Source organism: Helianthus annuus, chromosome 7 (assembly GCF_002127325.2).
Source record: "Helianthus annuus cultivar XRQ/B chromosome 7, HanXRQr2.0-SUNRISE, whole genome shotgun sequence".
Taxonomy (NCBI): Eukaryota; Viridiplantae; Streptophyta; class Magnoliopsida; order Asterales; family Asteraceae; genus Helianthus; species Helianthus annuus.
In genome coordinates this window covers 100,676,505-100,748,593 of record NC_035439.2, presented here as the reverse complement: position 1 = coordinate 100,748,593, position 72,089 = coordinate 100,676,505, and positions in this window count along the sequence as shown.

Sequence of the window (72,089 nt, the reverse complement as noted above, 5' to 3'; positions counted from 1 at the left end):
GGGTCGAAAGCAGGGATTGGTAATTGATTTTCTTGGTTTTATTCTGGGTGCATAGGCACGGGTGCTATTGGTTGCTCAAGGTATAAAGGTAATAGTTGTGGTTTAGGTGCTGCTACAAGGTTAAGATCTAGGCTATTTTCTACAGTTTGGAACATCAAGGTTTGCTAGTCTCCTATCCAGTTCTTCCCATAGAGGTAAAGTCACTGGAATTTGAGTAGTTCCCTCAGCTATTCTTATTGTTGCTTGTTTTTGGATATTCCTCATTCTCTTTCTGCTCTCCCTTTTCTGTTTACTAAACCATACTCTTTTCTTAGGAGGAAATACCTCTTCGGATTTGGCTCTAAAAACAAAAGTATCCCCAAAATCTGCTACGTATCCCGATGCTGGATTGGATGGTCCTTCATCCATTGGAGAGTGGGATAGGAGACGATAAGCGTAGGATGTATTCTGGTCACTCATACTGTGAACTAAAAATCATCAAAATAACATAAAATCATAATATACATATTTACACAGAATAACACATAAGTTACGAATATTTCCTAACACAATTGGTTAAATTTAGGTATTTAAAAGAACACCTAAATGGATTAAACCAGTGGCTCTGATACCACCTTCTGTCGCAACCTCCAATCCCACCCCGGGAGCGGGAGCCGCGAGCATGAGCCGGTGGTACCGGTGTTTATTAAATTTGCAACGGAATTAAAACATCAGGATCGTAGTTAGGAAATAAATTCTGAGTTTGCAAAACACCAAACATTTTATATCAAAACAAATGGGATAAAACCCATATTTCACTTATAATATTTTTATAGGGATAACCCCTAGTTTACAGAAAATATAACTTTTTCTTTTATTCAAGTAATTTATTGCTGCTTTATTTAAGCCTTCAGTGCTCCATAGCTGGCTTCTAGTAGCTTCACATCAAGTTACCTGAAATGCTGGCAAGTACATTCCATTTTATAAAAAGACACAATGTTATACATTACAGCATCAAGAGTTTTTACATTTGTTTATACCTACCAATTTCTCAAACAATATTGCTATTGGGGCACCATTTCCCTCGTGCTTGTAGTCATGCTAATATTGGCTAACTCTTTGTCCAATATTAACAAGTGTCAAGTAATGTATACAAAACCCCACATACCGATAGTAATTGTAGAATACAAAAACCTAATCACTGTAATTATAACTGATAAACATTTAGGGTTTTGTAAATCATTTTAAATATAAATGTATCACAAAATGTGATAAAAGGAGAATGACTCACATTGTAAACTTAGGTATTTCTATTAGCTTCCTTAAAATATTTTCTGCTAATATTCTTGAGTTCCTATTAAAAATATACAATGCATGCGTGTTAGTATAATAACCCAATTCAACTTTATCAATACATCACAAGACAGAACCCCAACTTAGTTTACAAAGCATAGCCCTTAACAGGTAGCGCTTTAGCATCAGTTGCTGGGTTCCAGATGAATCGGACTGGGTATCGAATTAGTGACCAGGGGTTAAAACACTTACAACATGGCAAAGCTTCGTGATTTAGGGGGTATTTAGCTATTATTTTCGTTCTATATATGTTGTGAGAAGAAAAGAAATGAACGACTTTGAACTGTCAAATGTCTGCTCAATTTAAAGGATTTTAGGGAGCCTGTCGCGCCCCATGACCGCCCCCCTCTCTTCCTTTCGCGCCCCGCTCGGGCACCCTAGCTACAGCTAAGGTTTCCTGGTTGGCACCTAGGTGTGTGCCATGCGGTTGACACGTAGCGTCAAAACATTTCCGGCAAGTAAAGGGGTGTCCGCCCCGCGACCGACCCACCTTAAGCCTGTCGCGGCCCGCGACAGGTATAAAAAATTTGATTTTTCATTTTTTAATTAAAATAAATGTTACGTGGTTTCAGTTTTGTTATTACGGAGCATTATAGGGTCTGTTTAAGGGTTGTTATAAATTTCCTAATTTTCCTTGTCGGAGTAGCTGGGTTAATTCTTTTCCTTAGAATCGAACTTGAGAAACACACACGCGGACTAGGACCACGTCATTTGCGAACACATAGATCTGCCACTTGGCCTTCACCACATCTGTATCGGACACGTCATCCATGGACACATAGACCCGCTACTTGGTCCGCGCATGCGGTCAAAAGTAATAAGGTGGCTCTCAAGGACAAATTGCGCCCATCACCCTTGCCATCAAAGTGCAAAGTGCAATGCCACATTGCGCCCATCGCCCACGCCAAGTGCACACGCAAGATCGAGTGCGGGTTAGGTGCTCCGCACCCTTCACGAATCCACTAGTGTAAGGTGGTGCTTAGGGAACCATGAAGAAAAAAAGGCTTCCATATGTAAGCCACTCCATTTTCTTTGCCTCCTCCTATGTGGGACAAGTTCCACTTTTCCCACTTCTATCCTTCAGCTTTTTATAAGCTTTCCTTAGTTTAGGTCCCAAATTTGAGCATCGATATCTCATTCATCCTAGCTCCAATTTGGACGTGATTTGGCTCATAGTAAAGCCCTTACAACATAGATAACAAACCCACAAATAGTACTTATATTAACCAAAGTATAATATAAATATATTTGTCAAAAGTTTGGGAAAAATGCACCCTTATAGACGATGAAAATTAACAATTTTTCATCCATTTTTCCAACAATCCCCACATGAATGCAGATCGATTCTTAGTTTCAACTATCAAGATACAAATTCAGCAGTTGAGTATTGTAAGATAGGTTGGTGTATCCTTTGAACCGTACTTGTGATGAATACTTAGCGTACCAGGGATTTGTAGTCACGATGTCCTTGAACAACTCTCCATTTGTGTAAACCACAATATATATTCACATAATACTCTCCTTGGTTTACTCAACCCCTCATGGTCATGTCTGTTTATGTTCATGGAAGACTGTCCTAGTTCTGTGAGAGCTCTAGGATTTGTGCATCCCCATAAATCCATTCAAAGTGACCCAACTTCTCTCTAACGTAGGTGGTTCCCCTAAATTATTTCAAGCATCGTGGTTAATTTGATTTCACCAAATCCTCAACCTCAACGTGCTTAACTTCTCCTGAATGTCAATGATTGGAATGGTATACAACTGCCTTTTCATTAATTTTTGGTGTAACCAGTTACTCCCTTTGGGGTTATGATTTAGTTGTCCTATTGAACCTAGATCTAGGGATCTCCAATCAACTAGGATTGGTTTCCCTCATATTCCTTTCTTCCACAGGCTTTAGTCCCATTCCTCTTGACGACTTATAAACTAAATCTTTGCTTAAGCCTTTCATTAACGGGCCTGCAATGATATCTTTTGACTTAACATAGTCAATTCTGATAACACCCGTTGAGATTAATTGTCGTAGCATGTTGTGTCGACATTGAATGTGCCGTGATTTTCCATTATACGTTAAGGTTTGAATGCGAATAATCGTTGATTTATCGTCCCAATGTATGCAAATTGCTGACAAAGGCGTTGGCCGTCATGGAATATCTTCCACAAATTAATATAGCCACTTCGCCTCTTCCCTTGTTTTATCTGAGTGTACGAACTCAAATTCCATCGTGGATCTAGCTATAACAGTTTGCTTAGGTGACCTCCAAGCTATAGCTGCTCTCGAAACTGTAAACACACATCCACTTGTTGATTTGTAATCCTTTATATCCAATATCTAGTTAGCATCAGTGTATCCTTTGATCACTGTTGGATGACGGGTATAGTGCAATCCATAATCTCTTGTGTATCTTATGTATCTAAGCAACCTTATTATACTTTTCCAATGTTTAGAACTTGGGTTGCTAGTATATCTACTTAGCTTACTCATCGTGTATGCTAAGTCGGGTCTAGTGCATGGCGTTAGATACATTAGACTGCCGATGATCCTTGAGTACTCTAACCAAGCCACACCCTCCATACCCGCTAGCGTTACTATTACTGCCACCATCTCCTCCATAACAGTCCCTTACGTCGCCCTCTCGATTTTCTTTTCCTCTATCTAGATCCATGTTCGTTAGAGTGTCGAAACTCTAATCTACATCGGACTACTCCCGGCGTTGTTGTATGCCACCGGCCAAGTTTTACATCACGTTTAATTGCCGGAAACGACAGTCATTGGAGACCCCAAAATGCCGTTCAAAGTTGGTCTAGATCGAGACATGCAAACATGTCATCTACCTCATATTTGTTGCAAGCCCAGCCGCACCATCCCACAGGGTCCACTCTGAGTCGGCGTTTTAAAGTCTTGGTTACCCTAGTGAAGCTACGGGTAACTCGACTGGTGAGAATAATATATTCTACCCTTTTCATCTACTATTCTAGAAGAAACCCTAAAACATTGATCGGTGATAGCCTCCATCGCTTTGGGGTTATGTATATATGTATATATATATATATACATATATGTGTGTGTCAGGGATCATGCATGTTTCAAGAGATACAGAGGTTGCATCAAGATTTTTGTGACGACGTGTTTGTTCAAAGGGGATACAACGGATTATATTTGACACACATTTCCGAAGAAAGTTTACGTCGAATCGTAAACCAACTTGAATTTATACCGACGCATGCATAAAAAAACACGTAAGAAAATAGTTATGGCGTGTTGCGGCGGTGTCGAAACGTAAAGTGACTCGAATTTATAACGTTTAATGAAAACGTATTATATTTGACTTTGTTTCCGAACAAAATTTACGTCAAAACGTAGATCATTTGAAAACGTACATAAAAATAAGCCCGAAAACGTATTATATTTTAGCCGACTCAATTATAGAAAAATAAAATAAAATTTACATCAAATCGTTGACCAACTGAAAACGTACATAATAATAAGCATAAGGAATATATTATATTTGAGCTAACTTGTTACCGTGAAAAATTTACGTCTAAATGTAAATCAGTTTGAATTTATACAAACACGTACATAAAAATAAAAGCGATAAATTTGATTACAAAAATATTTAGAAAGTTAAGAGTTTATAATTGTTAACACTAAGGCTGATCCACCATAGAAACATGAATGGAAGGTTACACTACCTTCTTGCTTGATCCACCATGGTTCTCATGAATTAAACCATGGCAACCATGGTCCTCCTTTAATTTTCCCAGACTTTCTTTCCTGTTTCTTTAGCCAATAATAAATTAAAATAAATAAAGGGATAGTGGTTTAGGTAATTACCACACCCTTAGGGTAGTGATTATGAATGGTGGACATAAAGGGTCCTGAGAATAATGACCACACCTTATAGCCTAAAAGTTAAAGGGTAAAAATATAAAGGAAAATAATAAAGACAAAAGAAAAAAAGTCAAAATAAGAAAAAGAAAAAGAAAAAAAATGACAAAACACAAAAAAAAGGAAGTTACTGTTAATATAACAACCAATTATTATAATATATAATATATAATATAATATATAATGTATAATCTGTTATATATAATAAATGAAAGTTATTTGGGCCACGTGTCACTTAATTAGGGCATCCTCAGTTTTCTTTTCCCGCCCAATAGTACCACTGCCCTTTTCCTTATATAATCTCTCTTCTCACTTCTCCTCTTTCTTTACAAATCCGTAGGGTTCCTTCTCTCTCTCTATTCCGGCGATTCAAATTCAAATTTCACAAACCCTGCAAACCTTAATCTTCTTGCAGACGCCACCATAAAATCTTCTTTTGTTCATCGATTACTTCATCAAAAGGTTTGTTCTTCTTTTTTTTAGTTGAAATAGTTTCATAATTTCCTCTTATTTATACTAATCCTTTCTGTTTTGTGTCTTTTCATGTAATCATTGCTAGGGTTATGATATAGAGTACAACATCTGTTGATTATTGATCTGTGAATATGTTCACCGCTTATTCTTTTTGAAATTAGGGTTTTGTTTGCTTGAGATTTGAATCTTCCGATTGTTTGGCTAATTTTTGTTGATATGTGGTTTTCCATAATCATTGTATGTGTTTTTGTTTTTGATTTTTACTAATGTTTTGTTATCTGAGTTGTGAGTAAATGATGATTGTCAATGATCTGTTGCAGATGATAATGATGATGATTGTTCTACTGTTGTTTCCAGTATCATTGTTCCAACATCGTTTAAAGTAAGTGTTTTTTGCTACTCCGATTTTCAAATTTTGAGTTTTTAATTATGAACTGATATACTCTAATTCTCGCTTTATATTTCAGTCTAATGACAGTTGTTTGAAGTTCTTACAATATGTTGTGGGTTATTATAGGTTTGTATTCAAAGAAGTATAAAGTTTAATTAAACACAAAGAAAGATTATTAAATTTACAGTTAAAATAGTTTTTTCTTATGAGTAAATGATGATTATAATTGACTTGTGCAGAAGATGATGATGACTTGTCCAAGAAAGGATCTGCTACTGTTGTAAGATAAGATTTTATCTTACTAGAGTAATGGTCTTTCCTGCCTTTTTTGTATTAAAAGAAGCATAAAGTTTGGTTTAAAGCAGCTCTTTATAAACAAAGTTAAGGACTAAGTATATGAGGACAGGGCTACTCTTCAGCAGCTGAAAAAGTGTTTTCATGTTCTGCATCTTCGTCTGTTCACTAGAGATCAGCTTTCTATAAATCCTGATGTTTATGCATTGAGTCCTTCCATGGAGTTCATGGCGATTGTTGGAGATATAAATTGATTGACTTTATGTAACTAGAGTTTGATTAACCAAAGGAAAACGACTGTTTAGTATCAGCAGTGGTTCGGCATCTACAACGGATTCAAATTTAGTATTTAATTATCAGTGGTTCTTATGTAACTTTAGTATTTGATGTAGTACAACAGTTGTTTGATCTGTATTATAAATACAACAGTTGTTTGATCTTTATACTACTAAATAAAAATGTAGTACACTTGGATGTTAAATAAGTTCCTCATTATGATTATTTGGATATAATGTTTTTGAAATTCGTTTTTTTTTTTTTTTTTTTTTTTGCAAATAGATGTTTATGGGCAAACTTCTCTTTAAGGTCAAACATTTGTTTAACCTCAAATATGTTTTTATGTTAAAACATCTATTTAAGGTGAAATATCTGTTTAACTCCAAACAACTGATATTGAAGGTCAAATATCTGTTTAAGGTCAAAGATATTTTTCATTAATCCTTAAAAGTCTGTTGGAACCACTGTTTTGGTTCAAACATTTGATTGTCAAATGTTATCCACTGCTGAGAGACAACCTCTTCTTCATTCTTTATATTGACCACTGACTGTCCAAACGTCAGTGTTTCAATCACTGTTAGCTATCTACTGATATTTAAAAATTAAAGTTAACATAAAAAATCCAAATAACTGTTGATGAGATTATGTTCCATATAAAATTAGTAATTAATGGTAATTTTTTGAGCTTTGGACATCTTAAATATGGAAAATGGGAATTCCAAATTGACAGATATTTTTTCTTAATTAAAGTTAAAATAAAAATTAGAAATGTCATGATGACAATGGATTTCAAATTAAATCAGTAATTATTGACAATATCGTTAACTTTTCAAATTCAAAATATACAAAATGATAATTTAAATCACTGTTGGTTATCCACTGATAGTTAAAATATTGTCACTGGTCACATTTTTATTCTTCATATCCACTGATATTGACCTTCATTGCTTTTACTAAAAAAATATCCACTGCTCACATTTTTATAATTGATCCGGTTAATTAATTATAGAATGAAATTATCAAATTAAAACTAAAATTGCAATAAAATTACCGTTTAACCTAATCGTTACATTCCAATAAGATAAGAGTTCCTCCAATATTGTTCTGGTGATAAAAACTAAAGTTAACATAAAATATCAAAATAACTGTTTTTGAAATTCGTTTTTTTTTTTTTTTTTTTTTTTTTGGCAAATAGATGTTTATGGGTAAACTTCTCTTTAAGGTCAAACATTTGTTTAACCTCAAATATGTTTTTATGTTCAAACATCTGTTTAAGGTCAAATATCTGTTTGATTCCAAACAACTGATATTGAAGGTCAAATATCTGTTTAAGGTCAAAGATATTTAAAATAGTAAAAAATGATAGTTTTCATTAATCCTTAAAAGTCTGTTGGAACCACTGTTTTAGTTGAACATCTGATTGTTAAATGTTATCCACTGCTGAGAGATAACCTCTTCTTCATTCTTTATGTTGACCACTGACTGTCCAAACATCAGTGTTTCAATCACTGTTAGCTATCTACTGATATTTAAAAATTAAAGTTAACATAAAAAATCCAAATAACTGTTGATGAAATTATGTTCCATATAAAATTAAAAGTTAGTTGTAATTTTTTGAGCTTTGGACATCTTAAATATGGAAATTTGGAATTTCAAATTGACCTTAAACAGATATTTTTTCTTAATTAAAGTTAAAATAAAAATTAGAAATGTCATGATGACAGTGGCTTTCAAATCAAATCAGTAATTATTGACAATATCGTTATCTTTTCAAATTCAAAATATGTAAAATGGTAACTTAAATCACTACTGGCAATACACTAATAGTTAAAAAATTGTCACTGTTCACATTTTTATTGTCAATCCACTGATATTGACCATCATTGGTTTTCCTAAAAAACATCCACTGCTCACATTTTTATAATTGATGCGGTTAATTAATTAAAGAATGAAATTATCTAATGAAGAATTACAATAAAATTACCGTTTAACCTAATCGTTACATTCCAATGAGATAAGAGTTCCTCTAGTATTGTTTTCTTGATAAAAGTTAAAGTTAACATAAAAAATAAAAATAAATGTCAATTACATTTTGTTGCATATCAAATCAGTAATTAATGTTAATTTCTTGAGCTTTGGACATTGAAAATATGCAAACTGGGAATTTGAAATTGACGGTATTTTTCTTTTAATAAAAGTTAAAATAAAAATTAGAAATGTCATCATGACAATTGCTTTCAAATCAAATCAGTAATTACTGACAATATCCATAACTTTTAAAATTCAAAATGGTAATTTAAAATTCAGGGGTATTCTCAAATAATACTTTCTAGCATATTTTTGATGCAAAATATGCAAAATGGTAATTTAAAATTGACATTCTCTCTCTCTCTTTTTTTTTCCTACAAGTGCAACATAGATTCATAGGATTAAAATTTATTCATTTATTTATGACCTTGAAAGTCCAATTATTACATAAATAACATACTGAACCAATAAACTTTTAAATCTAACAATAACCGTGAGAATTAAGAAATGACAGCTTCAACTCTATCGATTTCTGAACTTCTTGATGAATGTCCTTCAGCATCGCCATGAACTCAACGTCTCTATTACCGCACTCTATATTGCTGACAACACAAAGGTCACGAACTGCAGTTGAAGGCATTCGCATAAGATTTCTAGAAACCTGCTCTCTCGTGAACAGGCCAACTTGCATTCCATCAAAACATCTCTTTAGCTCTTGAAGAGTAGTCCTATCTTCATACACCTGTTCCTCTATATGCTTGACAAAACGCTGCTTTAAATCATCTGATTTTACAGTAGTGAATGACGCCATATCAACAATAAACTATATTAGTTCACTTTTTTGAAAGTATGAATCTTGTTAGGAAATTGTGATGAAAAACAGGTGAAGTGGTCATGAGTTTATATACTTAATCAATCTAAACGTGTAGATTTAATATAAACCGATTAATGTATATTTCAAAACAGCAGTCTTTTAATGCAAAATCCTTTCCAAACCCCAATTTTTATGGGAAAATTTTAAAATTAAATATCAAGAAACCCAAGGGACAAATTTTTGAAGTTCAAAGAACAAAAGAATATTATCATAATTACCATTAACCTATTCATTTACCATGTACACGCGTTTTTAAACTCTATAAAAGATCGATAATTACTTTTCATTCAAAATATCAACAAACTGTGTTACTAATCATTGTCTGTGAAAGATTTTCCACATCAGAAAATTCAACAAAAATCTACATGGCAAACTTCAGCTTCTACCACTGGTCAGACACCAGGGATGTTAAAACCCAATTCTCGATGTGGTCACTTAAAGAAAAAAGAACAGACGAAGAACTAAACATGAAAGTCGACATAATCAATGACACAAATTACAAGAAAACCTGGAACAGCATAGCATTGCTTGATGAACTCCTCCACTCTCTTCCATCAGATTTCCAGAAAAATGCAGAAGAGTTTGTTACCCAACTTCTAAAACAGGATCAGATAACTGCAACATGTTAACTGATCTGAAAAACAAAATAGAGCATGAAATGACATGGAGAAAGGCCAGAGTTTACGAAATCCTAACAAGTGTTAACTCTAGCGTGTAATAGTTTAATAATCTCAATGTGAATAAAAATTCTCAACATGATTCAAACGTCTCCTCTCAACTGTTGTATCATGTTGAGAGTTTCACGATTTTCATTCAAAGTTTTATGATACTTCAGTGTTTATTCGTTCATAGTGTTTAATCTATCATGGGTTTCCAAACATCTGTTGACCAAACGTCAAACATCTGTTCATTAAAAGTTAAATTGAGGTTCACCAATAGTCAAATACATCTTGACCTTAAACAGATGTTTGGTTTAAGACCATTTGTTTAAGGCTAAACATCTATTTATGGCCAAATATCTGTTTATTGCAAATATCTGTTTAAGGTTAAACATTTATTTAACTCCAAATATCAGTGTTTCAATTACCATTGGCTATCCACTGTTAGATAAAAAACAACTACTGCTCACATTTTGTTAGTTGACATCCACTGAATAAAAATGAACTACACTTGGATTATTATTATTAAGCTCCTCATTTTGATTGTTTGGGTATAGTATTCTTGAAATTGGTCTTTTCTTGCAAACAGTTGTTTATGGGCCAACTTCTTTTTAATGTCAAACATTTGTTTAAGCGCAAACATGTGATTGTTAAATGTTATCCACTGCTGAAGGCCAGCCTCTGTTTCTTCGTTCTTCATGTTGACCACTGACTGACCAAACATCTGTGTTACATTTTGTTGGGTATCCACTGATAGTTAAAAAATAGTCACTGCTCCCCTTTTTATTGTTGACATGCACTGAAATTTACAATCATTGGTTTTTTCATCAGCGGTTGACACGTGGTCAGTTTTTAGCCTTCAGATCTTTGTAACCGCTGCCACATCAACACTTACTTTTTCCCTAAATAAAAGCCTGGTTAAAACCCTCAAACAGTGTTTTACACTGTCAAATTGAATTCTAAAAATTCTCTTCTCAAAGCAGTTTCCAGCCTTCCATTTCGAACTATTCTTCGTCTTCTTCATCAAAATGACTCATCTACTGATGACAAAGCACTGCCCACTCAAGGACTCGTCAACTTTGAGGAAAGCACTGATGGAAGAGGATAGCAGTACTTTAGTATATTACTTGTTTAATAGCAGTATTTATATAAGAACAGTTGTTACAGGTTGTTAGGCTGTTAGACGTCGCTTTCATGGTGTCGTCAGCTGAGATGCCTTAGTTGTTTGGATTGTCTATAAATGCAGCAGTACTCTCAGTTGTGCAACCAACCATGGAGTAACAGGCTGAGGGGGAGTTTAGTTTGTAAGCATGCTTGTAAAGTTTTGCTTTGATTTGTAATCTTTCAACTTAAATGAAAAGCAAATGTTTATCAAAACTATCTTCCTCTTTGATTGTGTTTACAAAGTTTGTTGTTCATTTCCACTGCACTTAAACTCTGTTCATTTCTATTTGATTTGTTCAAATTATACAAACAAACACAATCACGAAACCCTCCGATCCTAACAAGGTTAGCTAACGGACTAACTACCGGTGTTTCTGTTAGTGTGTTACGTGTTCCACAGCATCGCGCGGGTTCCTTTACTATAATAATATGGTAACTATCCATTAATAAGGATCACATGTGGAGTTACATTTTTGAATTTATTGTTTGTTGAACGTTTTTTTCCTGTAAGGTACTGATCGTTCATTAGTTTAAAAGTATATTAATAACTTTCTGCATCGTGGGAAGCAATCCCGGTGATGTGAAAACATTGATGTTGAATCCAATGAGATGCTTGATGTAATGAGGTCGTATTAATAAGAAATAATAATCGATATAACTAAGTTTCCCGAGCCCGGGAAGCAATCCCGGGTAAAAACCTAGTATATAATATATAGGGTTAAGTTTTTCTACAAAAACTCCTAAAAATAAAAACTTTTAGAAGACGTTATAGAGTGACAAGTGTCTAAGAGCATTTACATCCATTCCACCAAATTGTGTGAGTGGAGTTTTTATAATATAAAAGGTATAAAAAGTAGTTTTGAGTGGAGGAGAGAGAAGATGTTATTATTCATCTGTATATTTGAGGAGACACTGTTCACCATCTATAATTTTTAATATATTTTGAAAGTGGCTGTGAATGGAGCAGAGAGAAAATTTAGTGATAAGATATAAAAAATATTATTTAATAGAAAATTAGAGATAAAATATAGTGTATTTTAGTGTAATTTAAGGTGGAAAATGGTGAAATGGATGTAAATGTTCTAAGAACCTAAAACCAAAACCCACTACACCACCACCCAAGGCCAAAACCTAAACATCCACCCTCACCCCACCACCACCCAAAAAACATAAACCCCCACCCCCCTGCAAAAAAAAAAAAAAAAAAAAAAAAAAAAAAAAAAAAAAAAAACCACTATACCTCACTGAACCCCCCCCCCCCAAAAAAAAAAAAAAAACCTACCCCCCCCCCCCAACCCAACACGCAACCCTCAAAAACCTACCCCTCTTCAAAAAATAAAAAATCTAAACACTCACCACCACTCAAAAACCTAACCCCCCTCGGTTTTTTTTTTATGGGTTATGGTGTGAGGAGGGATGTTTAGGTTTTTGAGTGATGGTGGGTGTTTAGGATTTTTTTTTCGTAGTGGGTTTATTTTTCAAAGAATTTATATACTTTTTATTTTTAGGATTATTTGTATTTGATCGTAAACCATAATATAATATATAATATAATATATAATATAATAAAGTGTAGGTAATATAAAGGTGAGGAAAAGAAAACCATCCCCTCAACCATACAAAATTACTGATCATGTCTGCTGTAATCAAGTATAATTGATAATTATTCTTTTATTGTGAACCTTCGGTATCCAGAAGTAATTTAAATTATAAAATTATATTTTTTGTCTTCTATTGTTGAATGCTCTACAACCACATTCCATATTGATATCGACAATTAAATATATTTTGTGCGTGCTACAAAAGTTCGCAATTTCATAATTCAATCATAAGTTTGACTATAGGTGAGAATGAGGCCCGATGGTGTCATAATATACGAACCCCACCAATATCTCGTTAGAAAAGGTACACAACTAACAAATTATTTAAAAATCAGCACACACTTTTATTTTATTATGTCACAACAAATAATGTGTGTGATTTATCGATTTATACTGGAAAAATATTACAATATTATCTAAGCGGTTTCTAGAAGGGCGGAGGGAGACATTAAAAATTCTAATAATAGGTTAATATTATAACGTTTTAAATATTTTTTGTTGCTGGAGAACTAGGTTTTACAAAAAGCTCAAATAAAATAAAGTAAGATATTAAAAGAAATGATGAATAACTATTTTAAGAAATCAAAATTGTTTGTGACTTCCTTTCGTGACAATTTACATTGGTGACAAATTAATAATTTTTATAATAACTTCTGTTGAACCCCACGTTGTGGGAGCGTAGGCCGTAAAACCGTGCTAAAGTAGTAAGCAATCATCAAGCAAAACCCGGAAAATCGTAAAACAAAAAAATAAATCTATACCGCTACGTGGCGTCAAATATAGGCAAACAAAAACACCAACTTATGTCGTGAGCTAGTGTAAAACGTAGATGAACTCGAATTTATAGCGATAAAGCTTTAACTTAAAGACAAAAAGAAAAACAAAACTTAAAGAGCTAAAAATAAATTTAGAAATCTAAGAGACTGAAAATATAAACCAAAATAAAAGACAATAAAATAACATTAAAAATAACTACAACACAAAATCAAACTCAGGATTTTCTGTCTGTTGCATCTATCGAAATATTGGGGCAACACATGCTGGTTGTGGAATACCGTGCTATCCTTAGATACCGACTGATGATTCCTTTGTTCCCAGTTGATGAGCCATGTCCGGTATGCCGCAAAGCTTGTTTCGATCCTTTCGGCGAGCACGCGATTCACTGTAAAGAGCTACCAGGGTTTAAATATCGGCATGATTGGGTGAGAGATGTGTTATGTGATGTTCTTAAGCGGGCCGGGATCTCTGCCAAAAAGGAGGCTACAGTAAATTTCCTGACTAACCCCTTAGAGGGGAGGTCCACTTTATGCCCGTTGGACATCCTTGTGTTTGGATGGGAAGGGGGGAAACACGCTTGTGTAGATCTAACTGGAGTCTCCCCCTTGTCGGGCTCAAGGACAAGGGCTTTGTCGTAGGGCAAGCGGTGCTCAAGGCAGAGGCGAGAAAAGTGACAAAACATGAGAAAGCCTGCCGGGAGAATCAACATGTGTTTGTCCCGTTTGCGTTTGATACCTTTGGTGGTCTCGCTCTTGACGCTGTGCGACTCTTGAATCGGGTTCAAAAAGTCGTTAACAGTAATTCTTCGTCGCTAAAGGTTTCAAACTTTGTATTTAGTAGAATTGGTTTTTCTATTCAAAAGGGGGTGGCGGCGCAACTTGTTGCCCGACTACCTGCCATTGCTTTGTAATTGCTCTTTTTCGTTTGGAATGGTAGTAGACATATTGCTTCGTAAAAAAATGAAAACAACTAAATAAATAAATAAAGAAGACTATCCTCACTACATACATCCACTATTCCTATTCATTATTTATAGTTGATAATATCGACAGTACATTCACCATTCCAATTCACTGTAGATGAAAAATATAAGAAAGGCATTTTCATAATTATTTCTTAAATGAGGGTCATTTTTGTGATAGAAATTCAGTCGGTAACAATTTAAGGTACTTGGTATAACGATTGTAAGAGGGAAAAAAACTAAAGTCATGGTATTTTCAAAATGATAGACACAAATTATATTAGTTGAAAATCATAGAAATGAATATCAATTACGCGGTTCTGATAATACAGATATTTATGGTTACAAAAGTCGCTAGGCGCTCCCTAGTCGGATTCGGGAGTACTTGGGAAGTACTCGGTCTAGGCGGAGATTACTCGGGGAGTAATGGGCCTAGGTGCACGGTACTCTGGCCTCGGCAGCCTACCTTGTAGCGAGTACTCGGAAGTACTCGGAGCCTAGGCGGGACTTTTACAACCATGCCGATATTAATACGAGTAGTGTTTGCTCAGAATTAATTGGGTTCATTATAGTTATCTAAGGGCTTGTTTGGCTAAGCTTATTTAACTTAAAAAAGACTTTTTTTTTTTTTTTGAAAAATACTTATTGACTTATGACTTTTTGAAAATGAGTTTTAAAAAAAAGTGTTTGGATTAGTTTATCTGGTGAGAAAAGCCAATAAGTTGTTTTTTAAAAAGTGTTTGGCTTAGCTTATTCATGTAAAAATGATTAAAAGGGACATTTTTTTGTGAAACGTCATAAGGAGCTTCAAAAAGTCATTAATTGCTAACTTTTCAAAACAAACTTTTCCTCCCTATATAATAAATCATTTTGTAAAGTGCTTATGAGTTTGCCAAATACCTTTTCTCTTTATTAGCGTTTTGTAAAAGTCAATAAGTCATAAAGAGGTATTGAAAAACTTAGCAAAACACCCCCTAAATATCAACTTAAAAATGTATATAAAAACTATAAAATAATAATCTAAACATGTATTAGAAGTTGATAGAATTTTAATTTTTAGTTAATTGCAAAACACACAAAATAAGAGGCATAGTTTATCTTTGTATAACATGTAATATACCGGTGATACTTTGACTTCATTAATTTCTTTGATCTCTATCTTTTAGAAGAGCAATATTATAGTTTTCTATCATAAGAAGGGTCAAATATGAGACAATTAAGAAGATTGAAGGACAAATGGATAAATAATTTGCTTGTTAGTCATCTCTAAGTCATTTTAGAATCTACTGTAGCTAACAACTTAACCTATTATATATATAATAATATCAGCGAGATTCTTAATTATAATATATCAGAATTTTTGTTCAGGATTGGAGAACAAATCAACCAGGGTGATAAAAAAACTCATTTCTGACTGGATATCTAAGATTATTCCTCTTTTTGGGCATCATCTTCTATGTATTTTTGGAGAGTTGGAGCAATGCCAATGGCTTGGAGAATATGGTCTTTTGAAGCCCTAATCTCTGTTTGGGTATCATTGTACCTATTGATGCAATAAATACTAGACCGATGGAAGTAGCTAGACTGGTTAGGCAAAAGGGTTGGAGGGTTCCGGTTTGCCTAACGCAGGTCGTGGGGTCCCCCCACGTTTGCAAGATGTGGAGAGAGGTTCACTAGTTAGATTTTGTTGTTCGCTCGAGATCCTCCACTGAAATATGTTCAGCTTCGGATGTGAGAGCAATGGAAATGTGTGTGTTGAATGTAAAGAAGAGAGACTTGCATGGAATAAGTACTCGAGAGGAAAGACCAGAGATCCCAATGGAATCAGAGCTGATCGGAATGTCCCTCAGCACTAAATGAAGTGTCATTATATAGGGAAGGACATTGCTCAAAGAGAAAACCATGGACTAGTGAAACATGCTTGCAGTGGGGGACTTACCCTTTTAGGGGTTGAAGCGTTTGGACCTGCGGGTAAGAGGCTACACCCTGTGCACTCGTTCTACTTTTGCGGCTGGGAGAGTTGTTGAAGTAATCAGAGACATGACTGATTACTGTACACCTTCTGCTTTCGCTGTTGGTGCATACATCTGTCGTCTTCGTCTTGTATCGAGTCTTGCATAGAATTGTTTAGATTAGGGCACGAAATGTTGATTTTCCACGAAATGGACATGACACTTTCCTGGGAAATCAGAAAATTGTCATTTCGTGGGGAATTAGAAAATTGTCATTTCATGGGGAATCAGAAAGTTGCACTTTCATGGGGAATCAGAAAGTTGCACTTTCGTGGGGAATCAGAAGCTTGCTATTCCGCTCCAACTGGTTTGTGTCTTTTCGAGCGGAATCAAGGATAGTATATATTGTCATTAGGAGCGAAATCATTGTAACGATTCTCAAATTCCGTACCGAAGTGCTGCCGGCATTTTCTTGTAACTATAATTTCTGCCAAATCAATATACAAGAAGGTTAAAGTGATATTCAAGCTGTTTTGAGTCTATACGTCTGTTTCCGCCTTTCGTATAGTCAAAGAACTCTTCTGAACGACTCTTTTGGGTCACAAAACGATCCTACAAGTGGTATCAGAGCTCAGGAGGAAGAGATCTTGCCAAAACAGTCTGTTTTCATCACAATTTCTGATTTCTACACCATTCTTTTTCAAAATTCAAAACTTTTCACGGTTAAAATCAGCTAAAATTCACATATGTTGTGCGTAAACATGTATTAACAAAGCCTTAAAAATTTCAGCTTTAAATTCAATCTAAAACATGCATTTTTCGTGATTCCGCTTGAAAGTGTTCGATTGAATGATGACGTCACAGTGATTCCGCTTGACATTTGATCTTGATTCCGCTCCAATTCGTGATTCCGCTTGAAATCTTGTGCTGTTTCCGCTCCAAATCTCTGATTTCGCTTGAGACTTTATCTTGATTCCGCTCCAATTCGTGATTTCGCTTGAGACTTTATCTTGATTCCGCTCCAATTCGTGATTTCGCTTGAAATCTTGTGCTGTTTCCACTCCAGAATCAGATTCCGCTTGAAATTAATCGAAATTGGTGATTCCGCTTGAACAGTATTGTGTGATTTTGCTTGAACAGTTCATCATATCGTTTGAAAATGAATGTCAACATGGTTCAGTAGTTCACGTGATACAATTGTTTTGATCAGATCTATATCATCAATTTGCATGTGAAGTTAATATTTGTGGCCCAATCTGATTGTTTTGTCAAATTGATATTGTCGATGTGAAGGTCCAATCAGACACGTTCAATTTGAAGGTCCAATAGATTGCTTGTGATAAAATCAATTGTCGGCCAGTACTTGAAACCCAAATAGTTAATTGTGTTGACAGTCATTAATTGTTGACGGCCCAATCAATATATTGTTGACGCCCAATCAATATTTGTGTTGACCCAATGAGATTTTAGTTTTCATTTGTGTTGACCCATTTATCAATATAAGAATCGGCCCAATCACATTCCATATCTAATCTGTTGTTGTCGGCCCATGTGCTGTTTAAGGTAATCAAATCATTTTTGTCGTAAAGTGATTACAATCAATTGCTCAGTTCACATCAAAAGTTCAATTGAAAGATCGTATTAAATCAGTTAACAAGAGAGGTGGTTCAGTCTGTTTGAATTCAAACTCGTTCAAGGTCGTGTGGTTTAGCCAGGTCATTGGAAAAGGTCGTTTGATTTTGATTCGGGTCATAGTAGTCCGCACAGTTTGTCAATCTTCAGTCCGCACAGAATATTCATCAGTTCAATTGACTCAGTTCACACAGAATTATCACCAGTTCGAGTATCAGTCTTATTCTGTTAATTGATAAGTCTTTAAACTGATTGTTGTTTGTTTGTTTGTCTGCCGGTGATACAGGTGTTTTACGAGGTGAACCAGTTAGTTTGAAAGCTTGTTTGAAAAATTCTTCGATACCGAAACATGGATTCTGAATTCTACAACGTGTTTGCATCATCTCCGACTACTCCGGCTTCCATTGCTCAGAATATGAATTTGGAAAACGAGACCGCAACGTTACAAAAGCCCCCGAAACTGATGAGCATAGAAGAGTACTACGGGTGGAAAGACAGATTCGAAAACTGGGTTCAAGCAAATCATCTGAGGTCATGGGAGTGTATTCTGAAGAAGTATGTTTTGCCACGAACATATTTGCAGGTTATCAAAGAACTATCAGAGTTCAGTGACAAAGAGCGAGATATGTACAAAGCTGAAAAAATGATGATCAGTCTGCTTCAGCAAGCCATCAAAGAAGACATCTTCATACTGCTTCAACATGACAAAACTTCAAAATCGATTTGGGATGCTCTTCGTGTGAAGTTTGAGGGTAGTGAGAATATGATCAAGAGTAAGAAAGCATTGCTAAAGAAAGAGTTTGATCTGTTCAGTAGTCTACCGGGTGAAGACACAAAGAAGCTCATTGAACGATACTGCCACTTGGTGCGATCCATGTCAATGCTAAGTATAACAAAAGATCGTGCAGAGTGGGTAGACAAGTTAGCCGACGCTTTACCACAAAAGGAATGGGGTACATACTTGATGATTCTAAAGAATATGGGTGTTTATGATGAGTTGACAATTTCTCAGTTTATTGAGAAGATTGAGAGTCAGGATCTGGAACAACAAAAGATCGCGAGGATGAACAGTCCGAGTGGTCAACAAGATGTAAAGATGTATTACAAAGGCAGTGTTCCAGAAGCTGAAAGAAGCCCGAAAATACAGACTGCGTTTAGTGCTGGAGATTCTACGGAAAAAGTCGACCAAAGTCCTAAAGGTAGCAGTGGTTTCTCTTCATACCCAAGTGTCAATCCTAAAGATACTGCATCAAGCTTAAGTTCTCAGAGTACTAAAAGTGGAAATGGTTATGTGATACAATGCAACATTGCTTTGAATCTTCCAGATAGTCAAAGTTTTTCTGAAGAGATTGCAAAAGATCACATGGCATTGCTTAGTTCTGTGTTATTATCCTATGAGGGTTTGGTCGCAGGGCGAATCGGGAATCCTATGCTCACAAAGGAGGATTACGATCAGATAAACACCAAAGAGATGGAACTAATGGATATCAAATGGTGTCTTGCTAGTGTCCTTAGAAGAGCTAAAAAATTCAAATTGATTACCGGGAGAAATGACTTTCTTGATGCACATGTTTCTACCTTAGGTTTCGATAAATCTAAAGTTACTTGTTTTAAATGCAGGGAGAAAGGCCATTTCAAACGGGAATGCAAGAATAGAGAGGCAAATGATCCAAAGAATCCATTCGGAAAAGATGACTACTACCGGAAAGCCATATATCAACAGGTTGGTCAGCAACAACAACAAGAACCACAGGTGGGTCATGGTAGAAAAGTGATCGAGGATTCAAAGAGTGCATGTCTGGTGGATTTTAGCTGGAACAAATACATATCACCCGAAAGCAAAGCATGTTTAATCAATCAAGATGACGAAAAGCTACCTGAAGGTTTTAGCTGGGATATGTTTGTTGATGAAAAAGGAGAATTTAAAGCGTTCATTGCTAAGATCGTTAAAGAACCATATATGTTTGCCACATGGATGAAGTCTATTGGCTGTGAAGAATGTGGAGGAAGAGTCTGTTGCATCTGGTGAAAGCTCACAGAGTGCAGATGAAAGTTTACAAAGTGATGACAGTTCTGAAAAAGAAATTGTTTTTGATAAAACTCCATCTGATACTGGTTCATCGGATGATAGTTCTGAAAAATCTGTAGAGTTTGATCAGTCACCAACTGATGACAGTAGTGATGATGAGGAAGAGAAACATATTAACATTGCAAAATCCCATCTTTCTCCTGAAAGTTTTCATTTTTATTTTGCAGATCGCCTGAAGAAATTGAAGGAGAAACAAGCTGCAAAAGAACAAAAAGAAATGAAGAATGAAAGTGCTGCTGAAAAAGATGAGACTGATCAACTTGAAGAAGTTAACATTGCTGCTGAAAAGACTGTGCAAGTGGGTGAAGAAGAAAAAGTGACTGAAGGTGAAAAATTTGTAGAAGTGGTGAAAACAGATGAAGTTGAAAAGATTATAGAGGTTGTCAAGCCATGTTCAAAGTGTCTTGAACCTTGCAAAGAATGTGCAGCCAAAGATGAGAAGTTGGCAGAGTATGAGAAGATGAAGGAGCAGTTACTGTTCAATCTCAATTATGTGAAAGAATCTTATGATGTCTTGAACAGAACGGTAACTGGTCTTCAAAAGACAAACTCTGAGAGAGAAGATGCTTTGACGATGATGAATGTTGTGATAATGTCAAAGCAAAAAGCTATCAACTTCTATATTGAAGAGAGTGCTAAGTGGAAGCAAGAGTTGGAAACAGAGAAAATTGAGAATGAGAGAATTAGACGTTTATTACAAAGCTATTCTAGTTCTGATTATCTCACTGATCGAATTTATCCAACTGTTGCAAGTTTCGAAGCTTTCCAAGATGACAAGCAAAAGAAGAAGGATACTGGTAAGAAACCGACTGTTAGCTATAAAAAGTGTCCGCCTCCAATCTGGGAAGGTTATTCTCCCAGGAAACCATACGAGGAGCAACTCGAAAAAGCATTCAATATAAAGTTAAAAACCGACACAACTGATGAATTACCAGAAAATATTGACGTCACTTTCACATCGTCTGACACTGATCATGAGTCTGAGTTAATCAAAACGGTGGTCGATCAGGTGTTGGATACTGATGAGGAGTCTGAGTCAAAGTCTGAATCTGGAGGTTCAAGCTCGTCAGTCAACAGTCAAAAGTCGTCAGTCAAACGGTCCTATAGTAAAGAATTTTTATTATAAAAATCGAATTTGGATGATGAAACATCTGAAGTTGTATACACTTTAAATGATTCTGACAAATTATACTCTGACAAAGAGTTTCCAATAAGAAGTGTTAGGTTTGACATGATCAAAAAGGTTTTCAAAATGACAGAAATTAATATTTCTAAAATAAAAGATTTAAATCTTACTAGAAAACCTAACAAATACACTTCAAGAGTTCAACAACGTTTAAACAAGAAAAAGGGTTACAATTCTGGTTTTCAAAAGAAACCAAACCATAATGGTAGCTACAAAAAGAAAGGTTTAGGTTTTATTCCACCAGAAAATTATAAAAATGAGAAAAATTCTAAAACGAAAACAGAATTTGTTTCAGGTGGAAGTGCTGAGGAAGAACAGAAGAAACCGTTCTGGAGACAATCAAATCAGGAGTTTCTTGCTGAGAAAAGGAATGGAACTGGAGTGTTTCATCCAAGAGAGACTCGAACCTATTTTAAATACAATGAAGCTGGTCACACTGCATGGAACTGTCCGAAAAATGCCAACACAAAACAGGGAGTTTCTGAGAAACTAAAAGAGAAAGTTGTTGATGTTGAACCACTAATCGAAAAATTCAAAATTTTTAAAAAGTCAACTTATGAGGTTGGTGAATGTTCGAAAAAGAATTTTTACAAAAGAAAAGCAAATAACAACCAAGTGTGGGTTGTCAAGAAGGTTGATGAGAAAGTCGGCGATGAAACTGGTTCCACAAATTCAGTGAATGATGATGAATTTCCATCACTGAAGTTTGAACAAGTTAAATAGAAAGTTGGTAAAGTTGAGATCTCAGATCAGTTTTATTCTGAGAAAACCGAGTTTGATGTAGAGAAAACATTCAATGGGAATGTTAAGAAAATTTTTGGGAAAATGCTTGATGGGAAAGTTAAAGGGGTTAAAGATTTTTACGCAACAAAGAAAGCAACTTTTAACCCAACTGAACAAGAGCTTAAAGAGCTAAAAACACCCAAGGTTGGTCAGACTTGGGTGAAAATTCTTTTCCCTTGAACATCTGACTACGCCGGAGATCCCAAGTTTGTAATCGTGGATGAGGAATCGGCATCATTCTCGTTTTTGAATAGATTGTTTGAAAGATTTTGAATGAGTTTAAATTTTACAGGTTGAAGGACTACGCCGGAGCTTCCAGGTTGGTAAGTGAGAAGCAGGAATCGGCATCTTTGATTGGTAAAATGACGTGTGTAGATGTTTGTTTCCTACACATGGTACAGGTGTTTGTGTTGTTACAAGTGGTACAAGTGATTCATCAAGGTCATTAATTTGAACTTGATATTAATCATACAAGTGGTTGAATGAACAATATGATGAACCATGCCTCTAAATTACAAGTGAACCTACAATTGGTTTAAACAAAATTATTTTCCGGAAAAATCATTTTGATTAATACAAACTTAAGTGTTTTGAAATCTAAATGAGAAAATAGTTTGTTGAAAGGGGGAGTTCTGATTGCTTGTGCCTAGTGGATGGAGAATTGATGCGATTCTATATTAGTTGTCTCTTTATTTGTATAGTTTGTTCTGTGTTTTTTTTTTAATTGGGTCAAGAGCTTAGATAGTTTTCAAATTTCTTTTAAATGTGTTTGCATTTTAGGGGGAGTAAAATTTCAGAAAATCCAAAAACATTAGAAAATTTGAAAAATACAAAAACATGATAAAATGTAAAATGAGTTTTGTTGTATAAAAGAGGAAATGATAGTACATCAGTGGACTGTCACAACATGCTAAAGAAATGGAAAGTTAAAATGTGATAAACAATCTCACTGCGGATATGCCAGTAGGTTTTGCACATTTAGTAGATTGTGACGAGATATAAACCTAAAAATTCAAACTTGTTTATTTTGTGGGTAACAACTTCTTGGATATATGGGTAACCCTCGAAATCTTGTTTGAAAGGTCCCTCTTTCTGAGATACTAGGTCTTTATGCTTAGTGATATCTGGGGTATTATCCTGGGACTTCTGCTGAATGGAAATTCTGACCTAGTCCCCGTATAATACTTTCGGCAAATGCTTGAAAAAGCGCAGCCCTCAGCAAATTGATGAAACAATAAAATTGATAGTCATTGCTGTTGAAACAAAAGATCCTCTAAAGGGGACACACCAAAAAGTCGAAGCCGTCATCTCTCTGCGTATACGGAAGTATCGACCTGAGATCTCACGGCCCTCGCACCTAACCCCTTACAGATATCATCTAGGTATACTCACCTGTAAGACTGAATATTGGGATCTGGATACGGGAGTATATTCAAGTAGTGGGACACGCGAATAAGTTTAAGTTCTTAAGACATTAATTGTCACACTCCAACCAATGGCGGAATCATCGGGGCATGGCACTGAGCGAAATAGATTGTCCAAAAGTTTCCATAACAACTATCATCACTATTCAGTTTAAATAACATGTCCCATACCGTGTCCCAAATAACAACCAAGTTATTACAGATAACAACCAGTCAAATATCCTGTTCCGATAACTCAGATTTAAATAAGACAAATAAATATTGTTCAAATGCTCCTAAAGACCCAGCCTGACAAGATCTACAGACAACTATGCTCTAGTTGTTCTCTCCTGACAGACAACTATTTATTGGGGGCCTCTAGAGCTTTATTCTAGCCTCGCTTTCCTAGCAAGCAAACATCTTAAACACCTGTCACATACGTTAAAATAAAGTCAATACATATAATGTAAAGGTGAGCATACAAGTTTGATAATAGCATATAGAGTTCGAATAGTTTACGCGTAACCAGCACGTACACAGAGGAAAACGAAGCATGTTAATTATCGACATGGACCTATCGATACCAATGACTATGGGTTGACCGTCCGAGACGGTTCGCAATACATGATTACCACCGTAATCCATGCAAGTAATTGTCCTTAACAACCCCCGTGTGAACGGGTGCTAAGTCCAAACTATAGTAATACGTCGTTAAGGCAGGTAGACAGCATTCCACGTGTAAGCACAATCAACAAGCATTCATTTAGTCACGTAATACATGCATATTGGTTAGCGTTCAAGTAATTGAGTAGTGTGTTCGATAGTGATTTTGATAAGTAACGTATGTAACACCCAAAAGTGCTAAAAACAAAAAGGGATCGAGTATACTCACAGCGATTGATTGATGGATTGAAGGGAGCGCTTGAGAGTAGGGTTAGCCTGAACAGTTCGATAGCATAACGATGAATAACACGCAGAATGGAAAGCAAGTGTAAGTGGGTCGAACAGCTTGGTCGATCGAACAGCAGGTTCGATCGAACGGGATGTTCGTTCGGTTAGACAATCCGTTCGGACAGTTTGTTCGATCGGCCGGTTGGCTCGATCGGCTGGACTGTTCGAGTGGATTGTTTCTTCCTTTGAGTAGGATGTGTTTGTGTATGATGGTTTGAACTTTTGATGTTTTCGTTGTATTATTTGAGAACACTGAAGTGTTATTACCTTTCAGGTCGATCGATCGAACGGTCTGTTCGATCGGCCGGCTTAACCGATCGGTTAGGTACTTCAGTAGTAGTCCTCAGCATAGAATGTCACTCGATCGAACAGCATACTCGATCGAACAGTATGCTCGATCGGGTGGCATTTCGATACGTCCAACGAATCGAAAATCGATTAAGGGTTGAAGCATAGTATCTCATGATCCGAGGAGTAATGTTAACGAACGACTGTTCGATCGAACATCATTTCGTTCAGTACTACACTTCATTAAATTGTCAAAGTTGTAGGGCCATATGCAAGTCGATCGGCTGGCCCGGTCGATCGGTTGGCATATCCGATCGGTTGGGCTGTTCGTTCGAACAGCCTAACCGTTCGGCCAGCATCCTGACCTGGTTGGCCTGTCCGTCTAACACTTGACTGTTCTGATTATTTGACGTAATATTGAGGTAGTTTGACAACGAGCTTAACCACGGAACCTTCGTTCTTACTTGTTTCTCCTGCTCGGACATGAATCACCCAAATCCGGTCAGTGAACGGTTCGGAATGGCGGTTTGACGTTTAACCCGAAGTTGGTGAACCTCGTGGATAGAATCCGAATCTTGAACCGCACAACCATTAGAGTGTTTGGTGAGTTGGCTTAAGCTCCGGTTCTACCGGTTTGAAGGCATTGAGTGTAAAAGAGTTGAAAGAAAGTTGGAAATCTTCCTTCCAATCCTTTTTATCATGTAAATGTTTAGATGTCACACCCCCAAAATCCACACGTGGAGTATTACCGCTTGGGAGCGTGACTCACCAAGATCAAGCCACCAATCATATAGAACAATGTAAATAGATAAAAGTAAATGTAATTAAACCAAACCAATCCATATGAAAGGTGTTCAAAACATAAGTATAAATTCAACGTTTAGCGGAAGCATATGAGTAAAAGCCCATTCATAAATAAAGAATGTAATGTCATAATGTTTAAATCAAACATTCACGATCCTTGTCCACAACGACCGCGCCTCCCAGTGCAAGCTCCATGTATACCTAACGACCTGCATGGCATGTAACAGAGAGTCAACAACTAGTTGAGCGAGTTCACAGTAAGTAAGTTTGTTATAGTAAGTTCCTTTCGTAACGTGTGGCTCTACTGGGCCGTTAGTATGTTCTATTGGTGGGGGCTTCCCATAATTGCATATACACTAGACTATTTGTAACCATTAGTGTTCTTCTTAACCCGAGAACAGTAGTACGTACAAGGTTTACGTAGGTTTTACGTAAGTGTCCTTCACAAACCGAGGAAAGTGGTACGCGGGGGTTTACATAGGTTTTACGTAAGTGCCTGACACAACCCGAGGCAGTAGTGAGTATAAGTTTACGTAGGTTTACGTAAGTGTCCTTCGCAACCTGAGGACAGTGATGTGTACAAGTATACGCAGGTTTTACGTATGTATCCTGCGCATCCGAGGACGATGGTAGATAGTCTAGTAACAATGTAAGTACAAATCTACACAGCGTGTTCGCCACCACACTGGCTGGCTGGTGCATTACCCTTTTGAGTGAAGAAGATCCTGTTAGGATCTAGGGCTGTCTGTGATTGTGTTTGTTTGCATAAAACGAATAAGTGCAGCGGAAATGAGTAGCAAACTTTGTAAACACAAACAAAGGAAAGTGTAGATTGATAAACAATTGCTTTTCATTGAGTTAAAAGATTTACATAAAAGCAAAAGATTACAGTGCAGGCTTACAATCTAAACTCCCCCTCAGCCTGATACACCAGAGTTGGTTGCACAAGATGAAAGGATGAATTGAGGAGAAAAACTCACTCAAAACGATCAAGTGTAACAGTACAGAGTACTGTCATACTTATAGGCAAACCAAACTACTGATATGCTTCAGCTGACGTCACCATGATAGTGACATCTAACGACCTAACAAACTATAAATACTGTTCTATACAAACTACTGTTATGTAACATCTGATAATCACTAAAGTACAAAACATAAGGAAACTACTGCTTCACGTTCCACTGTTGTAGCCTTAGCACAGATGTTGAGTCTTCAGTGTTTTCTTCAAAGGTGATCAGTCTTTGAGAGGGCAGTGCATGAGTCTTCAGTAGTACTTAGGACACAGCAGTAGATAGAGCAATAGAGTTTGTCTTCAGCAGTTGTTAGATAATCATCAGAGTTTGGTTTATCAGTTGTTGTAGTTGAGCAGCACTTAACATCCATCAGCTGTTAGATAACCACTGTCAAGGGGAGAGATTAGAGTAAACTGCTGCTTATTAAGTGTCCACTGATGAGATCCGGTTTTGGCTTTACATTATCTGTTCCTCTGTTAGGGTTTAATCCCAACAATCTCCCCCTGGAACAGATAATGCCAAAACCCTTCCTTATTCAGGACCTTTATTACTCATCAAGAGTGCCTTAACTTGTTCTTTGAATTCAGCTTCAAATTCTTTGGCACTCTGGTCATCTTCATCCCTGCACAGTGAAAGCTCAAGGAGATCCTGCAAATCTTGAACACTAAGGCCTAGTGCTTCTTTCCTTGATATATGCTTTACCTCACCATTGGATCTGAACAAAGTCAATACGTGGGTCTTTTGATCAGACATCCACTTTAGTATTTTTGAATCCAATGGGTTTCTTGGGAGAGATTTATTATCTGATGAGTTGAGGGATAATGGCCTTGAAAACACATGCAAACTCTCAGACATTCTTTTGAAAGCTTCTTCTATGACTTTGTTTGCTGCAGCTATGTCTTCTGCAGTTTCTTGTCCAGTAAGCTCTTGTTTTTCATTGTCTATCATGCCTGTTGCATTGTTTGAGGATGCAGGGCTGTTTAATAACTTCACAACAAGGCTTTGAAGCTTTGATGAGCTATCTTCTTTCAGACCCATTTTGATGATGGTGTCTTTGAAGAACTCTGCTTCCTTTTCCTTGACCTCTTCTTCAGTCAGCTGTTTGCCTTCATCTTGTTTTGACCCAAGTGTAGGACTGTCTGCTGATTTTAGCAATGTCTTGAGGTTTTCAATTTGTTGTTCCATTTCACCAGTTGTTCTTTCTTCTTCCTTTTCTTCAGCCTCTCATAGGCTTCATCAGTTTGCTGCCTAGACCATTTTGATATGGCTTCAGCAGTGTCTACTTTAGCATCCACTAACTCCTTCTTCTTTCCTTTATATTCAGCAGTGAGATCAGCAATGAGTCTTTTGTACTTACTCCAGTTTGGAGCAGTCTTCTTCTTTGAAGGATCATTCTTGATTTTTTGGATCCTTTCAGCCTCATGCTTCAAAGCTACTAAAGGCCATTCTTTAAACTGGGATTCTTCAGCAGGATAGAACTTTTCTTTCATGATGAAGGCTAGAAGCTGTTCTCTTAGTTTCTTCTTTTGATCTGCCTTTTCTTTGTCTAGCACTTGAGCAAATTCTTCCATCTGCTTAACCTTTGCAAGGTAGAACTCCAGTCTATTAGCAATGCCTACTTCGCTTAGCCTTTCTTTTTCACTGTCAACCTTAGCTTTAACTTTAGCTTGCCTAGCCTTTAACTTGAGATAATCAGTTATATCTTCTGGAGCTATGTAGCCAATGAGTGAGGAGAATTTTCTTTTTGAAGGATCTGTTTCTGTATAAAACTGCCTCATCTCATTTTTCATGGCATCAAGCTCTAGTGGATATTTTTCAGCATTTGGATCATGTATCCCTTCATCGGCAGTAATAGGCTTTCTTTTTCTGCTAAAGAGCCTTGGTTGAGATATAGGAAAAGATAGAGCAGTGGTGGATGGTTGACTAACAACTGTTGAAACAACTGGTGCCTCAACTGCTGCTGTCATTACAACTGCTGATGTATCAGCAGATGTCTTCTGCTTTTGAGCAGGAAATGAAGGATGTGATGGTGGTGGTGACTCATCATCAGGAATGAAAACCCTTCTCCTTTTTAATGGAGGGGAGGCTGATGATGTTTTGGGTGGATCAGTGGTTTGTGACTGTGACTGACTGACAGTAGTTGAAACAACTGGTGTTTCAACCACTGTTGTCATTACAACAGATGTTATAACATCTGCTGTCTTCTGCTTTATGGCAAGAGGCAGTGGTGGTGATGTGATTGTAGATGATGATATTGGTGGTTTTTGTGTTATAGACACAGATGATGATGGAGGTGGAACAGTAGTTGTGGTGGTGTGTGTTGAAACAGTAGTTGTGTGTGTTGGAGGTGTGTGTGTTGATGAGATGGCAGCTGTTTGGCTACTGACAACAATTTTTGTAACTACTGTTGTATCAGCTGTTGAAGTTTTTGTGGTTTTGGGTTTTTCTGGTTCAAAGTATATTCCATCTTCTATACCTTTCTTTTTCAGCTTGGTTTTCTCCCCCTTTTTGGCATTATCTGCCAGGGGTGTATCCATGAAGAAAATGGTAGATGGAGCTTTTTCACTCTGAGCAGTCTTTTGGATACTAGCTTTTATAGCTCTGATGTCTGCTTGAGTGTCTTTGAACCTTGATTCCACCATGTTGGTCAGCATTTGTACTTGATTTGCGTGCTGTTTAGCAGCCATTTGTTGCTGATGTTCAAGCAATGGTTGGAGAATATTCCATAGTTCATTTGCAGCAAATGCTTGTGGAGCAGGTGCTTGAGCAGGAGGAGCAGAAGATTGGGCTATTTGAGCTTCTAACAGCTGCTGCACCATATCTTTTATTTCTGCAACTGTAGATTCCAGATTTTCAACTCTGGCCGTCAATTCATTGTATTTTGAATCATCATCTGAATTAACAGGATCATCTGAATCCCCACCAGCAGTGGTTGTATCAATGTGTGACTTAGGAGCTGTAGCCCAAAAGTCATCCATTGATGCCCCTTTTTCTTGGTACTGGGGACTTCTTTCTTCAGCAATCGATGAACCTTTGATGTTACCAACAGCTAAAGATAACTTGCTGGTGGTTACCGATGTTGCCATGGAAGAAATTGCCTTCAAGGGAGTCTTAGTAATGTAACAACTGTCCAACCGAAGATCTGTTGATCCATCAGTTGTAGTTGCTGCTCCACTTGAACTACTACCGAGAGTTACTTGTAACTCTGGGGGTGTAACCTCCTCAGCTGTTGCTGGGATAGCAGAGGTATGAGCATCAGTCACTTGTGGAGGTATACTCTCAGTAATATGTGATAGAGAGGAACTGGTTTGTGTCTGTGCCATATCAACTGCATGCAACAGGGGTATTATTGATTGTGGTAATGTGATTGGGGAGGGTATGGGTGTTGAAAGAGACATGTCCTTGGGATCAGGACTGTGGAAGATGGATCCGAGTGGATACAGAACTTCATAATTTGGTGTCCCTGTGCTTACAACCTGATCCTTTTATGAGGATGCAGGAGGAGTTTTAGGCTGGGGTTGAGATCTTTCTACCATCTGCTGTGAGGAAGTAGCAGTAGTGGTTTCTGTTGACTTTTGTGTTGTCACTGGCAGTTGCTCTAGGATCTCATCTTCTAGAGTTCCCTTTGTTTTGGGTTTGGTGGGTTTTCTGGATGGTTTTCTTTTGGTCTTTTTGGTGGTGGCAGGTGTGGGTTTCAGAGCAGTGGGTGTGCTACTCTGATCACCTGGAGCAGTGGGCTCAGCAGTGGTTTCTTGAGGGTCAGTGGCAGTTTCTAAGACCTGCTCACCCTCTTTTGTTTTTAATTTTATTGGTGCCATCATTCTTGAAAAAGTTTCTATTGTTAAACTGTTTATTTTGAATGAGACACCTTGTTTGGGCAATTCTGCATCTTCCTCAACAAATTTTTGTTCAAAATAGTAGCTTAGAAATCTTGGAAAGAACAGAAATGCTTTAATATCAACGTTCTTTACCAAATCATCAAATATTGCCTGGGAGTAGTTATAGTTTTCATTGTTCAAAATTGCATACCCCAGGCATTGGATTTTTGTTGGTATCTCATTGAAGGACGTTGTTTTATTTGAAACACACATGAGCTGTGACAACTCGAGTTTCCAAGATTTCCTATTTCGCATTTATTGCACGTCCATTGTTTGCTTAGTGGTTTACTTGCATATTTAATGTGTTGTGGAACTGTAACATTTTGATACAATGAAGTGTATGGTGTGATTGTGCATGGTTATGTATTAATTATGAAAGACTTGTCAAATACTTAAATGTGGTGGTGAAACTGTAAATTGTATATCTTGTGCATGAAATATGTGATAGATAATTCTTTAGGGTGCTTTGTGCGAATAGTGAAACTTAAATCATACTTAACCCTAATTCCTTTCACTAATCACCACCCAAGAAACTAAGCACGTACTTCACATTCTCTGGCAATCATCATTTCCATCACAAGCACAAGTCTCCTGCATCAATCTTAATCTTGCAATCTAGTTAGACTCAATCCAAGGTAAATTGTTAATGATTGATTGTTGTTTTTATTCTTGATTGTGTGTTTCATGAAAACCCTAGTTTTTCATATGCTATTCTTTGTTTAATTGATTCTGATTTATTGTGAAAGAATGTTGATGAGTGCGTAATCATTGCTAGATGATTAAGCTCCTTGATTTGTAGATGATTGATTTGTCAAAACTATTGATTTACTGATTCGTTACTGCTATGCAAAAAGTGATGAGTTTAGGGTTTCTGGTCGTATGAACATAAAACGTAACTGTTCTGATTCTTTTGATTCTGTGCAATGATTGGAATACACGCATAATTGTTAGTCAGAGTTTTGGATTTATATATGTCTGAGTTTTAATCCTTGATGCTTGTCCGACTTTTGAAAGACATGGTATAGTGTCCGAATTTTATAAACAAAGCATGATGTCCGACCTTTAACAACCCTTACCCTAGTCCGACTTTTGTGAGAGCTTTGGGGGTCCGAATTTTTGAAGGTAACAGGTTATGGTCCGAGTTTCTTTAATGGATGCCCCTTGGTCCGATGTTTAACCCTAGTAGGGGGGGGGGGGTCCGAGTTTTGTAATGTTGTTTAGTGTCCGAGTTTTGTAAGGGGCATTCTTGTCCGACTTTGTGACCAAGGACAAGCATGTCCGACTTTTAAACCCCCACCCCCCCATGTTCTGTCCGACTTTTAACCCCCCAAGAATCCTGTCCGAGTTTCATGACCCCTATGGTCCGAGTTCTTGGCCCACTACCCCTTGTCCGAGCTTTAACCCCCACCCCCTCATGGTCCGACTTTTAAACAGGGGAAGCCCTCTCACTTCTTGTCCGAGCTTTTAAGAAGGGCAAGGCCCTGTCTGACTTTGTATATGATTAATATGAGGCCATGAGTTGTACGTTAATTGATGATTGAATCTGTTAAGGTTTGAATGATGTATATGTGTCCAAATTTCATATGTATGATGTGTTGTCCGAGCTGTAAATATATGCACACATGATTCACTGTTGTTAATGTTTGAAAAGACTGAGTTTATGTTGATGCCAAGTTCAGAACTCCGTGTGAAGAACAACATACTACTGCATGCTACTGTTTACTACTGTATACGATTATGTGATACTGTCTGATATGATGCTACGTGTTACTGAATGATACTGCATGTTATTGTGCGATACGTTACCGTATGTTACTGTTTGAACACCAAAGAGTTGTAAACATAATTGAAAGTAAAATACTCACATCGGATTTATGTGCAATGTACCTTAGATCGTGTGCAACGGACTTAAACACAAATTAACCCTAGAAGCAATAACATACCGAGCAAACCAAGGTGAGTTCACACAGCCAAGGCATGGGATTCCCGGGTTGGGAATTGGGTTGGAAAGATTTGAATTGGATAATTACTCGTACTTACACTATTGCTAGACTATATACCATCGTCCTCAGGTTAGTCAGGACACCTACGTAAAACCTACGTAAACTAGTATCTACCACTGTCTCCCGGGTCGGGAGGACACTTACGTAAAACCTACGTAAACTCATGCCTACTTCTGTCTTCCGGGTCGGAAGGACACTTACGTAAAAGCTACGTAAACCCCACGCGTACCACTTTCCTCGGGGAAGGGCACTCACGTAAAACTACGTGACCTTGTACGTATTCCTGTTCTCAGATTAAGAAGAACACATGGTTACAATAGTCTAGTAAGGATAAACATGGGAAGCCCCCATTAGTAATAAATATATAATTACGGGAAACCCCCACTATTAGTACATGCATACGTGGGAAGCCCCCACCAAATGAACATACGTATTACTGCTACGAACTTACTTTCTGTGAACTCGCTCAACTAGTTGTTGATCCTCTGTTACATGCCTTGCAGGTCGTTAGATACATGGAGCTTGCACAGGGAGTAGCAGGTCGTTGTGGAGCATGGATCGTGGATGCCATGTTAAAAAATTTAAACATTTGAACTATGATATATATTGGGTTTTCATACTTATGCTTCCGCTACACTTGATACTATAATTATGTTTTGAACACCTATCGTATTGAATGATTGGTTTGCATTTATTTTACTTGATATTAATTACATGTTCAATATGATTGGTGGCTTGATCCTGGTCAGTCACGCTCCCAAGCGGTGGTATTCCGCAGGTGGATTTTGGGGGTGTGACATGAGCAGTGTGTGGAATAAAAATCTGGGTGCAGAAGGGAAGTAACCCTTTTGTAGGGTGTCCCTGTTTGGTTGTTCTGCATAGCCCCTTTTCATGAAATCCTTTACCAACTCGTCTTTTGTAAAAGAGGTTTTTCCATTTAAATCATCGAGTTTAAAGGTTTCAGAGATGGATTTTGGTGAGATATTTACCTTCTTACCCTGTATCGAGGAGTTGATTGCGGCGATTATATCTCCTTGTTTTTCAAGGGCGGCATTTTTCCAGAACTCTCTCTGGGTGTCAAGGTAAATAGGAGCGTCTGCTGTTATTAATGTTTTGTACTTTGATGCAGAAAGGATGTCAAGGATGGAATCGAAGGTGTGGTTATCGGTAGGTTTTGTGAGTATACCTACATAGTTGTGTGGAGATTTGTAGCGAATCTCCGGTGTTTCAGCAGCCATTTGAGTGGCATCTGCTGTTGTGGAAGAAGATGCTGGTTTTGATTTTGACTTCGATTTTGGTTTCATCATTTTGGATGAAGAAGATCGAAGAAGTTTTTGGAGTTATGAGAGGGAAACTGTTATGAGAAGAGAACTTTTGGAATTCAATTCGACAGTAAAACCCTGTTTGGATTTAATCCGGGTTTTATTTAGGGAAAAAGTGATTGCTGATGTGGCAGCGGTTATTTTGATCTGAACGCTAAAAACTGACCACGTGTCAAACATCTGATGGAGTGGTAAATGATGGAGGACAGTTGTTTTGACAACTACTGATGGATCAAGTGTCAGTAGTTACAACAGTAATAAAATGAAATGGTGGGTGTAACAGTGGATGGAACAAAGCTTTTAAACATCAGTGTTTTTGAAGAGCAGAGGTTGACACTTTAGCAGTGGACAGACTTTAGAGAGCAGATGTTATGGCACAATAGCATTTTAGGAACAACGGTGGATAAACACCAATGAGGATTATATGTTTAACAACTGTTTGTGCGGCAGTGTTTTGACTTTTGACAAATTCTTTTAGCACCTGTTTGTTCAGATGTCGAAAATGATTTGTTCTTGTAGAAGCACAATCTCTTGTCTATCATCTGTTGAGTACCAGAAATGCTATTCTTAACAATACACATTTTAGATGCATAATATCAAGATTAAATTGTCAGTAGTGATTCTCAGAAATTTTGTTCAAGGTTTTGCCATCTGTCTATTTTTCAGACAGTGGTTTAGCATCCCAGATGATGAAGACATTTCTACTTGAGCTGCTCATTTTGTGTCTAATTACTGGAACTAGAACATGAGTATCTCAGTAGTCTAAGTCAATTTGCAATCAATTTATGATCAGTGGAAACCTAACTTGAGCTTAATATGATCTCGATATGTGTGCTATTTCCTTTTGATTAAATTTAAGGATAGTAATTACACACAAAAATAAGGTAATTACATCCAAACCAGAGATGAACCTTTACTAAAAAAAATGAGTAAAAGATCATAATATATTTTAAAATAAATAAAATACATCTGTTTTTTATTACAGAAGAAAACACCTTAACAAAAATCAAAGGAAGTTTTTTGAAAAGAAATCAAAAGGATCCGACAATTTTCCAGTAAATTCATGATCATATTATTCTCAAGTTATTTTGACCATTGTTTGGGTCATTTTCTTGTCAATTGATTGTAAATCCATTTTAAGCAAAATCACTTGAGATGCCGTTGTTACCAGAACAATTTCTGTATTGATAAATGCACACAGTTGCATGATGACCACTGATGACCTAACTTTAATCTCAAAAGTGTTTTCTGCTTATGCTCTTTTCTTTTGATTTCAAAAGTTTTGAGATAGCTACACTTTGAGATTTGTTCATTTTCCCTTTTACCCTGTTTATTTACATGTTCAGAAATACTCACTAGGAGATTATATTTTGAACATGCTTTGTCCATAATCACTTTGAAGCAATGTTTTGAGAGATCTGACCATATTTGATTCATGTTTCATTACAGATCTCGCATTACCTATGATTAGGACTGTTTTGACACCTTATTTTCTCAATGTGTTTAGACAAAGTCGATTTGGTCCTTTTGAAGGTACTCAACTTGCCTTTGAGCACATGAGAGATTTTGACCAAAGTTTTATTCCCTCTTTTCCTTTTCAGCAGTATTCTAGTGTTTTAGATAAACACAAGTTTTGCTGAACTGAGGTACATACTTTAGTTGTTTATTGAAAAACATCACACATATCAAAACAACAATTGAAATCAATTTTGAGAGCTTCGAATGATCCTATAATACATCAGATATTTTACAGATCTGAAAACTATGAGTGACATATGCATGAAAACACTTGTTGTGTGAGATTTGTGTGTCATATGACATCTTGGTTGATTTACAGAGTTTTTGAATAACCATTTTGACCATGATTCACTCGTTACTCTGTTTTTCAACTGGATACAACCAACCCTTTAGTATCAATAACTTTTGAGCTGAACTGTTATGTCAAATTGATTGTAAGATCGAATTTGACTGTCCAAGCTCTGATACCAATTGTTAGGATCTAGGGCTGTCTGTGATTGTGTTTGTTTGCATAAAACGAATAAGTGCAGCGGAAATGAGTAGCAAACTTTGTAAACACAAACAAAGGAAAGTGTAGATTGATAAACAATTGCTTTTCATTGAGTCAAAAGATTTACATAAAAGCAAAAGATTACAGTGCAGGCTTACAATCTGAACTCCCCCTCAGCCTGATACACCAGAGTTGGTTGCACAAGATGAAAGGATGAATTCAGGAGAAAAACTCACTCAAAACGATCAAGTGTAACAGTACAGAGTACTGTCATACTTATAGGCAAACCAAACTACTGATATGCTTCAGCTGACGTCACCATGATAGTGACATCTAACGACCTAACAAACTATAAATACTGTTCTATACAAACTACTATTATGTAACATCTGATAATCACTAAACATAAGGAAACTACTGCTTCACGTTCCACTGTTGTAGCCTTAGCACAGATGTTGAGTCTTCAGTGTTTTCTTCAAAGGTGATCAGTCTTTGAGAGGGCAGTGCATGAGTCTTCAGCAGTACTTAGGACACAGCAGTAGATAGAGCAACAGAGTTTGTCTTCAGTAGTTGTTAGATAATCATCAGAGTTTGGTTTATCAGTTGTTGTAGTTGAGCAGCACTTAACATCCATCAGCTGTTAGATAACCACTGTCAAGGGGAGAGATTAGAGTAAACTGCTGCTTATTAAGTGTCCACTGATGAAATCCGGTTTTGGCTTTACATTATCTGTTCCTCTGTTAGGGTTCAATCCCAACAATTCCTTCGATCCCATTCCCAACCCCGGGAATCCCATGCCTTGGTAAGAGTGTGAACTCACCTTGGTTTGCTCTGTTTATTAGTGCTTCTAGTGTAAATAAATGATTAGGTCCGTTACACATGACCTAGGGTACATTGCACAGAAATTCGATGTAAGTGTCTACATTTAATTAGGGTTTTCAATTCCTTAATGTCCAAAATAGATCAACACGGCATAGATTGCATATACATACAATAACATGCAGTGACATGCATACAGTGGCATACAAGGATATATACAGTAACACACTTAAGAACAGAACAACAACCTTGGACCCCTTTTTATGATTGAAAACTCAGACAGTACATTATTCATGAAAGTCGGACCTTATGGCATTTCATAATACTCAGACATGTTGCACATAAATGAAACTCAGACCATGCAAGCATCACAAAGCTCGGACATACATTACATATGAAATTCGGACAAGCATCATACTTTAAAACTCGGACTAGATCATCAAGTAAGCAAATTCAGATTAGATCATCAAGCTAACAAAACTCGGACTAGATCATTCCCTTCTTAAAACTCTTAATGTTCGGACATGTATTCTTGTTTAAAAGATCGGACATGCTCACCTCACAAAACTCGGACCTTGTGTCCTTATTACAAAAGTCGGACCTAGGGTCCTTATACCAAAAAGTCGGACTTAGGGTCCTTATGAAAGAAGTCGGACTTGGTGTCCATTATTAGATCAAAGTTCGGACCCTTATACACTGGATCAGAAGTTCGGACCCTACTTAAGATTACAATATTCGGACATCAAGCATGTATAATATTCGGACCATGATACAAGTCTTATAAAATTCGGACAAAGTAAACATCACAAGAATTCGGACCATATATTACATATTGAAAATTCGGACTATTACAATCCTTGAAAAATTCGGACCACACAAGCTTCACAAGTTCGGACCCCTTTAAGCTACATAAAGGTCGGACCATATGCATCAAATAAAACTCAGAGTTTTCAACATGCGTGAACTCAAAAATCATTTCACAGAATCAATGGAACAGTTACGTTTGCAGAAGGCTACGATCAAAACCCTAATCTTCCTACTTTGACAATGCTGTAATCAAATCAAGATCAAACGATTCTAACATATCAGGCATCCTATTGTCAGGCAAATGATTACACAACTAATCATAACCATTTCACAATACTCAGAATCAATCAATAAGCACAGAACTATTATATGTAGAACTAGGGTTTTGCATGAATCACATAATCAAGGATTAACAACAAGAAATCATTAAACGTTTACCTTAGATTGATTCTAAATGGAGAGGGAGATCAAAAGTGATGAAGAACTTGTGCCAAGAAGATGATTGTAGAGAGAATTGTAGAGGAATGTTGAAGTACGTATGATGATTGTGAGAATGATTAGGGTTAAGGGTTTTGTTTTATTTTCACTATTAACACTAAACACCCTTAAGTATTATCTATTACATAATACATGCACAAGACATACAATTTACAGTTTAATCACCAAGTTCAGGTATTTGACAAATCATTCGTAAAACTTTATCAAATCAAAACGTATACAGTTACAAAGCAAACAAATTGTATAGGTAAGCAACCAAACAAACAGTTAATGTGCAATAAATGCGAAAGTGGGATCTCGGAAACTCGAGTTGTCACATTATCCCCAACTTGAAAGAAATTTCGTCCCGAAATTTAGCATGCGGTTACTGAGGAAGCTAGGTAAGTTGTATCGTTTACTGGTTTTCCTGGGGTGTCACATCATCCCCCCGTTGATTTGGAATTTCGTCCCGAAATTCAGTAGTAGCTTCAGTCTCAGTAGTAGTTGCATTGTTCTGGAATAACTGGGGATACTTGAGTTCCATTTGGTCTTCTCGTTCCCAGGTATACTCTAGGCCACGACGGGAATTCCAATGAACTCGAACAAGAGGTATTCTGGTGTGCTTGAGGACCTTAACATCCCGGTCCGTGATTTCAACAGGTTCCTCGACGAAATGCAACTGTTCGTCGATAGTGAGTTCCTTCAAAGGAACTATGAGGGTCTCATCTGACAGACAGATTCGACACGTGGAAGACGTTGTGAACTACACCGAGTTCAGCTGGTAGATTTAGTCTGTAGGCTACTTTGCCTATTCTTTCAGTTATTTCGAACGGTCCAACAAACCGTGGATTGAGCTTGCCTCGTTTGCCAAAACGAACCACACCCTTCCAGGGTGAGACTTTGAGTAGCACTCGATCCCCAACTTGGAACTCGAGCGGTTTTCTGCGTTTACCAGCGTAACTTTTCTGATGGTCACGAGCTGCCGCCATGCGTTGTCGTATCTGTGCAATTCGTTCAGTAGCATCAACTACCATTTCTGGACCTGTGATCTGACTATCCCCCACCTCTGCCCAACAGAGAGGTGACCGGCATTTACGTCCGTACAATGCCTCGAATGGAGCGGCCTGAATGCTGGTGTGGTAACTGTTATTGTACGAAAACTCCACTAACGGGAGATGTTTTTCCCAGCTGTTGCCGATATTAATAACACACGCCCGAAGCATGTCTTCCAGAGTCTGGATAGTGCGCTCAGACTGCCCATCTGTCTGAGGGTGGTAAGATGTGCTCATGACTAATCGAGAGCCAAAAGATTTGTGCATTGCTTGCCAGAGTTCTGAAGTAAATCGTGCATCCCGATCCGAAATAATGGAGGTTGGCACTCCGTGCCTCGAAACAACTTCTTTCAAGTAGACGTCTGCTAAGGTAGAGAACTTATTCGTTTCTTTGATAGCCAAGAAATGAGCAGACTTTGTGAGTCGATCTACGATCACCCAAATAGTATCATTCCCACGCTGGGATCTAGGCAGGCTAGTAACGAAATCCATGGAAATTTCTTCGCATTTCCACTGTGGTATCTTGGGTTGCTGAAGTAGGCCTGAGGGTTTCTGGTACTCCGTCTTGACCCTCGCACAGGTCAATCACTTGCCGACGTAAGTTGCTATGTGGGCCTTCATGCTAGGCCACGAGTACGTAGTTCTAAGATCGTGGTACATTTTGTCCGACCCTGGATGTACCGAGTAGCGAGACTTGTGAGCTTCATCCATTACCAGCTCGCGTAAATTGCCATAATGTGGAACCCAAATGCGTCCTGTTACATAGTAGGCGCCGTCTTCCCTTTGTTCTAATTGTTGCCTTGAGCCGCGTAAGGCTTCAGCCCTTACGTTTTCTGGTTTCAATGCTTCTACCTGAGCATCTCGTATCTGTGCAGGAAGACTAGACTGAATAGTAAGCTGCAGTGCTCGCACGCTCCTAGGTAAAGTATCTTTTCGACTGAGGGTATCAGCCACAACATTGGCTTTGCCTGGATGGTACTTGATGGCACATTCGTAATCATTGAGTAGTTCAACCCATCGTCGTTGACGCATGTTCAATTCCTTCTGCTTGAAGATATGCTCGAGACTCCTATGATCGGTGTAAATAGTGCACTTGGTACCGTACAGGTAGTGTCGCCATATCTTAAGCGCAAAAACAACAGCTCCCAGCTCTAAATCGTGTGTCGTGTAATTCCATTCATGAATTTTAAGTTGTCGCGAAGCGTAGGCAATGACTTTATCCCTTTGCATCAATACACAACCAAGACCTTGAATCGACGCGTCGCAATAGACCACAAAATCATTCGTGCCCTATGGCAATGAGAGAATAGGTGCGCTGCATAGCCTATCCTTTAGGTACTGAAAGCCGTTTCTTGTGTATTACCCCAACGATAGGTAACACCTTTCTGTGTCAGCAATGTAAGCGGTTGTGCGATCTTGGAGAAGTCTTTAATGAACCGTCTGTAATATCCCGCCAAACCCAAGAATTGGCGTATTTCCGTTGGTGTACGCGGTGCAGGACACTTCCTGATCGAACTACCTTGGACGGATCAACATGAATCCCATCCTTGTTTACCACATGGCCCAAAAAGTGAACTTCACGAAGCCAGAAGTCGCATTTTGAAAACTTAGCGTACAATTGTTCCTTTCGAAGAAGTTCTAAGATAAGACGTAGATGCTGCTCGTGTTCCTCCTGACTCTTGGAATAGATCAGGATGTCGTCGATGAAAACAATCACGAACTTGTCTAGGTAGGGTTTGCACACCCTATTCATAAGGTCCATGAAGACTGCAGGCGCGTTCGTTAGCCCGACTGGCATGACTAGAAACTCGTAGTGGCCGTAGCAAGTTCTGAATGCTGTCTTAGAGACGTCCTCATCCCAGACTCTTAGCTGATGGTAACCTGACCTTAGATCAATCTTAGAGTAGTAGCTTGACCCTTGTAACTGGTCGAATAAGTCGTCTATACGTGGAAGAGGATAGCGGTTCTTCACTGTCACCTTGTTCAGTTCGTGGTAGTCTACGCACATCCTAAAAGTTCCATCTTTCTTCTTCACAAACAGTACTGGAGCTCCCCAAGGCGAAGAGCTAGGACGAATAAAGCCCTTATCCAAGAGCTCTTGTAGTTGCTTTGATAATTCTTCCAGTTCGGTTGGAGCTAATCGGTACGGTGCGCGGGCTATTGGTGCTGCTCCAGGAGCTAGCTCGACTTGAAACTCGACCTGGCGATGAGGCGGTAGCCCAGGTAAATCTTCAAGAAACACTTGAGGAAATTCGCGTACAACTGGGATATCCTCTATTCTTTTCTCTTTCGTTGATGCATCAGTAACAAGTGCCAAAATGGCAGTGTTCCCCTTTCGTAAACACTTTTGGGCCTTCAGGAAGGAAATGATGCCAACCACAGCACCACTCTTGTCGCCTTGAACTTCGAGAGGTTCTTTTCCAGAACGAGGAATACGAATGATCTTCTCTTTACATAGGATCTCTGCTTGCTGCTTGGATAACCAATCCATACCAATAACGATGTCAAAACTACCCAGCACTATAGGAATGAGGTCGATGGAGAAAGTCTGACCAGTGAGGATAAGATTACAACCCTGAACTATATGCGTGGCCTCTACACTTTTACCATTAGCTAACTCTACGACATGTTTGGTGTTTAGGGGAGTTGGTGCACGTTTTAACATTTGGCTAACTTTCAAAGACACATAACTTGTATCCGCACCCGAATCAAACAATACAGTAACATAAAAGTCGTCAAGAAGAAACTTACCCATAACTACGTTGGGATCATTCCTGGCATCACCCTGCCCCAGCACAAATGCACGACCCCTAGCGCCGTTGTTCCCATCATTGTTGTTTCCCCCATTATTGTTTCCGTTGCCTTGGTTATTGTTGTTGTTGTTGTTCTGGTTTCGGTTCAACTGAGGGCAGTGTCTTTTGAAGTGTCCTTCAGCGCCACAATGAAAACATCCCTTGTTGCCCTGTTGCTGATTCTGCTGTGCTTGCTGCTGCTGCTGATTCTGATTCATAGGCCGCGGGCTCCTACAATCCTTGGCCTCATAACCCATCTTGAGGCATCTCTGACAGCGACCCTTGTTGCACTGGCCACTATGGTGTCTGTTACAATTGTTGCACCTTGGGAGGTTCCCTCGATAACCACGCTGCCTGTGATTGCCCGAAGATTGCTGACTAGGGCTCTGAGAGTTGTCAGTCTTTCGCTGCTGCACCTGAGACTGAACTGAAGCTGAACCTTTGCTAGAATCCCCCTCCCATTTTCTCTTGTTCTCACTGGGGGTAGCAGGAGTAGCGGAAGTGGTAACGGTAGCGGTAGCAGTAGCGCTGATGCGCTTAGGCAGCCTGTCTTGTTCCAGTGCCTGATCCGTGAGGCAATGAGCAAGGCGCTGAATCTCCTGGATGTTAGCAAGGTTGGCCGATGTCACGTGGCTTTGAATTTCTGGTGCTAACCCCTTGAGATACAACTCAATGCGTCTGATAGGAGGGTCCACCATAGTTGGACACAGAACGGCCAGCTCGTTTGACCTTTTGGTATACGCCTCAATTTCCGACCCAGTCATCTTCAAATGAAAGAACTCCACTTCTAACTTGTGGATGTCGTCGCGTATGCAGTATTCTCGCTTAATCAGCTCCTTAAAATCATTCCAAGGAGTGGCGTTAGCAGCTGCCAATCCTAAAAGTTGGACATGCGCATTCCACCAAGTCAGCGCGATTCCTTCCAGTGTGCCAGTGGCGTACTTCACCATGTGAGCCTCAGGGCATTCACACATTTCAAACACAGACTCGAGCTTTTCAAACCAATGGAGGAGTCCCACTGCTCCCTCCGTGCCACTGAACGTGCTTGGACGACAGTCCATGAAATTCTTGAAAGTGCAAATAGGTGGCTGAGCGTGTTGACCTCCTGCTTGTGCGGCTGCAAGTGCCGCAGCAACTTGTTCGTTGATGAGAGCCGTCAACTGGGCTTGAGTCAAATTAACACGTCCAGCCATGATCTTCATAGCAAATGTAACATAAATGAGAGAGCGTTCGCGAATAGTGCGATGACAGAAGAGAGTAAGCACACAAGTGTTCTCAAGCAATAACAGATAGTAGGCAATGTAATCTAAGCATACCACGAGCAAAGTTCTATGCAATTCTAGCATGTAGGCAATAAACATAAACCTGATTACCTAGGATGTTGAGTCTTGCACGTGGAGCGAGGGGTCGTTGTGGATCGTTGAGCACTGTACTGGTTATAGTCTGGTTTTAATAAAAACGTTTTCCCCATATTAAAACCAAGTTCTCTATAACCAATGGCTTTGATACCAATCTGTCACACCCCCAAAATCCACACGCGGAGTATCACCGCTTGGGAGCGTGACTGACCAGGATCAAGCCACCAATCATATAGAACAATGTAAATAGATAAAAGTAAATGTAATTAAACCAAACCAATCCATATGAAAGGTGTTCAAAACATAAGTATAAATTCAACGTTTAGCGGAAGCATATGAGTAAAAGCCCATTCATAAATAAAGTATGTAATGTCATTATGTTTAAATCAAACATTCACGATCCTTGTCCACAATGACCGCGCCTCCTAGTGCAAGCTCCATGTATACCTAACGACCTGCAAGGCATGTAACAGAGAGTCAACAACTAGTTGAGCGAGTTCACAGTAAGTAAGTTTGTTATAGTAAGTTCCTTTCGTAACGTGTGGCTCTACTGGGCCGTTAGTATGTTCTATTGGTGGGGGCTTCCCATAATTGCATATACACTAGACTATTTGTAACCATTAGTGTTCTTCTTAACCCGAGAACAGTAGTACGTACAAGGTTTACGTAGGTTTTACGTAAGTGTCCTTCACAAACCGAGGACAGTGGTACGCGGGGGTTTACGTAGGTTTTACGTAAGTGCCTGACACAACCCGAGGCAGTAGTGAATATAAGTTTACGTAGGTTTTACATAAGTTTCCTTCGCAACCTGAGGACAGTGAGGTGTACAAGTATACGTAGGTTTTACGTATGTATCCTGTGCATCCGAGGACGATGGTAGATAGTCTAGTAACAGTGTAAGTACAAATCTATTCCTTCGATCCCATTCCCAACCCCATGAATCCCATGCCTTGGTAAGAGTGTGAACTCACCTTGGTTTGCTCGGTTTGTTAGTGCTTCTAGTGTAAATAAATGATTAGGTCCGTTACACACGACCTAGGGTACATTGCACATAAACTCGATGTAAGTGTCTACGTTCAATTAGGGTTTTCAATTCCTTAATGTCCAAAAGAGATCAGCATGGCATAAATTGCATATACATACAATAACATGCAGTGACATGCATATAGTGGCATACAAGGATATATACAGTAACACACTTAAGAACAGAACAACAACCTTGGACCCCTTTTTATGATTGAAAACTCAGACAGTACATTATTCATGAAAGTCGGACCTTATGGCATTTCATAATACTCAGACATGTTGCACATAAATGAAACTCAGACCATGCAAGCATCACAAAGCTCGGACATACATTACATATGAAATATGCAAGCATCACAAAGCTCGGACATACATTTCATATGAAATTCGGACAAGCATCATACTTTAAAACTCGGACTAGATCATCAAGTAAGCAAATTCAGATTTGATCATCAAGCTAACAAAACTCGGACTAGATCATTCCCTTCTTAAAACTCTTAATGTTTGGACTTGTATTCTTGTTTAAAAGATCGGACATGCTCACCTCACAAAACTCAGACCTTGTGTGCTTATTACAAAAGTCGGACCTGGGGTCCTTATGCCAAAAAGTCGGACTTAGGGTCCTTATGAAAGAAGTCGGACTTGGTGTCCATTATTAGATCAAAGTTCGGACCCTTATACACTAGATCAGAAGTTCGGACCCTACTTAAGATTACAATATTCGGACATCAAGCATGTATAATATTCGGACCATGATACAAGTCTTATAAAATTCGGACAAAGTAAACATCACAAGAATTCGGACCATATATTACATATTGAAAATTCGGACTATTACAATCCTTGAAAAATTCGGACCACACAAGCTGTCACACCCCCAAAATCCACCTGCGGAGTATCACCGCTTGGGAGCGTGACTGACCAGGATCAAGCCACCAATCATATAGAACCATGTAAATATAAAAGTAATTGTATTTAAACCAAACCAATCCATATGAAAGGTGTTCCAAAACATATGTATAAAAACAAAGTTTAGCGAAAGCAATTGAGTAAAAGCCCAATGTAAATAAAGTATGTAAAGTCATAGTGTTTATTCAAAGCATCACGATCCTTGTCCACAACGACCGCGCCTCCCCATGCAAGCTCCATGTATACCTAACGACCTGCAAGGCATGTAACAGAGAGTCAACAACTAGTTGAGCGAGTTCACAGAAAGTAAGTGCGTAATAGTAAGTTCGTTTGTAACGTTTGGCTCTACTGGGCCGATAGTATGTTCTATTGGTGGGGGCTTCCCATGTTGCATATATACTAGACTATTTGTAACCATAAGTGTTCTTCTTACCGTGAACAGTAGTACGTACAATATTTACATAGGATTTACGTAAGTGTCCTTCACAAACCGAGGACAGGGGTACTCGGGGGTTTACGTAGGTTTTACGTAAGTGCCTGACACAATCGAGGCAGTAGTGAGTATAAGTTCACGTAGGTTTTACGTGAGTGTCCTTCGCAACCTGAGGACAGTGAGGAGTACAAGTATACGTAGGTTTTACGTATGTGTCCTGCACAACCGAGGACGATGGTGGATAGTCTAGTAACAATGTAAGTACAAAGCTATTCAATCTCATTCCTTCAATCCCATTCCCAAGCCCTGGGAATCCCATGCCTTAGTAAAAGTGTGAACTTACCTTGGTTTGCTCGGTATGCTAAACTATGTTCTCGTAAACAATCAATCAATCAATCAAGGCCTAAGGTAATGCATTTACACACAGTCAGTTCATGTTGGTTAAGTTTCACATACATTCTATATCACAAAGTGCTTGACAGTAAATCTCATGTATCGTATAAGCAGTTAATCAATTTCATGTCATTCTAATATCATCATCAAATAACACACTTAATCAGGGTTACACACTTAACTGAATTAATAAACTCGGGCCAACAAGCATTCACAAAGTTCGGATCATCATGCATCACAAACAAAAGTCGGACAAGAGGGCATCTCACCAAAACTCGGACCCAAGGGCTTCCCCCCTTAGAAATTCGGACAGGGGCTCCCCCCTTACAAACTCGAACAGGGGTTTCCCCCTCACAAAAGTCGGACAGCCTCCCCTCCCTTTAAAACTCGGACAAGGTGCTAATTAGAAAGGTCGGACTATATCAATATGTAATAAAAGTCGGACCTTGGTGAGTGTATCACAAAAATTTGGACCTATTGTTTTCTAATAAAACTCGGCCCCCTTTGCCCTCACAAAGTCGGACCCCCCTGTTTCATATTAAAAGGTCGGACTCCCTTGTTATATTAAAAAGTCGGAGACTTTGTGTGCATTGAAAGAAATTCGGACATCAAGTGCTTTATACAAAAATTCGGAACCTTTATCCATCCAAAATTCGGACCCCTTTATGTATTCAAAAAAAAAGTCGGACACTTCATGTATTGATTCAAAAGTTCGGACTCAAAACTCTTGTCGCGCACAGAAACATAAAATAAACAACGTAACAGTTACGTTTTTACGATCATGAAACCCTAATTCATTCATATGCATTGCAGTAATCTAATCAACAATGAACATCTTCATCATATTTAGACATATTAGTGTCATGCTAGTGATTACACAACTAATCATATTCATTTCACAATAATCAGAATCAATAAACACAGAAACACTACATGTAGAACTAGGGTTTTTTCATGAATCACATAATCAAAGCTTAACAACAAGAAATCATTGAACAATTACCTTGGATTGATTCTAAATGGATTGAAATATCAAGATTGATGCAGGAGACTTGTGCCAATGAGAAAGAAGATGATTGCAAGAGAGGGTTGTAGAGAAATCTTGAAGATACGTATAATGATTTGTGAAATGATTAGGGTTAAGGGTTTTGTTTCAATTTCACAATTAACACTAAACCCCCTTAAGTATTATCTATTACATAAATACATACACAAGACATATAATTTACAGTTTCAACACCAAGTTCATGTATTTGTCACATCTTTCGTAAATAACACATAACCATGCACAATCACAATACACCTTATTGAATCAAAACGTATACAGTTTCATAGCAAACTAATTGTGCATGTAAACAACTAAACAAAAAGTGAACGTGCAATAAATGCGAAAGTGGAATCTCGGAAACTCGAGTTGTCACATTATCCCCAACTTGAAAGAAATTTCGTCCCGAAATTTAGCATGCGGTTACTAAGGAAGCTAGGTAAGTTGTATCGTTTACTGGTTTTCCTGGGGTGTCACATCATCCCCCCGTTGATTTGGAATTTCATCCCGAAATTCTGTAGTAGCTTCAGCCTCAGCAGTGGTTGCACGGTTTCCGGATAACTGGGGATACTTGAGTTTCATTTGGTCTTCTCATTCACAGGTGAACTCTGGGCTATGACGGGAGTTCCAACGAACTCGTACAAGAGGTAATCTAGTGTTCTTGAGGACCTTGACATCCCGGTCCGTGATTTCAACAGGTTCCTCTACGAAGTGCAACTGTTCGTTGATAGTGAGTTCCTCCAAAGGAACTATGAGGGTCTCATCTGACAGACACTTCTTCAGATTCGACACGTGGAAAACATTGTGAACTGCACCGAGTTCAGCTGGTAGATTCAGTTTGTAGGCTACTTTGCCTATTCTTTCAATGATCTTGAACGGTCCAACGTACCGCGGATTGAGCTTGCCCCGTTTACCAAAACGAACCACACCCTTCCAGGGTGAGACTTTGAGTAGCACTCGATCCCCAACTTTGAACTCGAGTGGTTTCCTACGCTTATCAGCGTAACTTTTCTGACGGTCGCGAGCTGCCGCCATGCGTTGTCGTATCTGTGCTATTCGTTCAGTAGCATCAACTACCATTTCTGGACCTGTGATCTGACTATCCCCCACCTCTGCCCAACAGAGAGGTGACCAGCATTTACGTCCGTACAATGCCTCGAATGGAGCGGCCTGAATGCTGGTGTGGTAACTATTATTGTACGAAAACTCCACTAAAGGGAGATGTTTTTCCCAGCTGTTGCCGAAATCAATAACACATGCCCGAAGCATGTCTTCTAGGGTTTGAATCGTGCACTCAGACTGCCCATCCGTCTGAGGGTGATATGCTGTGCTCATGTCTAGCAGTGAGCCAAAGGCTTTGTGCATTGCTTGCCATAGTTTTGAAGTGAATCGTGCATCCCGATCCGAAATAATAGAAGTTGCCACTCCGTGCCTCGAAACAACTTCTTTCAAGTAGACGTCTGCTAGAGTAGAGAACTTATCCGTTTCTTTGATAGCCAAGAAATGAGCAGACTTTGTGAGTCGATCTACGATCACCCAAATAGTATCATTCCCACGCTGGGATCTAGGCAGGCCAGTAACAAAATCCATGGAAATTTCTTCCCATTTCCACTGTGGTATCTTGGGTTGCTGAAGTAGGCCTGAGGGTTTCTGGTACTCCGTCTTGACCCTCGCGCAGGTCAAACACTTGCCGACGTAAGTTGCTATGTGGGCCTTCATGCTAGGCCAGCAGTACGTAGTTCTAAGATCGTGGTACATTTTGTCCGAACCTGGATGTACCGAATAGCGAGACTTGTGAGCTTCATCCATTACAAGTTCTCGTAAACCGCCATATAGTGGGACCCAAATACGTCCTGTTACATAGTAGGCACCGTCTTCCCTTTGTTCTAATCGTTGCCTTGAGCCGCGTAAGGCTTCAGCCCTTACGTTTTCTGGTTTCAATGCTTCTACCTGAGCATCTCGTATTTGTGCAGGAAGACTAGACTGAATAGTAAGCTGTAGTGCTCGCACGCGCCTAGGTAAAGTATCCTTTCGACTGAGAGCGTTAGCCACAACATTGGCTTTGCCTGAATGGTACTTGATAGCGCATTCGTAATCATATAGCAGCTCGACCCATCGTCGTTGACGCATGTTCAATTCCTTCTGCTTGAAGATATGCTCGAGACTCCTGTGATCAGTGTAAATAGTTCACTTGGTACCGTACAGGTAGTGTCGCCATATCTTAAGCGCGAAAACAACAGCTCCCAACTCTAAATCGTGCGTCGTGTAATTCCGTTCGTGAACTTTGAGTTGGCGTGAAGCGTAAGCAATGACTTTATCTCTTTGCATCAATACACAACCAAGACCCTGAATTGATGCGTCGCAGTAAACCACAAAGTCGTCCGTGCCCTCTGGCAATGAGAGAATAGGTGCGCTGCATAGCCTATCCTTTAGGTACTGAAAAGCTGTTTCTTGTGTATTACCCCAACGATAGGTAACACCTTTCTGCATTAGCAACGTAAGCGGCTGCGCAATATTTGAGAAGTCTTTAATGAATCGTCTGTAGAAACCTGTCAAACCCACTAATTGGCGTATTTCCGTTGGTGTACGCGGTGCAGGCCAGTTCCTGATCGAATCTACCTTGGATGGATCGACATGAATCCCATCCTTGTTTACCACATGGCCTATGAAGTGGACTTCACGAAGCCAGAAGTCGCATTTTGAAAACTTGGCGTACAGTTGTTCCTTTCGAAGAAGTTCCAAGATAAGTCGTAAGTGCTGCTCGTGTTCCTCCTGACTCTTGGAGTAGATCAGAATGTCGTCGATAAAAACAATCACGAACTTGTCTACATAAGGCTTGCACACCCTGTTCATAAGATCCATGAAAACTGCAGGCGCGTTCGTTAGCCTGAATGGCATGACAAGAAACTCGTAGTGGCCGTAGCGAGTTCTAAATGCTGTCTTAGAGACGTCCTCATCCCAGACTCTCAGCTAATGGTAACCAGACCTTAGATCAATCTTGGAGTAGTGGCTCGACCCTTGTAACTGGTCGAATAAGTCGTCAATACGAGGAAGAGGATAGCGGTTCTTCACTGTGACCTTGTTCAGTTCGCGATAATCAATGCACATCCTGAAAGTGCCATCCTTCTTTTTCACGAATAGTACTGGAGCTCCCCAAGGCGAAGAGCTTGGATGAATAAAGCCCTTATCCAAGAGCTCTTGCAATTGCTTTGACAGTTCTTCTAGTTCAGTTGGAGCTAAACGATACGGCGCGCGAGCTATAGGTGCTGCTCCTGGAGCTAGCTCGACTTGAAACTCGACCTGGCGATGAGACGGTAGACCAGGTAAATCTTCAGGAAACACTTGAGGAAATTCGCGTACAACTGGGATATCCTCTATTCTTTTCTCTTTCGTCGATGCATCAGTAACTAGTCCCAAAATGGCAGTGTGCCCCTTTCGTAAACATTTCTGAGCCTTCAGGAAGGAGATGATGCCAACCACAGCACCACTCTTGTCGCCTTGAACTTCGAGAGGTTCTTTACCAGAACGGGGACTACGAATGATCTTCTCTTTACATAGGATCTCTGCTTGCTGCTTGGATAACCAATCCATACCAACGACGATGTCGAAACTACCCAGAACTATAGGAATGAGGTCGATGGAGAAAGCTTGACCAACGAGGATAAGATTACAACCCTGAACTATGTGTGTGGCCTCCAGATTCTTACCATTAGCTAACTCTACGACATGTTTGGTGTTTAAGGGAGTCGGTGCACGTTTTAACATTTGGCTAACTTTCAAAGATACATAACTTGTATCCGCACCCGAATCAAACAATACAGTAACATAAAAGTCGTCAAGAAGAAACTTACCCATGACTACGTTGGGATCATTTCTCGCTTCACCCCGGCCCAGCACAAATACACGACCCCTTGCTTCGTTGTCGTTGTTGTTCCCACCGTTGTTGTTGTTACCATTGCCCTGATTGTTGTTATTGTTGTTGTTGTTCTGGTTTTGGTTCAACTAAGGGCAGTGTCTTTTGAAGTGACCTTCAGCGCCACAATTAAAACATCCCTTGTTGTCCTGTTGCCGATTCTGCGGTGTTTGCTGCTGCTGCTGCTGATTCTGGTCTGCAGGCCGCGGGCTCCTACAATCCTTGGCCTCATGACCCATCTTGAGGCACCTTTGACAGCGACCCTTGTTACACTGGCCACTATGGTGTCTGTTGCAGTTGTTACACCTTGGAAGGTTCCTCAATATCCACCCTGCCTGTGACTGCCTGAAGATTGCTGACTAGGGCTCTGATAGTTGTCAGTCTTTCGCTGCTGAACTTGGGACTGAACTGAAGCTGAACCTTTGCTGGAATCCCCATCCCATTTTCTCTTGTTGTCACTGAGAGTAGCAAGAGTAGTTGAAGTGGTAGCGGTAGCAGTAGCGCTGATACGTTTAGGCAGCTTGTCTTGTTCCACTGCCTGATCCGTGAGGTGACGAGCAAGGCGTTGAATAGCCTGGATATTGTCAAGATTAGCCGATGTCACATGGCTCTGAATTTCTGGTGCCAACCCTTTGAGATACAACTCAATACGTCTAATAGGAGGGTCCACCATAGTTGGACACAGTACGGCCAGCTCATTTGACCTTTTAGTATAAGCTTCGATTTCCGACCCAGTCATCTTCAAATGAAAGAACTCCACTTCTAACTTTCGTCGCGTGTGCAGTATTCCCGCTTATTCAGCTCTTTGAAATCATTCCAGGGAGTGGCGTTAGCAGCTGCCAATCCCAAAAGTTGGACTTGCACATTCCACCAAGTTAGCGCAATCCCTTCTAAAGTACCAGTGGCGTATTTCACCCTGCGAGCCTCAGGGCATTCACAAATCTCAAATACTGACTCAAGCTTTTCGAACCAATGGAGGAGTCCCACTGCTCCCTCCGTGCCACTGAACGTGCTAGGACGACAATCCATGAAGTTCTTGAAAGTACATACAGGTTGCTGAGCGGGTTGACCTAATGTGTAAGAACAGAACAAGGTTAAACACAAGAGTTGGTTTAGGAACATAGGATCTAAAGATCCTAGGATGAGTTACGACTGCAGGGTATACCTCCTGCGTTTGCAGCTGCAAGTGCCGCAGCAACTTGTTCGTTGATAAGAGCCGTCAACTGGGCTTGAGTCAAGTTAATACGTCCGGCCATTGAAGTTCACATCAAAGGCAACATAAGTGAGAAAGGTTCGCGAATAGTGCGATGACAGAAGAGTGTAAGCACACAAGTGTTCTCAGGTAATAACAAATAGTAGGCAATGTAATCTAAGCATACCACGAGCGAAATTCTATGTAATTCTAGCATGTAGGCAATAAACATAAACCTTATTACCTAGGATGTTGAGTCTTGCACGTGGAGCGAGGCGTCGTTGTGGATCGTTGAGCACTGTACTGGTTATAGTCTGGTTTTAATAAAAATGTTTCCCCATATTAAAACCGAGTTCTCTATAACCAATGGCTCTGATACCAATCTGTCACACCCCCAAAATCCACCTGCGGAGTATCACCGCTTGGGAGCGTGAAAGACCAGGATCAAGCCACCAATCATATAGAACCATTTAAATAGTAAAAGTAATTGTATTTAAACCAAACCAATCCATATGAAAGGTGTTCCAAAACATATGTATAAAAACAAAGTTTAGCGGAAGCAATTGAGTAAATACCCAATGTAAATAAAGTATGTAAAGTCATAGTGTTTAATCAAAGCATCACGATCCTTGTCCACAACGACCACGCCTCCCCATGCAAGCTCCATGTATACCTAACGACCTGCAAGGCATGTAATAGAGAGTCAACAACTAGTTGAGCGAGTTCACAGAAAGTAAGTGCGTAATAGTAAGTTCGTTTGTAACGTGTAGCTCTACTGAGCCGATAGAATGTTCTCTTGGTGGGGGCTTCCCATGTTGCATATACACTAGACTATTTGTAACCATAAGTGTTCTTCTTACCGAGAACAGTAGTACGTACAATATTTACATAGGATTTACGTAAGTGTCCTTCACAAACCGAGGACAGGGGTACGCGGGGGTTTACGTAGGTTTTACGTAAGTGCCTGACACAACCGAGTCAGTAGTGAGTATAAGTTCACCTAGGTTTTACGTGAGTGTCCTTCGCAACCTGAGGACAGTGAGGAGTACAAGTATACGTAGGTTTTACGTATGTGTCCTGCACAACCGAGGACGATGGTGGATAGTCTAGTAACAATGTAAGTACAAAGCTATTCAATCTCATTCCTTCAATCCCATTCCCAAGCCCTGGGAATCCCATGCCTTAGTAAAAGTGTGAACTCACCTTGGTTTGCTCGGTATGCTAAACTATGTGCTCGTAAACAATCAATCAATCAATCAAGGCCTAAGGTAATGCATTTACACACAGTCAGTTCATGTTGGTTAAGTTTCACATACATTCTATATCACAAAGTGCTTGACAATAAATCTCATGTATCGTATAAGCAGTTAATCAATTTCATGTCATTCATACCTCACATCAGAGTCTTTCACAGTTTATTCTAATATCATCATCAAATAACACACTTAATCAGGGTTACACACTTAACTGAATTAATAAACTCGGGCCAACAAGCATTCACAAAGTTCGGATCATCATGCATCACAAACAAAAGTCGGACAAGAAGGCATCTCACTAAAACTCGGACCCAAGGGCTTCCCCCCTTACAAATTCGGACAAGGGCTCCCCCCTTACAAACTCGGACAGGGGTTTCCCCCTCACAAAAGTCGGACACCTCCCCTCCCTTTAAAACTCGGACAAGGTGCTAATTAGAAAGGTCGGACTATATCAATATGTAATAAAAGGCGGACCTTGGTGAGTGTGATACGTGGGTGAAAACCGGTGCTTGTAATTGTTTAATTTGATGTTTTTACACAAGTTTTAGTTTCGAATTGCCTACTCTTGATTAGATTTGTGTTTTGCAGGTTTAAGGGAGTTTAAGGAGCTTTTCGGGAGCTTTACGGGTCACCGGAGCGAAAACGGAACCACCGGGAAGCGACATGGGTCAACCGGAAGCAAGGAATGAGAAAAACAGAAAACCAAACATTCAAACACCGTCGCCGACGCCCATAGGGGCCGTCGCCGACGGTCTATGCATATTCCCGTAGCCAAAAGCTCTCCGTAGACAGGAAGTTAGGCCGTCGGCCAAAAGTGAACAAGCAAGCACCGTCGCCGACGGGGCTTCAGGCCGTCGGCGACGGCTCGTCAATTGTGGAAACGCGCAGATTTTGGTTTGGGGGTTATGTTTGATTATGATTGGTTCTTGGAGATTCAATTCGGGAGTTACACATTATTGGGAGTTTGAAAAACATTCTTGGAGCCATTATTCACTTTTTTTTCATCACCACTTCATCTCTATTCCATAGTCCATCCTCTCAACAACCCGAATTCTCATCCAAATCTAAACCCTAGTTCATCACCATTACAACCATTCAACCCATTCATCACCACCAACCATTCCAAACCCTAACCATTCAACCATCCATCTTCAAGCTCCAAGATGACCCAATTCAAGTCTCGTGCATCCGTTGATCGTGCCATTTACACCATGAGCGGCTAATTCCTCGGAGGTTTCACCCCGGTGTAGGTTAATTGTAAGTCTAGGGTTTGAACAATGATTTAGTTTGGTTTTGTGACAACTTGAGTTGTATTTGAATTGATTGACAATTGTCTTGCATTTGAACTATATTTGTGAATTGTCGAGTGAGTTATGAAATTTGACTTTGTGAAATAAGTTTGTGCAATTATGCCTTGTCATTCAAAAGGTTTTACTTGTCTGAATTAATGAAGTGCATTGTAGTCCGTGTATGCGTTGATAACAATTGGCACCTAAGCTTTGATGATAGAAATCCATTAATAACATATTCAAGTGAATTAAATCTAAAACTTGTAAGAACCCTAGGATTGCAATAACCGAACCGGGTGTGAACCTTGTTTCTCTATCTTGTCAAATCCTTATTTACATTATTGCAATTGCTTGTTTTTAGTAGTTATAATTTATATCTTTCAATCAAACAAAAACACAAAAACATATCTTAGCAAGCTTCATAAAAGTGACATTTTCTACATTTCATTCAAAGTCCATTCGCAAACCACCTACTCTTCGTGGTTCGACCCCTTGCTACTACTAGCTATTTGTTAAGGGTAATTAGGGTATATAAATATTATCTTTGACCGGAGCCCGACACTCCGATCAAATTTTGGCGCCGTTGCCGGGGAGTGCGTGCGCTTTGTGTTTGGATATTGTTTGAAATTGTGTGATTAACTGTTTAATTTGTTTTGCTTTCTTTTTGTATTGTCTTTTTCCTTGTTACGCGGGGTGTGTTACTTGTGCAGGTTACAGGTAGTGCATGCGTACACGAAATTCCGGGAGGACTTCACCTCTAGTCTACGAACCGGAAATTGAAAGACTCGCAAGAAGAAACTTAGCAAGCCGATTAGAAGCAACTCTTGCTTCTAATCAAACCAACCAAACACCACCATTCACACCAACCATTGAAACCGATTCAATGGCAAACCACAATTCCAACCAAGACTTTAACCCGAACCAAAACCTCCACCCAAATCAATTCCAATCCCGAGGAGCCTTTTATCCCGCTCAAGAGCAACCGGGTGGTAACACCAATGCAAGACCACCCACTCCACCTTTCCGAAACCAAAACATCAACAACACCCAACGAACACCTCAACAACAACCTCTTCACCGACAAGCATCGTTACCTATTAACCTTGATGATCGGAATGTCAACTCCGATCGAAGAGGTAACCGTGATCACGGCAATCCCGTGAACGAAGACCCGTTTTTCAACATCGATGATTTAAGGAATGCAATTCCCGATGACGAACCGTATAGTGTTCCCGGTTATCAATCACCGGAACACGTGAGCATTCGTACGGAAAATTCGGACGATGGGGGTTATTATGATGATCGAGCCAATGATGATGAAGATTGGGGTTACTTAAATAGGGGAAACGTATACAATGCTCGAAGGTACGACGACGAGGAGTTTGGGTCTCAAAACGCCAACTATGTTGGGGAAGAGGAATATGGCTACGGGGGTGGAAGAAACAATGGTTATGGGAACAACCGTCAACCACAAAACAACAACCAACGGAACCGGAATGAAGGGTTTTACAACAACAACAATAACAACAACAAGGTAAACCCTAACCGGATTCCTCGTTTTGTGGGAGGTGGTAACCCGAGAGATAATCGAAGAGAAGAGCGAAGGGATGAAAGACGGAATAATCGAAGACCGGTCGATCAAGAAGTTAATGGGCCACAACGTCGTCAACAACTTCCACGGGGAGTAAACGACCGTTTCCGACCGATAGTGACCGAGAACAACTCTCCAATAGTATGCGAAAGGAGGATGTTTGATTGTAAGCCGCATTACATCAACATCCTTCCTCATTTCAACGGGAGGTCCAATGACGAGCCGTACACTCATTTGACGGAGTTCTCGTCTATTTGTGATACTATTGGAGGACATAATTTCGCACTAGAGGAAGTGAAGCTTCGGCTATTTCAATTTTCATTGAAAGATAAAGCAAAACAGTGGTTCTTTACACTTCCGGCAAATAGTATTCGAACTTGGGAGCAAATGCAACAAGCGTTTTTGGATGAGTACTATTCCATGGCCAAGACCGACGATGCTAGAGATGAAATTCGGTCATTTCGTCAACTTTCAAGTGAACCTCTACATGAAGCATTCACCCGATTCAAAGAACTCATGAGGAGATGCCCACATCACCAAATAGAAAAATGGGAATTGGTGAAATGTTTCGTACGGGGTTTGGATGATGCGACTTGGAATCGGCTCGAGACGACAAGCAATGGTACACTCTTGAGCAATCATGAGGATGATGATTGGGAATTTTTGGAGAGGATGAGCAAACGGTCCAAACAAAAAGAATCGGCCGATAGAGCAAAAAGGCATCCGGTTTCCCGGTCACTTCCCGATCTCGATTCCAAGGATCGGATTTCCACCTTAGAGCGGGAAATAGCTCAATTGAAGAAAAAGAAGGAGGTGAATGCGGTTCAATTTGAAGTGTGTGAAGATTGTGGTGATATTGGGCATAGCACCAAGCAATGCCCAACGGGATCGAGTGACTACACCGAAGAGGTAAATCAAGTGTATGGGGATCGGAAGCAATACGACATGAATTCCAACACTTACTATCCGGGTTTGAGAAATCACCCTAATTTACGGTATGGTAACGCCTCAAATCAAATGAATCCGAATTTCCAATCGGGTAATCAAGGTAGTCAAGGTGGGTCTTCATACAACAATCGTCAAGGTGGTAACCAAGGGGGTTACCAAAGGAATTACAATCAAGGGGGTAACCAAGGGTATCAAAACCGTGAAGGTAATTATCAACGAGGTTACAACCAAGGCGGAAATGGGAGTAGTGCTTCAAATCCTCAAGGTGATGACTCGATAAATTCAAAATTTGATGCTATTATGAATGCTATCAATCATTCAAATCAAGAGATGAAGAAAGAGTTTGAGGTACGAGATAAATCCCATAAGGCGTTGGAGAAGCAAGTGGGGCAACTTGCTCAAGAGATGGCTCAAATTCGTGGAAGTGGAGGAGGACTTCCAAGCGACACCACGGTGAACCCTAAGCATCAAGGGTCGAGCTCGAAAAACACACGTGAGGTACCAATAAACAAAATTTCTTTACGTAGTGGTCGAGTGATAGATAACGGTGTTGAGTCACCACCACCCAAGTTTGTTGAAGGGGTGGTGGAAGATGCGAGTGATGATGAAGAGAATAACGGTCGAACGGGTCAAAATAAAAATGAATTAAAAATTAACAAAGATACAACCGTTGCGACCGTTCCCGTCCCAAAGGCTAAGGACAAGGGTGTGGAGGGTAATACCGCCCCTTTTCCCGAAGCTCTTTTGGGACCATCTAAGAAAGTGGTAAACAAAAGAGGCCCACATCAAGAGGAGATGTGGGAAATTTTTAAACAAGTTAAAATTAACTTACCACTCTTAGATGCTATCAAACAAATTCCTTCATATGCGAAATACTTGAAAGATTTATGTACCCAAAAGAGAACTCACAAATTTCCTAAAAAACTTGATTTAACCGAAAATGTGAGTTCAATTCTTTCGGGTGCACTTCCACCAAAACTCCAAGATCCGGGGGCGCCCATTATTTCAATACAAGTGGGTGAATTCAAAATGACACGGGCACTTTTGGATCTTGGGGCGAGTGTGAGTATCTTGCCGGGTAGTTTATATGACCAATATGATTTTGGTCCACTTCAAGTGTCTAACACCACCGTGGTGTTAGCCGACTTGACCCCTAAACTACCCTGTGGGATAGTCACGGATGTAATAGTCAAGGTCGAGGACTTTTACTATCCGGTGGACTTTCTTGTGTTAGATTATGTTTCTTTGGACCGAACCAAGCAACCAACGGTGATCCTAGGTCGACCATTTTTGGCAACATCGAATGCCCAAATTAATTGCAAATCGGGCACGGTCGACATGACTTTTGGTAACCGTCGGTTGCGGTTAAATGTCTTTTCAGGATTAACGGATCCTCTAGTTGGCGATGAATGTTATATGGCGGACATCGTTGACGAGTGTATACCTCTATGTGACACTAGTGTCGAAGAGGAAAACACAATAGAGGAGTGTTTCATGTTTGACAGGTTACAAGGAGAAACGAATCGGAGCATGGATGAAGAGATGAAGGAGTTGGAGGTTATGGCGGCAAAAGAAGGAAGGCCCACTTGGACACATCAAGTGGAAAGTCTTCCGGAAAGCATAGACACGAAGTTGAAGCCGTCATTGGAAGAACCTCCGGCATTAGAGTTGAAGGTGCTACCCAAGCATCTTAAGTATGCTTATGTGGGTGAAGGTAGCACGCTCCCGGTTATTATTGCATCCAATCTAACCGGGGAGCAAGAAGAGAGGTTGATGAAGGTATTGGTCACCCATAGAGCCGCTATCGGGTGGACCATTGCGGATTTGAAGGGAATTAGTCCCTCGGTGGTGATGCACAAGATCATCACGGAAGATGGAATGAACCCTTCTCGCGACACACAAAGAAGACTAAATCCGAATATGCGAGAAGTGGTAAAGAAGGAAGTTTTGAAGTGGCTAGATGCGGGTATTGTATACCCTATTTCGGATAGCCAATGGGTGAGCCCGACGCAAACAGTTCCAAAAAAGGCGGGTATTCAAGTCGTCACAAACGACGCAGGTGAAGAGGTCGCCACTCGGCCGGTAACCGGGTGGCGTATTTGTATTGATTATAGGAAGTTGAATGCCGCAACTTCCAAAGACCATTTCCCTTTGCCGTTTATTGACCAAATAGTTGAGAAATTGGCCGGACAAAAATTTTATTGTTTTCTGGATGGTTATTCCGGATACAATCAAATTGCTATACATCCGGAAGACCAAGCAAAGACTACCTTTACTTGTCCATATGGTACTTTCGCATTTAGGCGGATGCCATTTGGACTTTGTAATGCCCCCGCCACCTTCCAAAGGTGTATGATGAGTATCTTTTCAGATATGGTGGGGGAGTCTTTGGAAATCTTCATGGATGATTTCTCAATATTTGGGTCATCGTTTGATACATGCCTTGACCAACTCGAAAAAGTTTTGAAAAGATGTGTTGAGAAAAATCTTGTTTTGAGTTGGGAAAAGAGCCATTTCATGGTTCAAGAAGGGATTGTGTTGGGGCATGTAGTGTCGAGTCGTGGGATAGAGGTTGATCGTGCAAAGGTGCAAGTTATTTCTACTTTACCCTATCCCACGAATGTTAAGGGTATTAGATCGTTTTTGGGTCACGCGGGGTTTTATAGAAGATTTATAAAAGGGTTTAGTGATATAACCAAACCCCTATGTAAGTTATTGCTTAAAGACCAACCGTTTGAATTTAACCAAGATTGTCAAAATGCCTTTAATGTGTTGAAACAAAAGTTGGTTGAGGCCCCAATCTTGCAATCACCGAATTGGTCGTTACCATTTGAAATTATGTGTGATGCAAGTGATTATGCGGTGGGGGCCGTGTTGGGTCAAAGGGTAGACAAGAAACCGGTTGCCATTTACTACGCAAGTAAGACTCTCTCGGATGCACAATTGAATTACACAGCTACCGAGAAAGAGCTACTTGCGGTGGTATATGCGTTGGATAAGTTTCGTGCTTACATATGGGGTACTAAGGTCATTGTTTATTCTGACCATTCTGCAGTTAGGTATCTCATGGACAAGAAGGATGCGAAGCCGAGGCTAATCCGATGGGTTCTCTTGCTACAAGAGTTTGACCTAGAGATTCGAGATAAGAAAGGGAGCGAGAATGTGGTCGCGGACCATTTGTCTCGATTGAGTGTAGAGGATTCTTCCCGTGAAGAAATTAATGAGACTTTTCCAGATGAGCAAATCTTAAAAGTTGGAATATTACCATGGTATGCTAATATTGTCAACTATTTGGTTACAGGTGACTTGCCGGCTCATTGGGATAGAAGGAAGAGGTTGCACTTCCTGTCTCAAATCAAGTATTACACGTTGGAAGAACCGGACTTATTCAAGATTTGTCCGGATCAAGTCATTCGAAGATGCATACCCGACGAGGAGATTCCTAGCGTCTTGATGCACTTGCATTCATTTGCTTGTGGGGGCCATTTTAGTGGTCACAAAACTGGACACAAAGTGCTCAATAGCGGCCTTTATTGGCCGACTATTTTTAAGGATGCTTTTAATTTCGCTAAAAATTGTGTTGAGTGTCAAAAGTTAGGGAGTATATCAAAAAGGGATGAAATGCCCATGCAACCGATCCTTATTGTAGATATTTTTGATGTATGGGGGATCGATTTCATGGGCCCATTCCCTAATTCGCATGGCAACTTATACATTTTGGTGGCGGTCGATTATGTATCCAAATGGGTCGAAGCGATTGCCACTAAAACGAATGACCACACCGTTGTTTGCAATTTTGTTCAAACAAATATAATTTCTAGATTTGGGGTTCCCCGAGTGATCATTAGTGATGGGGGATCTCATTTCAAGAATTTTAATTTTGCAAACTCTTGAAACGGTATGGTGTTGACCATCGAATTGCTACTCCCTACCACCCACAAACAAGCGGTCAAGTTGAGGTTTCCAATAGGCAAATAAAAGAAATTTTGCAAAAGACCGTTCGACCCGACCGAAAGGATTGGTCAACGAAGTTGAATGATGCTTTATGGGCTTATAGAACGGCTCATAAAACACCTATTGGAACCACTCCTTATCGCTTAGTTTATGGGCGAAATTGTCACTTGCCGGTTGAGCTTGTGCATCGTGCTTGGTGGGCTATAAAAGAGGTTAACATGAAATATGACGATGCAGGAAAGGAGCGAAAGTTAAAGCTTTGCGAGTTGGAGGAGCTTCGGGAGGAAGCGTACGAGTGTGCCTCAAAGTACAAGGATGACATGAAGAGGGCACATGACGCGAAGTTGAAGCCAAAGGAGTTCGAAGTGGGTCAAAAGGTTTGGCTCTACAATTCAAGGCTTAAATACTTCCCCGGAAAGCTCAAGAGTAAGTGGATGGGCCCGTATGTGATTACACGGGTCGGACGGCTTGGAGATGTTACAATCAAGGACCCGAAGGACGGGTCGAAGCAAACGGTTAACGGGCACCGCCTTAAACCATTCCTTGATGGTAACGAAGAGAAAAAGGACGCAAATGTGGAGTTGGTATGTTTCTTGGTAAGCGTGCCAACATATGAGGTGAAGTAAAAGGACCGGTAACATGCTTTGTAAAGTTATGTATATCTATTCAATTGTTTGCGTAGTTGGATGTGAATCATTTTCGGTTCATACTAACCTTTCTTGATTGTGTGAAGTTCGGGCACTCCAAACGGGTCATGAAGATACAAGGTATGTTTTAGACTTGATTTGGTGCATTGAGGACAATACACGACTTTTTGGGGGGTGGTAGGGCCGTTAACGGTTATTTGTTTAGGAATTTTAACTTATAAAAACTCACAAAAAGATTTTTATTAATTTTTTGGAATTTTTAGTGTACATAGCCCTTTAATAAAAGTAAATAAAAATTATTAAAAAAAAAATATAAAAATTGAAAAATTAAAAAATGAAATATATAAGGGTCGTCGCCGACGGCAGGTTCCAACGTCGCCCACGGTTCCTGCATTTCTCCGTCGCCCCATTTCTTCCGTAGACAGGGAGTTAAGCCGTCGCCACAAGGTCCAATTCCAACGACCGTCGCCGACGGACATCCTCACCGTCGCCGACGGTTCTTCAATATCCAGCCGACGCTGGTCGTGTTTTGTGGCTCTTAATTGGATCCACATTAGCATTTGGTACTCCAACTTGACCCGAGACGAATTTTAACCACACATTTGACCCAAAATTAACCTAATGTCACTCCCACTTCAGATTCATACGTTCTTTCTTCTATCTCTTGCCTTTTAACTTCATCTTCTTCTCCAACTTCCTTCTAAAACCCTAAATCTTCTTTTCTTCATAACTCTCTCAAATCTCCGCCAAATCAATTGATTCTTGAGTCCATTTTGAGTGATTTTCAGAGAAGAACAAAACCCCCATAACCAATTCCATCAATTCTTGCTTGATTGTAAGATTTCTGGACGGGTGTGTTAGGGTTCTTGAAGAGTGTGCATCCAAGTTCTTGTTTTTACACTTTTCTTTGGTTATTCCTGTCAATCTTCACTAAAGCCATGTTGCGTGGGAGCAAAAAGGCAAAGACCTCCGGTCAAGGTTCATCTTCGGGAGCCGGTTCGGGCTCTGGGGTTTATCAAAGACGATGGGAACAACTTAGTAATGTAGAAGAAGGCGATGGTCAACTTGAAAGACAAGATTGGGCTTGGGAAGAGGCGAAGAATAGTGGGTCGGCTTCGAAATGGAAGGAAGAGAAAACAAAGGCTCTTTCTAGATACAAGAACAAGAAGTTGGAAGCCAAGATGTGGAAGATGAAAATGGTTACGGGCATTTCGAAACCCGTACCCGACAGGGCGGTTTGTGAACGTACGGTGGATGTCGAAGAGTTTAGGAAGATTGGGATAGTGCAGAGGTTCGAGAAACTCGGTTGGGAGCGAGTGATTGATTGGTGTGATGACATCACCAATCGGGTATACTTGGCGGCAGTTTGTGAGTGGCTATCCACTCTTCGTTTTGAACATTCTGATAGACCAGCCCATATGTGGAAGTTGATTGGGAACATTGGGAAAAATCAAATGGTGATGTCCTTCGAGCATATGAATGCTATAGCGAGGTTTGACTCGCTTGGGGTCGATGCATACGATTATTATGGGTATGATCAGTTTTTGGATAACAAGAGGAATGATGCTGACCCAGTGACTCTCTTGGAGGATACATTACCCGGTTCTGGGGGTTCAGGTAATGCAAGCGCAGATTTGTCTCTGATGGGAAAAATATTGCAAGGTATCTCGTTGGAGAACATTATGGTACGGTTTGGAGACCGTGGGACGGTGAAGGCACCCGACTGTCGGGTGGTGCATGCATTATTATATGGGACGCCCAAGCTCTCGTGGCGCCAAATTGTTATGATTAACACATGGGATACACGGGAATCATTTAAACGCAAAATGATTCCTTACCCAAGATTGATCAGCGCCATGATTCTCCAACAAAACGCATTACCTCAAGACTCACTATGGGTATCCAAACCCATTGATCAATTCAACTTTGCCTCTATGAGGCGACATTGGAACATAACCGTGAAATCTTTTGGGCATTTGCACACGGTTGAAGATGAGCAAGGGGATAGCTATCGGTTCAACGACAAGGAGGTTGATGAAGAAGGTGAGGAAGAAGGGGGCGATGAGGAGATGCCCGATGTTGAGGAGGACATTGATCCTTCCGGTCCACGGGGACCGAGGCGTAGGTACCGGAAAAATTATAGGGAAATCTCTGCCAATGTGGCAGATTTTGTGAACCAAAGACAAATACCGTCGTATCGGTTGTGGAACCGTGCGGATCAAGGGATCTACGACAATGTGTCGGCGGGTATTGGTGAAGCAAGAGAGTACCATGCTAGTCGGAAAGAATGGGAAGAGGCGCAAGGGGCATACTCACAACAACAATGGGGTTTTCAATCATCTTTCCGCGAGAGGGTGGAAAAACAGTTGGAGGAACAGCAACTACAACATGCGTTACAACAATCTCAAATGGAACGCATGATACAGCTGCAAGAAGAGGAAAGGGCCCACAGACAAGCATGGGAGGAAGAGGATGCTAGACGCCGGAATGCACAGGCAGAGTTGGACCAACGCCGATGGGGGGCGTTGGCTTTCTCCAATCAGATGGCAATTAACAATTTCAAGGTACTCCATGACCAAGAACGCCATCAACGAGATTATCAAGCCGGGCTTCCATATGCTGAACATTCGGGGTGGACTGATTACCCCAACCTTCCTCATCCGCGAGGGCCAGCCGATCCAATCCCTCACTGGCCCGAAGCAGTCGGCTCGAGTTTTGTTCCCATGCCATACCAACCGCCACCCCAACAAGAGTCAAGCCCGTTGGATAACTATAGGGATATGCTTGAGGCCCTTACTGGTTATCCGTACCAGCCGAACCCGCCCGTGAACCCCAATGAGAGATATCAGCGGTAGAGGCAAGGTACGTTTTTTGTTGTTGTTGTTGTATATTATTAGTTTAGTTTCGTTTTTCTCATTTTGATTATTTAAATTGTTGCCTAGTTAAATGAACTTTGTGGGTGTGTTCCCTATATAACCCTCACGAGACCGACTCGTCCTCCCGAGCTATCGGGAGGTTTAAAGGGCTTGCGTGCATATGCTAAATGCCGTCGTGATTCCTACGAAAGTGAGTTAGGTTTATTGTAGTGTAAAATATTTTCCACATAAAATCAAAAGTAAGATAATGTATGGCTTGGTAAAAATTTCATAAAAGTGGTAGAACTAGGTAACTAACAAATTTTGATGGCTGTGAGAAGCATGCTTCTACATAAGGGTTAAGATTTGTAGGTACACTATGTTCGTGAGACGACCGCTTCGTTGAAAAGATGAAGAGCACACGAGGAACTAGCGACAAACCAGGTGCATACGTTTCTTTTTATCTTTTGATTTTTAGTAGCAAATAAGTGGATTGTAAATTGTATTTTATTTTCCGGGGTGTATTTTTAGGGAGGATAGCCGTGTCACATCCCTTGTGCTCTAAAAACTCTAGTTCTTACACATTGAGGACAATATGTACCTCAAGTGTGGGGATGGAGGAGTAGTAAAAATTTTCGATTTTGACCCGTTCATTTAAATACTACACATTGAGGACAATGTTTACCTCAAGTGTGGGGATGGGGGAAAATTTCAAAAATTTTTCAAAATATCTTGTTTTCAAGGCAATCTCAAAAGCACAAGTAACCAAGTCAACGAGGGATGTCACAACCCATTTGGTCTTTTGTCATGGTCAAGTTCAAATTAATAAGCATATCGGGTATTTAGCGGGTGGTTATTTGAGAATAATTCGCCTAAGGAACCAGCAATGTATGCATATCACATATCATACCCTTATACGTGAGGTTTGAGCCCTTTATACATCATAGATTCACATTCACATGTTTCTTTGTTTGAGTGGGCCATTAGTCGCGTATTGTAGAACTTGCAACTTTTGATACATTCGAGACTATAGACCGAATACAAGCACGAGAATGATTAAGGCATTAGGTAAACCTTTTCCTTTTAAACCATTTATCTATCCTTACCCAAACAAGTCCCCTAGTCGCCCAATTTGAGCCTAAACCTTTCATTTGACAACCCACTTAGCCCATAACCATAAGCCTTTTATTTTTAAACCCGTGTGATGAAAATTCGATTATAGGATCTTAAGTTTGTATAGTTGTGATTCATTTGTATTAAAAAAAAAATATTTTTCAGAAACTGTTGCGAAAAAGAATGAAAAAGCATTGAGAAAAACACAAAAAGATGTGATAGTAGTTGGTTGAATAAAAGGCGGAAGTTGTTGCCTCATAGTTGATGTTTATTTGTAGTCTTGTTTAGTTTAGTGGTTTGTAATAAAAAATCAAATTTTTCATCACCTTAGTCACTTTAAAAATATCCTATTCCTACCCTTCGCCTAGCCCCGTTACAACCCCTCAAATACCTTTTGACTTGTGCTTAGTATTTGTGTTCAATAGTGGAGGATGATTGAGTTGCAAGCCTATGCGGGTACGTGTTCTAATCGGTTTTGAGCGATTAATTGTTGAAAAGCTAATACATTATACATGTTAGCAAACTTTAAGCCGAGTGGAGAGCACATTGTGAGGGATATGCATGAGTTGTTAGTTTTACGGGCGGGTTAATCTTGGGTAACCATTTGTGTATCTAAAGCACGTTACCATTAAATACATTGAATATTGTAAAGAGTTTGAACTTTAGCATGACATTAGACCTTAACCTTTGTCTCGGGAATGGGATGTATGTTCATTGTTCGACCCACGTGAAGGTGAAAAACAGATTTGCTTGAGGACAAGCAAAAGACAAGTGTGGGGATGTGATACGTGAGTGAAAACCGGTGCTTGTAATTGTTTAATTTGATGTTTTTACACAAGTTTTAGTTTCGAATTGCCTACTCTTGATTAGATTTGTGTTTTGCAGGTTTAAGGGAGTTTAAGGAGCTTTTCGGGAGCTTTACGGGTCACCGGAGCGAAAACGGAACCACCGGGAAGCGACATGGGTCAACCGGAAGCAAGGAATGAGAAAAACAGAAACCAAATATTCAAACACCGTTGCCGACGCCCATAGGGGCCGTCGCCGACGGTCTATGCATATTCCCGTAGCCAAAAGTTCTCCGTAGACAGGAAGTTAGGCCGTCGGCCAAAAGTGAACAAGCAAGCACCGTCGCCGACGGGGCTTCAGGCCGTCGGCGACGGCTCGTCAATTGTGGAAACGCGCAGATTTTGGTTTGGGGGTTATGTTTGATTATGATTGGTTCTTGGAGATTCAATTCGGGAGTTACACATTATTGGGAGTTTGAAAAACATTCTTGGAGCCATTATTCACTTTTTTTTCATCACCACTTCATCTCTATTCCATAGTCCATCCTCTCAACAACCCGAATTCTCATCCAAATCTAAACCCTAGTTCATCACCATTACAACCATTCAACCCATTCATCACCACCAACCATTCCAAACCCTAACCATACAACCATCCATCTTCAAGCTCCAAGATGACCCAATTCAAGTCTCGTGCATCCGTTGATCGTGCCATTTACACCATGAGCGGCTAATTCCTCGGAGGTTTCACCCCGGTGTAGGTTAATTGTAAGTCTAGGGTTTGAACAATGATTTAGTTTGGTTTTGTGACAACTTGAGTTGTATTTGAATTGATTGACAATTGTCTTGCATTTGAACTATATTTGTGAATTGTCGAGTGAGTTATGAAATTTGACTTTGCGAAATAAGTTTGTGCAATTATGCCTTGTCATTCAAAAGGTTTTACTTGTCTGAAGTAACGAAGTGCATTGTAGTCCGTGTATGCGTTGATAACAATTGGCACCTAAGCTTTGATGATAGAAATCCATTAATAACATATTCAAGTGAATTAAATCTAAAACTTGTAAGAACCCTAGGATTGCAATAACCGAACCAGGTGTGAACCTTGTTTCTCTATCTTGTCAAATCCTTATTTACATTATTGCAATTGCTTGTTTTTAGTAGTTATAATTTATATCTTTCAATCAAACAAAAACACAAAAACATATCTTAGCAAGCTTCATAAAAGTGACATTTTCTACATTTCATTCAAAGTCCATTCGCAAACCACCTACTCTTCGTGGTTCGACCCCTTGCTACTACTAGCTATTTGTTAAGGGTAATTAGGGTATATAAATATTATCTTTGACCGGAGCGCGACACTCCGATCAGAGTGTATCACAAAAATTCGGACCTATTGTTTTCTAAGAAAACTCGGCCCCCTTTGCCCTCACAAAGTCAGACTCCCCTGTTTCATATTAAAAGGTCGGACTCCCTTGTTATATTAAAAAGTCGGAGACTTTGTGTGCATTGAAAGAAATTCGGACATCAAGTGCTTTATACAAAAATTCGGAACCTTTATCCATCCAAAATTCGGACCCCTTTATGTATTCAAAAAAAAGTCGGACACTTCATGTATTGATTCAAAAGTTCAGACTCAAAACCCTTGTCGCGCACAGAAACATAAAATAAACAATGTACAGTTACGTTTTTACGATCATGAAACCCTAATTCATTCATATGCATTGCAGTAATCTAATCAACAATGAACATCTTCATCATATTTAGACATATTAGTGTATTGCTAGTGATTACACAACTAATCATATTCATTTCACAATAATCAGAATCAATAAACACAGAAACATTACATGTAGAACTAGGGTTTTTCATGAATCACATAATCAAAGCTTAACAACAAGAAGTCATTGAACAATTACCTTGGATTGATTCTAAATGGATTGAAATATCAAGATTGATGCAAGAGACTTGTGCCAATGAGAAAGAAGATGATTGCAAGAGAGGGTTGTAGAGAAATCTTGAAGATACGTATAATGATTTGTGAAATGATTAGGGTTAAGGGTTTTGTTTTATTTTCACAATTAGCACTAAACACCCTTAAGTATTATCTATTACATAAATACATGCACAAGACATATAATTTACAGTTTCAACACCAAGTTCATGTATTTGTCACATCTTTCATAAATAACACATAACCATGCACAATCACAATACACCTTATTGAATCAAAACGTATACAATTTCATAGCAAACTAATTGTGCAAGTAAACAACTAAACAAACAGTGAACGTGCAATAAATGCGAAAGTGGAATCTCGGAAACTCGAGTTGTCACATTATCCCCAACTTGAAAGAAATTCCGACACGAAATTTAGCATGCGGTTACTGAGGAAGCTAGGTAAGTTGTATCGTTTACTGGTTTTCCTAGGGTGTCACACAAGCTTCACAAGTTCGGACCCCTTTAAGCTACATAAAGGTCGGACCATATGCATCAAATGGAACAGTTACGTTTGCAGAAGGCTACGATCAAAACCCTAATCTTCCTACTTTGACAATGCTGTAATCAAATCAAGATCAAACGATTCTAACATATCAGGCATCCTATTGTCAGGCAAATGATTACACAACTAATCATAACCATTTCACAATACTCAGAATCAATCAATAAGCACAGAACTATTATATGTAGAACTAGGGTTTTGCATGAATCACATAATCAAGGATTAGCAACAAGAAATCATTAAACGTTTACCTTAGATTGATTCTAAATGGAGAGGGAGATCAAAAGTGATGAAGAACTTATGCCAAGAAGATGATTGTAGAGAGAATTGTAGAGGAATGTTGAAGTACGTATGATGATTGTGAGAATGATTAGGGTTAAGGGTTTTGTTTTATTTTCACTATTAACACTAAACACCCTTAAGTATTATCTATTACATAATACATGCACAAGACATACAATTTACAGTTTCATCACCAAGTTCATGTATTTGACAAATCATTCGTAAAACTTTATCAAATCAAAACGTATACAGTTACAAAGCAAACAAATTGTATAAGTAAGCAACCAAACAAACAGTTAACGTGCAATAAATGCGAAAGTGGGATCTCGGAAACTCGAGTTGTCACATTAGATTCTTGATAGATCTTAGCTTGTTTATGTGGAAATCGGTTAGATCCAAGCTATTCATGGTGGATTGAGGCCAAAGCATGATGTTCTTGAAGAACACCATGATGACATCATCCTAGAATGTTAGATCTTGGTGATTTCACGGTTAAAAATCAAGATTCGAAAGATAGGAAGGTGTAGGAGCATGTTTTGATCAAGAAAGTACAAGATTTAGGACGAAAACTTACCGGAATCGGAAGAAATCTGAGAAAAGAGGAGGAGCACGAGCTGGTCGGTCAGAGCTTTCCAAAAGTGGTAAAGAGTGAAAATGACAGCCCTATTTATAGGCTCCAAAAGAGGAAAGGGCTGGCCGACTGGCTGGCATCCCGATCAGACAGCCTGCTCGATCGGACAATCTGTCCGATCGGCTGGGCTGTTCGATCGGCTGACAGCCTGATCGATCAACAGCCTGGATTGAGTGTTTGGTGCGACGATTTTCGATATTTCAGTTTCGATTGAAGACGATACGAGTATGATAGAGTTTCCTATTCAAATTACTTTCAGTCCCAACTACTATATCTAACATACAATCATCTATATTTCACCCTATCCTTACGTTACCATTCGTCGTAATTCGATTTTGATTGCATTCGATTTGAGTTTCGAGTTTCGATTCGGGTTTCGATTGATCACCACATAAAACATAAAGTAAACACGCACAGGTAACGCATAAGGCACACACACACGTAAACAACAACCATAGTTCGCGTAATTCGAGATTCGAGTTCGATGATAGTTAGATCGGTTTGATTACTGATTAGTTAACTTTATCGCATTGTTACTTCCTACTATTCACAGACGTAAATCGGTTCGCGTTAACACATTCGATTACTTCGATTCTTACTGGTTAACATCACTTACTCCACATAATACAAATAAAACATAAAATAGACTAACTACAGTCAAAGAAGTCAAAGTTGACTTGGACTTTGACTTTGACTTTTACATTTGAAAACACCGGGTGATGGTATGAGCATGTCGGGCAGAGCGGGTGGGGACCTGTGTAAGCGCGCTTAGCTGGCGGCGCATTGATCACTGGAGCTTGTCGGTGGTGAGACTGCTGTTGAGCCGGTACGGCTTGCAGGGGAGCAGCAGTCATTGTCACAGCACAGTTCTTGTTGCTGAAGCTGTTGTTGTTGTGCTTTTTCTTTCTTCTTGATGACTTGGAGGGTTGAGCAGTGGTGGTGTCGACGGTTGATGTGGCGGTGGCTTGGTGCAGAGACTTGGTATGCTTATCCCAAAAACCAGACTTTACCCGCTTGTCATTGATCTCAGCGGCAAGCAGGTAGGTCTCTTCGATCGATGATGGCTTGGCAGCATGAACGAAATCGGCAACACAATCGGGTAGAGCTCGAATATACTTCTTGATGGCCATGTCTGACGTCTTGACTTGATCGGGACAAATGATGCTGAGCTATTTAAAGCGTGCAGTTAAAGCAGCGTTGTCTCCATCCTTCTGCTTAATGTTCCAAAACTCGTCCTCCAGCTTTTGGCTTTCATGGGGAGGGCAAAATTCGTCCATCATATTTGCCTTTAACTCCTCCCAAGTCAGCTCATAAGCTGCATCATTTCCGCGCTTGTTTCGTTCGGCCGTCCACCAGTCTAGAGCTCGGGAGTGGAAGACGCCTGTAGCATTGAGGGTGCGGAGATTCTCAGGACTGCCGCTTTGGCGCAGAGTGAATTCAACTGAATCGAACCATTGAAACATGGCGGTAGGGCCATCTTCTCCGGTGAATTCTTTGGGTCCGCATGCTTTAAACTATTTGAAGCTGAAACCAGCCTTGCTGGCATCCTTAGGAGAATCGATTCGCGACTCCTCAGATGACTTGCTGGCATTTTCAAAGACATCGCTCACAACTTTTGCCACACTCTTGGCGATGATAGTAGTGAGACGTCTGTCTCTATTCTCTTGGCAAGTAAGTGGGGTTCGGAGTCCAGATGACGACATGGTCTGCAACAGACATCTTCGTATGTCTCAGACACAACAATTCGAATCTCACCTCACACGTCTACTACTCACTAAAGCATAGAAATACGTCGAAACACGCATCACATAATCATATAAACACAAATTCATAGATTCACATAATCACAGAAGCACATAAGCACGTAGGCATGTAGATCACAGAGACACATGTAGATCACAGAGACACCTAAGCACAGAAACACATAAGCACATAGGCATTTAATCACAGATGCAGTCAGAATACAGAAACCTATTATTCAAAG